A 72,089-nucleotide genomic window follows, 5' to 3' on the forward strand; every position below is an offset into this window, starting at 1 on the left:
ATGGTCATTAAAAATACCATGGCACTTATTATAAGAGTAGGGTGTTAACCCCAGTGTCATGCCTAAATTCCCAACCTGGCACCATTCCATATCATGGCCACTTAATCATTCCCCACATTCCTAATGGGCATATAGATCTCTAGCTGATGTGTGGTGAGTGTTTTGGCACAAAAATGGTTGTTGTGCATCACATTGGTGTTGGATGAGATGAGTTCCCTCTTACTATGTAAAGTGCTTTGAGTACCTCAGTTGGTAGAAAAGTGCTATATATATCCAATCAATTAATGTAGTGTTATGACATAAAATGGCTGTTTTGTATCACTCCGGTGGTAGATAAAATGAGTAAGTTCTACAAAGATGCAATTCATCTTCCAATTCATCTTCCACGTTGGGTGAAATATTCAATACATTTTAGCTGTGTCCTATACACCTCCTGAAAATGCTGTTGAACCATAATTGTTAACGGCTGGCGCCATGAACTGGCTCTATTGCAAACATCTGCAGCAATCAGTGAGACGACCAAATGGAAGATTCCTGTCATTGTCACCAATAGGGATTGTGTTGTTACATTTACATTTACATTTAAGTCATTTAGCAGACGCTCTTATCCAGAGCGACTTACAAATTGGTGCTTTCACCTTATGACATCCAGTGGAACAGCCACTTTACAATAGTGCATCTAGGTCTTTTAAGGGGTCTTTTAATAGTGCATCGTGGTCTTTTCAACCTTCCTCTTCATTAGCATCTAACATTAGATTAGGCTCTATTGGTTGCTTCAACTTTGTGCTGCATGACCTCATAGTAGTTTTAAGTTTACATTTTTTGTAGCCTTTTGCTATTGAGTGCTAAGGGCTTGGGAGATGCAATCGCTTCAGTTTCAGCTCCACCCTCAAATCTCTCCACCAAATCTCACCATATAAATCAAAGGTCATTAACCATGGTGCTGTAGAACTATCTGATGTGCAGGCTTTAATTCCACCACGAACACATATCATTTAACTAATCAAGATCTTGATGTGTAGCCATTGTGTTTGCGCCCGACTAAAACTTTGCATTTAGAGGCTGGTGACCACTAATGTAAATAATGTCAAACTTGGTCTGGACATTGTAGACTGGGTGAGGGTCAAACCAGGGGCTGGCATTAACAGAAGCCTGACACATGGAACTAAAGGAAAGCCATGCTCATGTCAGTTGTAACCTACCGTAACAAACTCCCACGAAAGAGGTGAGCCAGTCCACTCACCAACATCTTCCAAAATAGTTACCACAGTTCAAAAGCTTAATCAACCATTGTGTCATCAATAAAATGTACACTGAACAAAAATATAAACACAACATGTAAAGTGTTGGGTCCATGTTTCATGAGCTGAAATAAAAGATCCCAGAAATGTTCCATACTCTCATAGTTTGTGCAGAAATTTGCCAAGATAATCCATCCACCTGACAGGTGTGGCATATCAAGAAGCTGAGTAAATAGCATGATCATTACAAAGGTGCACCTTGTGCTGGGACAACAAAAGGCCACTCTAAAATGTGCAGTTTTGTCACACAGCACAATGCCAAAGATTTATAACATTTTGAGGGAGCGTGCATTTGACATGCTGACTGCAGGAATGTCCACCAGAGCTGCTGCCAGATAAATTATTGTTCATTTCTCTACCATAATCAAAAGGCAATGTCGTTTTAGACAACCACATACCCAGGATCGTCTGAGACCAGCCTACTGGAAAGCTGATGAAACTGTGGGTTTGCACAAACTGGCAGACCGGCTTTTTTTATTTTATCTTTATTTAACTAGCCAAGTCAGTTAAGAACAAACTCTTATTTTCAATGACAGCCTAGGAACAGTGGGTTAACTGCCTGTTCAGGGGCAGAACGACAGATTTGTACCTTGTCAGCTTGAACTTGAAACCTTCCGGTTACTAGTCCAACGCTCTAACCACTAGGCTACCCTGCTGCCCCCGGAAGCTCATCTGAGTGTTCATCGTCCTCACCAGGGTCTTGACTTAACTGCAGTTCAGCATTGTAAATTACTTCAGGCAGATGGCAGACAGCTTGTATGGCGTCATGTGGGTGAGCGGTTTGCTGATGTCAATGTTGTGAACAGAGTGCCCCATGGTGGCGGTGGGGTTATGGTATGGGCATGCATGTGTTAGGGACAACGAACACAGCTGCATTTTATCTATGGCAATTTTAATGCATAGAGATACAGTGACAAGATCCTGAGGCCCATTGTCGTGCAATGTTTCGGCATGATAATGCAGCACAGCCCCATGTCACAAGGAGCTGTACACAATTCCTGGAAGCTGAAAATGTTCCAGTTTTTCCATGGCCTGCATACTCACCAGACATGTCACCCATTGAGCATGTTTGGGATGCTCTGGATCGATGTGTATGACAGCGTGTTCCAGTTCCTGCCAATATCCAGCTTTTTCGAACACAGCCATTGAAGAGGAGTGGGACGACATTCCAAAGTCTTGATCAACTCTATGCAAAGGAGATGTGTCACGCTGCATGAGTCAAATGGTGGTCACACCAGATATTGACTGGTTTTCTGATCCATGCCCCTACATTTCTATTAAAGGTATCTGTGACCAACAGATGCATAACTGTATTCCCAGTCGTGAAATACATAGATTAGGGCCTAATGAATTTACTTCAATTGACTGATTTCCTTATATGAACTGTAATTCAGTAAAGTTTTTGAAATTGCTGCATGTTGGGTTTATATTTTTGTTTATTACAGATAATAATTCATGTCTCATACAATACAGATACCAAGTTTGAGATGTGTTCCTTATGTTGTTGTGTGGCTCGCTGGTTGTCAAGGTGATTTCTCTCCATCTTACTCCCTGTGTCACATTGTTTATGAATAACTGGTTATGTGTTGGTTATTTACTGTCAGTCCCCCTTCTGGACAATAAGTAATTGGCCAAGAGTCTGGCAAAACTCTATGTTTGCATACTTCTCAATCGCCTGGCTCTCTTGCAGAGGAAGATTCAATAGGCTCGCGATCACCGACCTGACAGTTTGGTCAACGCTATGTTTGGTCATGTCAACCTAAACTTTGACATTGTGCGCCTTTTTTGGTCAAAAGGCAAAATAACATGTAATGGTGTGGAATGCTCAAGCACTACTCTTAGTTACTCCAGAAAAGGTGCTGACGTTTAAGTGATAAACAGATAAACAGCTAGCTATCTAATGGCCACTCAACTCATATAGGACTGATAAAGGCCTAGTGCACAAATTTGGTGGGTGACATTTTTTTTGCCCCCAATATATATTTTTAAGTGTTAAGTGTTTTTTAAAATTGTGATCAGCACCCCTACTTTCTGCGGCTATGAGCTACCTCCTAAAGTAGTCTAATCTGCACACTACTGGGTAACACTTTATTTGGATATTCCATCTGTCGATGCTCTACAGACTATCAGCAACATTTTAACTACTACCCCTAACCCTAACTTTAATCCTTATCCTAACCCTAAACTTAACCCTTAAGCTAACCCTAACCTTAACCTTTACCCTAACCCTTATTCTAAACCTAAACCTAGCAAGCAGTTGCTTAACAACAGATAGTTTGTTGATGTATGACCATCTGTAGAGCATCTACAGATGGAAAATATGGACTATCCAAATAAAGGGTGATCCACCACTGTGCTAGCTTTCTTTCTCTTTTTGGTCTCTCCATCAGACTGTCAGGTTATTTAGTCCTAGTCCTGTCATACTACAGAAAGAGACCAATGTAAAGGATTTGATTTATCTTCAGAGACGATGTAAGAAATTGATTCAACAAAGATATTAGTATACAGACATCACTGCATCTGTTTTAAACATCTCTCAACCATTTTCACATAAGCTGTATGATTTGTTTTTATTGAATATTTTATGATGCAGTGTTTTACCACAAGTCATGCCGTTTTTGGTATCTCCTTATTCGACCAATGACAGGAGAGGAAATACCTCTTATGACCCATGGTGCATGATAATGACAGCCTGGTACCGAGGTCGTGTCAGAGGCCTTGTGTTTTCACTGCTGATAATTGTAGTGTTTTGGTGATGAAAGTCATGAGCTGGAACTCCGTTGGTTAGATGTATTTGTTTTCACACTCTTTACTTCAAACATCTGGATTTCTCTGGCTGCCTGCTGTTGGGTTAACCCTTTGACCATGTCCTTGAGGTCAATGCGAACAGTATTCTTTCATTACAAGTGTTTATGTGAAACATGAAGTCGCCAGAGCAATATATCTGCCTGCTACTGTAGATATGTGACAAATATTTGTATTTGTTTTTCTGCGTTGAAAACAATATTGTTGAAAATGTGTTGAATACACCTTGAATAAAGTTACTATGTTATTACTTTGGTAATCAGACTGTAAATATCCTGTGCATTAACCGAGAATTGTCCATGACAAATTTCAAAATGATTATCTAGTGTTGTTGTTACGGCTTAATTTCATGTAACAACAATCAGCATTTGAAATCCGTTGTAAATACATAGTATATGACCCCTTTGCAATTCCCTGGATTTCTGCATATATTTGACATATCATTTGATCTGATCTTCATCTAAGTCAAGACAATAGACAAGGACAGTGTGCTTAAACTAATAACACACAAATGATTGTATTTGTATTGTCTTTATTGAATACATAATTTAAACTTTCACAGTGTAGGTTGGAAAAAGTATTTGAACCCCTAGGCTAATGACTTCTCCAAAAGCTAATTGTAGTCAGGAGTCAACTAACCTGGAGTGGAATCAATGAGACGAGATTGGAGATTTTGGTCAGAGCTGCCCTGCCCCATAAAAAAACAACATTTGAGTTTGCTAGTCACAAGAAGCATTGCCTGATGTGAACCATGCCTCGAACAAAAGAGATCTCAGAAGACCTAAGATGAACAATTGTTGCCCTGCATTAAGCTGGAAAGGTTTTACAGAAGAATCTCTAAAAGTCAGTCCACGGTAAAAAAAATAGTCTGTTAATGGAGAAATTTCAGCGCTGTTGCTACTCTCCATAGGATTGTCCGTCCTGCAAAGATGACTGCAAAAGCAGGACGCAGAATGCTCAATGAGGTAAAGAAGAATCCTAGAGTGTCAGTTAATATCTGGAAGATGCTAACATCTCTGTTGACGAGTGTACAATACATAAAACACTAAACAAGAATAGTGTTCATGGGAGGACACCATGGAAGCAACTGCTGCCCCCCCAAAACATTGCTGCACATCTGAAGTTCGCAAAAGAGTACCTTGATGTTCCACAGCGCTACTGGCAAAATATTATGTGGACAGATGATACTAAAGTTGTGTTGTTTGGAAGGAACACACAACACTATGTGTGGAGAAAATAAGGCACAGCAGACCAAAATCAAAACCTGATCCCAACCGTAAACTATGGTGGAGGGGGCATCATGGTTTGGGGCTGCTATGCTGCCTCAGGGCCTGGATGGCTTGCTATCATCGACGGAAAAATGAATTCCCAAGTTTATCAGGACATTTTGCAAGAGAATGTAACGCTATCTGTCCACCGATTGAAGCTCAACAGAAGTTGGGTGATGCGACGGGACAACAACCCAAAAGACAGAGAGAGAGAGGGAGGTCATGTGTAGATAAGCTCCCACATTTTTCAGCATGTTTTTAAAGATAGATAGATTTAGAGTTAGACAAACTTAGATTTCTTGGCAGGGATATATACAGGATATTACCCTAAACAACATAACCTTCCAAATCAAAACTCCAAGCCTACTACCTGATGTTTGGATGGAATTACTTGGAATGCTTCCTACATCTAGGATTATTATTCCTAAACTATACATCAAATGCTCTGGCAAACAAGCAGAGACCTGAAAACACCATCCAATCAGGAGCTGAGTGAGTAATGCTTAGTCTGAAGCTATTCTTGTACTTTAAAAAAACGTTTTTAACTTTCAAAAGCCAATTACAATGATATATTTGACTTATTAAAACCGGTCACGGCTAGACGTGCCGCTAGCGGGACACCTCGACAACATCCGGTGAAATTGCAGAGAGCGAAATTCAAACTACAGAAATATAAATATTTAACATTCATGAAAATACATGTGTAATACATCAAAATAAAGCTAAACTTCTTGTTAATCCAGCCGCTGTGTCAGATTTCAAAAAGGCTTTACGACGAAAGCATACCGTGCGATTATCTGAGGACAGCGGCCCGCATACAAAACCATGAAAACATTTTTCAACCAGGCAGGTGCGACACAAAAGTCAGAAATAGCGATGTAATAAATGCCTTACATTTGAAGATCTTCTTCTGTTGGCACTCCAAAAGGTCCCAGGTACATCACAAATGGTATTTTTGTTCGATAAAGTCCTTTATATCCATAAAAATTCAGTTTAGCTGCGCACTTCAGTCAATAATCCACCGGTTTCCCTCCATCAAAATGCATACAAAATGAATCCCAAACGTTACTAATACATTTTCCAAACAAGTCAAACAATGTTTATAAACAAACCGCAGGTACCCTAATACGTAAATAAATGATACAATTTAAGACGGAGAATAGTATGTTCATTACCGGAGATAAATAACAACGAATGCGCTTCCATCCACGCACATGGAAAACTACAGCCAAAATGGGAGCCACTTAGAAAAACTACAACTTCTAACTCATTTTTCCAAAACCCAGCCTGAAACTCTTTCTAAAGACTTTTGACATCTAGTGGAAGCCCTAGGAACTGCAATCTGGGAGGATTTCACCTTATAATAAAACTGACAGCCATTGAAAACAGTGGTAGGCTGAATGTTTTATTTTTGGGGGATGGTTTGTCCTCGGGGTTTCGCCTGCCATATCAATCCTGTTATACTCACAGACATTATTTTAGGTTTTAGAAACTTTAGAGTGTTTTCTATCCAAATCTACCAATAATATGCATATCCTAGCTTCTGGGCCTGAGTAACAGGCAGTTTACTTTGGGTACACTTTTCATCCTGATGTGAAAATACTGTCCCCTAGCCCAAAGAGGATAAGGACTGAAAGCTGAGGCTACCAAGCTTTGCTAGGACAATGAGTTACAACTTCAATTAGCACACCTTGTGAAGCGAGAGGTGTCGAAGCCTTTGAGCCCAACAAATGGCAGGCTACCCCACCCAGATCCAGAGGCCTTGAAGCCCCCTCCTGCTGTTCAAAGACCATCCGCTGGCATTTTCTTCAAGAAATCTGCCTCCATAAATAAAAGCTTCACCCAAGTGGGTGACACCTACTCCCATCGCCTGCTGCACTGCTGCTTGGATTCCACCTGGCGATCTGTACATTGTCTGCCCTGGCCTGTCTCCCCCTGTCTGGTACAGGTACCCTCCCTCTCTCTCTGGATCAGTTGAAAGTGTGGGTTCACAGCTCCAATCCAGATGTGTTGGTCATTACTGAAACATGGTCAAGGAAGAGTGTTTTGAATACTGATGTTAACCTTTCTGGTTATAACCTTTTTCGGCAAGACAAATCTCCCAAAGGTGGGGGAGTGGCAATCTTTACCAAGGATCACCTTCAGTACTCGGTTGTCTTCACCAAGTCTGTCCCCAAACAATTTGATTTGCTGGTTTTAAGTATTAAACTTTCAAATATCTCTTTGTTGACTGTTGCTGGGTGCTATCGTCCTCCAACAGCACCGGCCTGTACCCTACCTGCCCTAAGCTCTGTCCTGGTCCCTTACACCAAGTCTAAATTTGTCCTGCTAGGTGACCTAAAGTGGAACATGCTTAAATCACCTGACCAAGTCCCAAAGCAATGGGACTCCCTAAATCTTTCTCAGATTATTACTAATCCCACAAGGTTTGACTCCAAACATCCAGAAAAGGCTGCTTTTCTTGATTTTATCCTCACAAATAATCCTGATAGGTATCAGTCTGGTGTTTTCTGTAATGACTTTAGTGATCACTGTTTTACAGCCTGTGTTTGTAATGGCTGCTCAGTGAAACAAGATGTCCTGATTTGTCACAGACGACACCATTCTGTATACTTCTGGCCCTTCTTTGGACACTGTGTTAACAACCCTCCAGGCAAGCTTCACTGCCATACAACTCTCCTTCCGTGGCCTCCAATTGCTCTTAAATACAAGTAAACCTAAATGCATGCTCTACAAACGATCTCTACCTGCACCTACCCGCCTGTCCAACATCACTACTCTGGACGGCTCTGACTTAGAATACGTGAACAACTACAAATACTTAGGTGTCTGGTTAGACTGTAAACTCTCCTTCCAGACCCATATCAAACATCTCCAATCCAAAGTTAAATCTAGAATTGGCTTCCTATTTCCCAACAAAGCATCCTTCACTCATGCTGCCAAACATACCCTTTTAAAACTGACCATCCTACCATTCCTCGACTTTGGCGATGTCATTTACAAAATAGCCTCCAATACCCTACTAACAAATTGGATGCAGTCTATCACAGTGCAATCCGTTTTGTCACCAAAGCCCCATATACTACCCACCATTGCGACCTGTACGCTCTCGTTGGCTGGCCCTTGCTTCATACTCGTCGCCAAACCCACTGGCTCCATGTCATCTACAAGACCTTGCTAGGTAAAGTCCCCCCTTATCTCAGCTCGCTGGTCACCATAGCATCTCCCACCTGTAGCACACGCTCCAGCAGGTATATCTCTCTAGTCACCCCTAAAACCAATTCTTTCTTTGGCCGCCTCTCCTTCCAGTTCTCTGCTGCCAATGACTGGAACGAACTACAAAAATCTCTGAAACTGGAAACACTTATCTCCCTCATGAGCTTTAAGCACCAACTTTCAGAGCAGCTCACAGATTACTGCACCTGTACATAGCCCACCTATAATTTAGCCCAAACAACTACCTCTTTCCCTACTGTATTTAATTAATTAATTTATTTTGCTCCTTTGCACCCCATTATTTTTATTTCTACTTTGCACATTCTTCCATTGCAAATCTACCATTCCAGTGTTTTACTTGCTATATTGTATTTACTTTGCCACCATGGCCTTTTTTTGCCTTTACCTCCCTTATCTCACCTCATTTGCTCACATCGTATATAGACTTGTTTATACTGTATTATTGACTGTATGTTTGTTTTACTCCATGTGTAACTCTGTGTCGTTGTATGTGTCGAACTGCTTTGCTTTATCTTGGCCAGGTCGCAATTGTAAATGAGAACTTGTTCTCAACTTGCCTACCGGGTTAAATAAAGGTGAAATAAATCATATAAAAAAAAAATAGATGCTTGCTAAAAAACTTGAATGGTCATGCCTTCCTTCATGAACTGGCCTCTGTAAAATGGTGTAGAATCAGATTGTTCCCTTCTGTCAAAGACGCTTGGACCTTATTTTTTAATATTTTCAGTGGTTTTGTTAACAAACACGCCCCCATAAAGAAAATGAGAATTAAAAACAGGTTCAGCCCCTGATTCGAACGTGATCTTACAGAGTTACTCCACCTCAAGAATTGCATTTGGCAAAAGGCTCAGCACACGTATACTCAAGCTGACAGGCTATCTTTCAGGGAAATAAGTGCACTTAGGCTATCCGGAATGCCAAAGTTAGTTACTTTAAGGAGCAGTTCTCTCTCTGTGGGTCTAACCCCAAAAAGTTCTGGAAAACTGGAGAATAAACCGTCCTCCTCACAGCTGCCAATGTCCCTTAATGTTGATGATGTGGTTGTTACTGACAAGAAGCACATAGCTGAGCTCTTTAATCACCACTTCATTAAGTCAGGATTCCTATTTGACTCAGCCATGCCTCCTTGCCCGTCCAACATTTCCTCATCTCCCACCCCGTCTAATGTGACTATCCCCAATGCTTTCTCCCTCTTTTCCCCCTGCCCCACTACAAAGTTTCTTTCTGCAGGCAGTCAATGAGTCCGAGGTGCTAGAGGAGCTCCTGAAACTTAACCGCAAAAAAACATCTGGGTCAGATGGTTTAGACCCTTTCTTTTTTAAGATTGCTGCTCCTATCATTGCCAAGCCTATCTCCAACCTTTTGAACATGTCTCTCCTTTCTAGGGAGGATCCCATGGATTGGAAGGCAGCCATGGTTCATCCTTTATTTAAAGGGGGAGATCAAGCTGATCCTAACTGTTGTAGGCCTATTTCTATTTTGCCCTGTTTATCAAACATTTTGGAAAAACTTGTCAATAATCAACTGACTGTCTTTCTTTATGTCTATAGTATTCTCTCTGGTATGCAATCTGGTTTCCGCTCAGGTTATGGATGTGTCACTGCAACCTTAAAGGTCCTCAATGATGTCACCATTGCCCTTGATTCTAAGCAATGTTGTGCTGCTATTTTGTGGGCCGGCTAAGGAGTATTGTTGTCTCCGAGGGGTTTTGGCCTGGTTTGCTAACTTCCTCTCTCAAAGAGTGCAGTGTATAAAGTCAGAAAATCTGCTGTCTCAGCCACTGCCTGTCACCAAGGGAGTACCCCAAGGCTCAATCCTAGGCACCACACTCTTCTTAATTTACATCAACAACATAGCTCAGGCAGTAGGAAGCTCTCTCATCCATTTATATGCAGATGATACAGTCTTACACTCAGCTGACCCCTCCCCAGATTTAGTGTTAAATCCTCTACAACAAAGCTTTCTTAGTGTCCAACAAGCTTTCTCTACCCTTAACCTTGTTCTGAACAGCTCCAAAACAAAGGTCATAAGCTTTGGTAAGAAAATGCCCCTCCTAGGCACCACACTCTTCTTAATTTACATCAACAACATAGCTCAGGCAGTAGGAAGCTCTCTCATCCATTTATATGCAGATGATACAGTCTTACACTCAGCTGACCCCTCCCCAGATTTAGTGTTAAATCCTCTACAACAAAGCTTTCTTAGTGTCCAACAAGCTTTCTCTACCCTTAACCTTGTTCTGAACAGCTCCAAAACAAAGGTCATAAGGTTTGGTAAGAAAATGCCCCTCTTCCCACAGGTGTGATCACTACCTCTGAGGGTTTAGAGCTTGAGCTAGTCACCTGATACAAGTACTTGGGAGTATGGCTAGACACTGTCCTTCTCTCAGCACATATAAAAGCTGCAGGCTAAAGTTAAATCTAGACTTGGTTTCCTCTATCGTAATAGCTCCTCTTTCACCCCAGCTGCCAACCTAACCCTGATTCAGGTAACCATCCTACCCATGCTAGATTACGGAGACATAATTTATAGATCAACAGATAAGGGTGCTCTCGAGTGGCTAGATGTTCTTTAACATTCGGCCATCAGATTTGCCACCAATGCTCCTTATAGGACACATCACTGCACTCTATACTCCTCTGTAAACTGGTCATCTCTGTATACCCGTCGCAGGACCCACTGGTTGATGCTTATTAATAAAACCCTCTTATGCCCCTTATCTGAGATATCTTCTGCAGCCCTCATCCTCCACATACAACACCCATTCTGCCAGTCACATTCTGTTAAAGGTCCCCAAAGCACACGCATCCCTTTGTCACTTCTCTTTTCAGTTCGCTGCAGCTAGCGACTGGAACGAGCAGCAACAAACACTCAAACTGGACAGTTTTATCTCAATCTCTTCATTCAAAGACACAATCATGGACACTCTTACTGACAGCTGTGGCTGCTTTGTGTGATGTATTGTTGTTTCTACCTTCTTTCCCTTTGTGCTGTTGTCTATACCCAATAATGTTTGTACCATGTTGTGTGCTGGTACCATGTTGTTTTGCTACCATGTTGTTGTCATGTTGTGTTGCTACCATGCTGTGTTGCCATGTGTTGCTGTCTTGCTATGTTGTTGTCTTAGGTCTCTCTTTATGTGTAGTGTTGTCTCTCTTCTCGTGATGTGTGTTTTGTCCTAAATTTATATGTTATTTATTTATTTTTAATCCCAGCCCCCGTCCCGGCAGGAGGTCTTTTACCTTTTGGTAGGCCGTCATTGTAAATCTGTCACACCCTGACCATAGTTTGCTTTGTATGTTTCTATGTTTGGTTTGGTCAGGGTGTGATCTGAGTGGGCATTCTATGTTACATGTCTAGTTTGTTACATGTCTACTTCGACTCAAGAAATCCGTTACAAAGTAAGAATTTGTTCTTAACTGACTTGCCTAGTTTAATAAAGGTTAAATAAAATAAATAAATGAAGACAGACAGAAGTAAATCACCAACAGAATGGCTTGAACAGAAGAAAATGCGTCTTCTGGAGTGGCCCAGTTAGTCCTGACCTCAAGCCGAATGAGATGCTGTGGCATGACCTCAAGAGAGCAGTTCACACCAGACATCCTACGAATATTGTGGAACTGAAATAGTTTCGTAAAGAGGAATGGTCAAAGTTCCTCTTGACCATTGTGCAGGTCTGATCCGCAACTACAGAAAACGGTTATTGCTGCTAAAGGAGGGTCAACCTGTTATTAAATCCAAGGGTTCACATACTTTTTCCAACCTGCACTGTGAATGTTTACACGGTGTGTTCAATAAAGACATGAAAAATTATAATTGTTTGTGTGTTATTAGTTTAAGCAGACTGTTTTTGTCTATTGTTGTGACTTAGATGAAGATCAGATAACATTTTATGACCAATTTATGCAGTAATCCAGGTAATTCTAAAGGGTTCACAAACTTTTTCTTCCCACTGTATCTGTGCAATTGAATGTAAACCATAACCAAATACCTGAAGGTGTACATCCCTCTCCTAACTCCCTTGTCCTCTCTAATACCATGATCTACCCGCTAATCCAGCTCTAGTCTCCTTTTGACTGTAAACCATAACCAAATACCTGAAGGTGTACATCCCTCTCCTAACTCCCTTGTCCTCTCTAATACCATGATCTACCCGCTAATCCAGCTCAGGTCTCCTTTTGACTGTGACAGGGAGTTGTTAGGCCCTGCATCTTGAATGGACATCCATGTTTGACTTCAGCAGGATGTCCTGTATCTGTAAGGTTTACTTATGACTCAGACACAAGAACACCTGAGTTGTTTAAAAGAGACTTTTGATTTGTTTATAACAGTCTTGCCATCTGTTTGGCAGATTTAGCTTGTGAATGTGTCTGGGCACTAGCCTGTTTCAACCTTTTGTCCTACAGTAGGCCCTTGTATCACACCTTTACTTTATACAGTATACATCATGTGTTCTAAATCCATTTTTGAGGGACCCCCACAGTGTGCACATTTTTGTTTTAGCCCAACACTTACGCATCAACTTATCAAGTGCTTGGTGACATACTACGAGGGTCCTGACTGTTGTGAAGTCAACCTTTTGGTTACATTACCTATAGTGATGACTTGCAAGTTGGAGGTGGCTTACATACAAACAAGACACGTTACCCTTCAGAGAGGTCACGGTATACGTGTCAAACACATGTGAAGCCTTCACCTCCGTTCAATAAAAAGAGACAACAGGGTAACCCTCTCACCTCACCACCAAATAAACGTCCCATGTCTACAGGGACTGTCCCCCTCTCTAGTGCACTCCAACAGACTGTCTCCTCATTTTGCTCAGGCAGCCAAGGGAGATATAATTTATGTGACTTCACGAGCCATTCATTAGTGTTTGTTTATCATATGTAAATATTTATAATGGCCCAATGTCAAATGATCACCTCTTCTGGAATGCGAGCTACAATAAGTACAGACAAATCCTGGATGGACACAAAAGAAAAGAACGTTGTGAGCCCCATGCCCCTGTGTTTTTCTACAGTTGGTATTGAGCAAAACTAAGATGAAATGTGTCCGCGTCCTCTGTGGTCTTGGGTTAAGCTTCCGTTTCCATTGTTGTGATTGTGTTTAGATACACAATCCAATGACTCCACTTCCAGAGAAGAGGGTCGTTGGGAGCAGAGAGAAGCAATGTGTCTGATTTAACTCTGTTTGTGTTTACATAGTGACAGTGTGTTTATGGAAGATCCATTACATGACTGAGGATGAAGTCATCCCCAAAGACTTGAAATACTTTTATTTTTGAGAAAGAAGTCTGAGTTAATGGTAGCACTTAAAATGGCTAATGTTATAGTGTGTGTTTACAGTGCATGAATGCCTAGTGTATATGTTTTAGGGTTAAGATAAAAACAGTGAGCATGAGTATGTGTGTAAATGTTTACATTTGTCAACAGACTGCACTAACTAGCATAACTGTTTGTGATAAGCAGGAAGTGACATGTTAGAAGTCTTGTTTGCTACAACATTACTCCTATGACCTATTCCTTATGTGGATGGTAGGACTTGGATCGGTGTTAAAGATAATTGATGACCTCTCTCTATTGTCATGCCCTCTACAGTGTGTAGGAAGTTGTGCGAAACATAGTGGTGCATTTGGGATCATTTGAATGGTATATAAATCACAAGAACCGATTCATGTCGACTTGATAAGGTTTTCTTTGTAATGTCTCAATTAGAAATTGAACTCTATAGGTACAGTATGAGTTCACTGAGAACTGACTTATTTCAATGAGTATATACAGTGGGGAGAACAAGTATTTGATACACTGCCGATTTTGCAGGTTTTCCTACTTACAAAGCATGTAGAGGTCTGTAATTTTTTATCATAGGTACACTTCAACTGTGAGAGACAGAATCTAAAACATAATCCAGAAAATCACATTGTATGATTTTTAAGTAATTAATAAGCTTCGGTCTGTGTCTATGGAAATAACGTCAACCTGTCTTCATATAGTCCCTTGTAATCTCAGTTGGTAGAGCATGGCACTTGCAGTGCCAGCGTATTGGGTTCAATTCCTGGGACCACCTGTATGTAAAATGTATGCACGCATGACTAAGTCATTTTGGATAAAAGCGTGTGCTAAATGGCATAAACTGTATAATATCTAAATAGAGAATCCAAGTTTATGACAATGGATATTAGAGACCTATGAAGATGGGCTTTTTTTCTGTCTGTGCATCAGTCAGTTATCATTAGCAGGTTGAGGGGCCAAGTACTTGTTCAGGCTATGTCATAATCAATTACAACAGCATTTACGACCTACAAGGTGTTCTTGATTAAATAACTGAATTGCAATCTTTTTGGGTAATACGATCATCAGATGAACCTGAGGGAAACTGAGGGAAAAATCAATCAGTTAGGAAATATATTTTCGACAAGAAACAGAAAGGATATCTCCAGGGATGTGTTCCGCTCCCAGCTATGTTATACTAATGATGGAGAGGAAGTGTTCAATATAAAACAAAGTGTTGAATTTGGCTCCTCTTGGAAATCAATGGGGCATTTGCGCTTGGCTTGGCTTCCACGTAGAGCACAGTTAGTCTGTTTAGGTGATATGCGCTCAGTTGAGCTGTAATTGCGTAATTGAGACCAGTGAAGCGATTACAAACAGGTGGTAGCGACCAAAACCAGGGGCAGCATTTGTTTGGAACCCTCTGTCAACAAGCATGTCAATTTGAGACAGCTGTTTTTAACCATATAAAAAAGTTAATCATTGTACATTCACCATTACTGTTCAAGAGCAGAAAATAGCCATAATTATAATTACAGTATAGACCTATAAGAGTGGATAATGATGAGAGGTGTCCCTTCAATGTAAAAGTTAAATTATTTCATCCTCCTTTTTCCTTCTGCCTCCCTTCTGAGGACTTCATAAACATATGGTATAAATGAACAAAGGTGACCCCCCTAAGGCAAGTCTACAGTTAAAATACTATACTGTCCTTATGGCATGTGATCTCATCAGCATTTACATGCCTACTAACTGTGTCCATCGGATGTGGACTTTTATATGGAGTTTGCGGGGTTGTATTTTACAGCTCAAATCACCGACACAAAACACCACTCATGTTCCCATAAAATCTGCTTTTTCCCCATCCCCGATGCTTCGACACAACGGCAAAAAATGTGTCTGTTTCCTGTCTTTTTCAGCCTCACAGCATCTGTTAAACAAATGAAAGTGTATCTCTGTCAGAGATAAAACTCATCGGTCAGGACAAGAGATGACGAGGGGAGAAAATCCCCCATCATTTTGTACTCTGATAGATTTGGGTTATTTTATAAGTGGCAGCTACTCACCATATGCTTTTGTCATTATTTGGGACGTGCATAAATGGAATGAGTCATATACAGTTGTCTTGAATGAAAATGCAACTCAATACTCCCAAATACTGACCTGAAATGTGGTGGGGAATATACCCAGAACCAGGTATCTAGCCATCCTGCAGCATTTCTGCATTATTTCAACTTTGAAGTTCATTAACTCTTATCTAGTAAGCTAAATGCAACTTTGACGAATGTCCCTTCAGCTGACTGCAGCCACCCAGTACTTTACTGTATAACAGAGGTTGTGGATGGAGAAGATGAGCTGTGTGTGTATTATCAGTGGGAGAATCAGCTTTGTCTGCCGCTGTGTGTGTGTGAATACATGTGCATGCATGTGGGTGTGTCTCTCCCTCTCTCGGTCTCTCTGTCCCTCTGTCTGTCTTTGTGTCTAAGGATTTGTCTGTGTAGGGAGATAAGGAGAGTGATGGATGGCAGGGAGGCTGGCTATCTCACTCCAAGTCTATTTTGTTTGGGGAACCTGGATTAAGATGGGCAACAGATGACTGAAGGGACTGAGTTATCACAGGGCTATAGTCGAGACCTGTGGTCAGTAGCGAATGGGCAACAGTTGCCATGGCGCCATTGAATGCCCTGCTTTGGGGCAGTTGGTGGGTCATGTGTAGGGACTCGCTACGGGAGTCTCAACCTATTGAATGGATGTCCATCATGCATTCATAGATGTGTTGCTTTGTGTATTTGATTTTAATCAGACACGTGAGAGCTGATTCTTTTAGCCCCTTATGTGTTTGATACCAGGTTTCATTTGGATTAACTTGGCTCATTCAGTACCACTCTACTGCTTCACTGTGACTGTTCTCCCTATTTTTTTCCATCCTCTGTCTTCTCCCTCTAATTTTCTCTCTCACATACAGTCACTCTCTCCCTCTTTTTCACTCTTTGTCATGAGTTGCCAGCAGTCATGTAAAGTACTTAAGTAAAAATACTTTAAAGTACTACTTAAGTAGTTTTTTGGGTATCTGTACTTTACTTATCTATTCATATTTTTGACTACTTTTACTCCAACTACATTCCTAAATACAATAATGTAATTTTTACTCCATACATTTTCACTGATGCCCAAGGGTACTCGTTATATTAGGAATGCTTAGCAGGACACGAAACTGGTCCAATTCACACACCTATCAAGAGAAAATCCCTGGTCATCCCTACCACATCTCATCTGGCAGACTCACTAAACACAAATTCTTTGTTTGTAAATTATGTCTGAGTGTTGGAGTGTACTTTTGATACTTAACTATATTTTAGCAATTACATTTACTTTTGATACTTAAGTATATTTAAAACCAAATAATGTTATACTTTCACTTAAGTAGTATTTTACTGGGTGACTTTCACTTTTACTTGAGTCAGTTTCTATTAACATAACTTTACTTTTACACAAGTATGAATATTGGGTACTTTTTCCACCACCGGTTGCCAGTAAGAACAACAACATACCACTTCAATGCAGCAGCCCAGCTAACTCCAACAGTAAGAAAGAGGGAGGGAGGGGGAGAGAAAGGAGAGGAGGGAGGGCAAGGGACAGCTATTTAAGGGCTGTAGTTGAGGAATGGGGGTCTGACCAGAATGCTTCTCTCTCGGTTTAAAAGGCCTTTTATCCTCCTCTCTCTTTCTTTCCCACTCTCTCTCTAGCTCGGATCCTCTGTAGGGTCTAGGTGAGGAGGGCAGGCGCCTGAGCTATCAGTGGCAGAGGGGCTTTTCGGAACAGAAGTGTCATCAGGTTCGAGCACAAGGAGAGAGGTTCCGGAACAGTCTTCAAAGTGGACATCCTTTCATTCCCCTTTATTTAATGTGCTGGGTTCCAACGAGGCAATTTGTGTGAGCTGGTGCTGAAGGCTGTGGTGGCGTAGCTCTAAACTGTCTGGTCTGCTAAAGGTAAGAATGAGAGATTCATTTAATTTTTACCTGGATGAAACTGATCTTGGATCTTTGAATGAGTTGTTGCTGTTATTTAAATAATTGATTACTGTGTCCATATTTATAAATTGGAAATGTTGCGATTTTTTCAGTCTTCTTGACAGTCAATTGAGATTATTGATGACGTGATCAAACCTTGTGACACTTACATTTATTGTGTTTAGTTGTTCCTGATCATTTTGGAGATTAGATATTTTTTTATTGTAAACATTTTGGTTATTAATGTCAAACCCTTCAAAGCATACTCAATTCAATTGTCTAATTCAATTTGACATCCAGGTAATTGAATAAAGTGTTTATGAAATATGAATAAGAGAATGTGGAATAATCATACCAAATTTTAATGACTTCTACGAAGCCAATGTACATTTGAAATAAATGGGAAAGAAGCAGGATGAACTCAATCAGAATACAATACTGTCATAATACTTATCCAACAACTGTGGCTTCATTGTCCTCCCTCTGCCAGGCTTCGTTCTTTATTTAGCGACAGATGGCTCTCATTGCTCAGCTTTGCTGAGTCGCCAAAGGGAACCAATTATGGTTTATAGGGAACGAATATTAACATACTTCATGCATGCTGAAACTTCTGGGATTGCCAGTTCGACCCAAGGCTGGGTCTGTGTGATAGAGATGGAGGATTGGGAGACAGACAGAGCAAGGAGAGCATTAGCTGGGTTGAATAACTGATGAGTGAATGAACATGTGGAGGAGTCATCCACCTCTTTGGTCACCTGGGGCTACAGGGCTTAGAGCCCATGTATGATGTAAGAATGGCATAGAGCCAAAAATATTTTTCCAATTTTTCCAGGTTCTAGATCAGTGAACTGACTGCACAGTGTGCTGTAGAAAATAGGAAAGTGTGTGTGTGTGTGTGTCTGTGTATATGTGTATTCTTATGTATGTGAAAGGTGCAGTGGTGTGTGTGTGTATGTCTGTGTGTGAGACATGCAGAAATGTGTGTGTGTGGGTTATTCAGGAAGTGTCCCCCCCAGGTTTCTGGAAGTCTTTTGCGGTCTGGTGAATAATTGTTTGTCTGTGGGCGACGCAATTATGGTCTTGTTTTATATGAGTTTTCTATTAAGGAGATTACACAGCAGGAGCAGCAGCCGTTGATGCAGCCTTTTCCAGTGTGAGTCATGAGATAAAACAGGCACACTGCATGTCCATTTATTTCTAAATCCATTTGCTCTGCTTAATTGAAATCTCACCGTATGCTGTGTGAGTGGTTGCTTTTCATAAGGTTTGCACTCTGTGGTCCTGATGGACAGTGCTTTAAGCCTGTGTGTAATTTACACAGTAGCCTAGTGGAGAACCAGGCTTCTCTAAACAGGAAGCCTGGGGAAGTCCATGGCACAAAGTCAGCTAAAAAATTGTTGGGAACCCGGTGTAAATCAGTGACGCCTCACGGAGGTGCTCACTAGATTAGGGTCGTAGGTGCAACAGTGTGTGAGCTACAGGTGAACTTTTGTTTGTTTGTTTATTAACCCAGTGTTAATCATTACACTCTTCATAGACTTATCATATAGGTCGAAAACACTGTTGCACACGTCCTACAGGCTCACATTTGTAATATTTTCAGTTGATCATATGGACAATTGTAGCCTAAATCATTTACATTCCCCCCTATTGAAAAAAAAAGGTGCTATCTACAACCTAAAAGGGTTCTTCGGCTGTCCCCATAGGGAAACCCTTTAAAGAACCCTTTTTAGTTCCAGGTAGTACCCTTTTTGGTTCCATGTAGAACTCCACATAGGGTTCTACATGGAACCCAAAAGGGTTCTCCTATGGGGACAGTTGAAGAACCCTTTTGGAACCCTTTTTTCTAAGTGTAGTTAGTTTTCCTTGACAATGAATTAACTGATAAAGACCATTTCATGTGGCACATACAGTACACAAAGTTTATCCACAAAGTTAATCATTGCAAATATGTAGTATAATGCATGATGTCAGTCTCTGATATTAAAATCGTATTTTGCTTTTATTTAAAAGGTGTCACGCCCTGACCTTAGAGATCCCTGTTTATTCTCTATATTTTGGTTAGATCACGGTGTGACTAGGGTGGGTACTCTAGTTTTGATATATCTATGTTTTCTTTTTCTTTGTTGGCCCAGTATGGTTCCCAATCAGAGGCAGCTGTCTATCGTTGTCTCTGATTGGAGATCATACTTAGGCAGCCCTTTTTCCCACCTTCAGTTGTGGGACCTTGTCTTTTTGTGTTGCACTCCTACCTTTACGTTCGTTGAGTTGTTTATTGGTGGAACATTTATAATGAAAGAAAATGTATGCCTACCACACTGCACCTTGGTCTTCATTTAACGAAGGACGTTACATAAGGTCAATGTTACAACTACTTCTGGTACAAAGTCACAGATACTTAGAGGTCCTTTGGAAAGAACTGGTATATGTTGGCCCAGAGCAATACCAAAGTATTAGATGCAAGAACCTCGAACCCCATGTGCGCCTCACAAAAGACCTCATCCAACATCAACATCAAGTCCAGTTTGACATTGCACAGAAAGTCAGCAGGACCATTGGAGAGCAGGCGGACCTCATGCACAGATAATACTGTGGTCTGAAGACAGAGTCTGGAAAGCACTCAGTCTCAAGTAGATCTGAAGACATCAACCATAGTAAGTGTGCATCTTGATCAGAAGGTGTTTGCTTTGACACCTGGCAGGTTCTACCCAAACTTCCAGAACTTACAAATAAACCTGTTACACAAATTGGACTATGAGGAACTAGTGTTGTGGATCAGGAACCACAAACTGAACACCGTGAGAAGAACAAACTGTCTTCTCTTTTGTAGTGGAGATTTTAGCATGTCAATTTTGGTGGGGCAAACTCCCCAACATTTTCTTAGATGCATGCCATCAAAGCAACTACACAACACTAAACAATACATTAATTGCAATATAACAGTGACAAACGGTCCCAACAAACTATTAGGGCCTACAAAAGTCCCAACAGCAGTCCCAACACCTTACCACTACTACACCTGGCATCATTGGAGCCTTGTCTGGCAGTAAAACAGTTCATTCAGCCTCATTTACTGCCTTTAAAAAAACATACCTGATATTTGTACAAACTATGGCATAAGGGGACGACGAGCGGCCCATGTTCTGAATTATGTCATTGTACATTTCTAAACGAATAGATATACTGACTACGTCCGTTGGATTGCCTCTTATCCACTTGTCGTCCCCTTATGCCATAGTTTGTACATCTCAATTGCTAGTAGAAACCACATTTGTTTAAACAAGTCAGCCATATCAGCTGTGTTTTTTTAAAGGCAGTAAATGAGGCTGAATGAACTGTTTCGCTGCCAGACAAGGCTCCGCTGATAGCCAGGTGTAGCAGTGGTAAGTTGGGACTGCTGTTGGGACAGCTTTATGTAGGCCCTAACAGTTTGTCGGCACCATTTGTCACCATGATAGTGCAATTAATGTATTGTTTAGTGTTGTGTTGTGTAGCGGCATTGATGGCAGGCATCCCACTTTTTTTTTTTTGGCCCCACCAAGATTTACATTCTAAAATCGCCACTGCTTGGTTGTAATTGTTGTCCTGCATGCCTCTCCAAAGGACTTGAATTGCCCTCACATACACCCTTGCAGATGGATGAGGTAGCACAATTGTGACAGCAATCATGTTTGGGTGATATTGGTTTTGTGACCTTATCGTCAAGGAGCTGTAAAAGTTTCACCTGCCTGTAGCAGGTACTGTTTGACACATACTGTCTCATCTTATCTGAAAGTGCAACAAGCTGTCTTCCATGGTATTGGATAAAGGAATGTTATCTTGTGCCGTCCCTACCCGCTCTTCCATATGGCTGTATGTAGGACTCAAGGTCTTGAGGTGGTCCGTAGTTGACTACATGATGGACACCCTTAAAGTCTATCCCCATTCCCAGTGGTGAAGTAGCCATCACAACTCTGAGATTAGATTACTAATCTTTCAAGGCTGAGATAATGTGCAGTTGTATGTGCTCGGGTGTCTCTGAGGGGTACATGTCCAAAAGCCTGTTTCCCAGTGTGTCATCTGCTCCTGCTGAATGCACAGATTTCTCCCCAAGGAACTGGTGAAAAACCTTGTACAGCAAAGGTCAGTCTTAAATTCTCTCACAGAATATGACGGTCCTTGGGGTCCAACTATGTGAGCAACCATGAAAACGTCTCTACAGGGTCAGAAGACACCTTCTACCCTGCCAGTCGGATGTTGTCCCTGTCAGGACATTTCACCACCGCAACTCATTGCTGCATACCCAGGTGCTTCATTATGATCTTCCTTGTAGCCTTGGAAGCTGTAGCTGTGACGGCCAATACAGGAACTGGTAGGAGTGATCACAGCTGGCCAACCATTCCACACCACTTCAATACAGGAACTGGAACTGGTATGAGTGACCGCAGCTCACCAACCATTCCACACCACTTCAATACAGGAACTGGAACTGGTATGAGTGACCGCAGCTCACCAACCATTCCACACCACTTAAATACAGAAACTGGAACTGGTATGAGTGACCGCAGCTCGCCAACCATTCCACACCACTTCAATACAGAAATTGGAACTGGTAGGAGAGACCGCAGCTCGAACCGTTCCACACCACTTCCGAAAAGCAGCCTCCTTCCCCTGTCCCTTACCCTTTTATAGGAAATGGGATAAAAACAAGAAAATATGCATTAGTTGTCATAATAAAGGACTAAAAAATACTGGTTCAATGACAAAATTGTCATGTTAAAGCCCTGTTAAATGTCAGGGGTGACATTTTAAGAAAAGGTCCAACTGTCATGTCTACTTCCGCTCCTCCCCTCTGGCGTTCAACGTTGCCAGTTTACTAACCACCGGTCCTGGCATTCATCATTACGCTCCCCTGGTATTCATCATTACGCGCCCCTGGCATTCATCATCATCTACACCTGCACTTCACCATTAGGCCCACCTGGACTCCATCACTCCATCACTGATTACCTCCCATATTTATGTCACCTCCTTAGTTCCATTCTCCAGGCAGTATTTCACGTGGAGAGGAACAGGTGAACCCGAGAGCAGACTCAGACGAGGAGACTGGGATGAGGTAGCTAAGGTATTTATTGAAACATGGGGGGAAGATTGAGTGCAGGCCAGGGGAAGCTCGGGCGGGTTGCTGGAAACCAGGTGCGGAGGCTGAGGCTGGAGCGAGAGGTGTGGGGACAGGGTAAGCAGGTCCGGAGGGGAATTTAAGGGAGCGTAGAGTGGGGAATCCAGGACAGTAGTAGCAGACCTGACAAGAAGTCGGACTGGAGACAGAGGCCAGCGTTAGAGCGGACAGAACTGTAGCGGAGAGGAAAACAGTGTCAGGCAAGGGAAAACAGCCACAACAGGAACAAACGGCTAGAAACATGGACTGACTGGGCAAAGATCTGGCAATGTTGATGTGGCAGGACTGAGTATTTGTAGAGGGCTTGATTATGGAACAGGTTGCAGCTGGTGGGAATCTGCTCTGACTCCAGCACACCTGTCCCCGCCCACACAATCACACACACACACACACACACACACACACACACACACACACACACACACACACACACACACACAAGGGAGAGGGAGAGAGTTATGGGGGGCATGCCATGTGTTTTTATTGCCAATGTTGCAAACTAACTAGGGTAAAGAACAACAACTTTCTACAAAATGTGTCCTACCTGGTCGGAAAACAGTGTCGAGCATAAAATGTACCACCCTCTTCATCAAGTGTGTGGGGGGAGGGTTCTTGAAATGTAACATCCAATTAAAATATTGCTGCTGGGAGACCATTCAAACCGCTTTTCCAATACACAATTCTCCAGACCTCCAAGGGAGGCGTGAAAACGACGTGATTTTGGAGGTATCGGAACGCGAGACAACTTACACAGTAACTGTTGTCGGCAGTATTGTTAACTAATCTTACTATAAGTCAAATAAGTTAGCTACTTCGGGCATTTAAATCATCATTGCTGTCAACCTTTAACACAAAAACCCAAATACCATGTAACATGACCAAGCATTGAGAAAAACTTATCTGTGGAGTCACACTTCCCCCAAAACCCAAAGAAGAGGTCACCTCATACACGTGGAGAATTTTGAATGGGACATCTGTTAGTTACTACTTGGCCCCAGTCAGGGTCATGAGGTGGAGGGGGCAGATGCTTTATGGGTCCTCTGCTATGGGGCTGCTTAACAGACAGAAAGCGACAGGCCTCTGTTGGTGTGGGGGATGTGTGGCTGGACAGGCCTCTGTCATGGGTGTGCAAGTGTGCAGGGGGAGGGGGAGACTGGTGGTATAGTGGCCCCCTTGAAGCCTTTGCCTCAGGGCCTGTCCTGCTTTTGGAGAAGGTATTTCCCTCTCATTTTGACCTCCACTCAGTAGAGAGTGTGACGCCTCAAATATGCAGTTTGTCTCTAGTTATTACATTTACATTTAAGTCATTTAGCAGACGCTCTTATCTTTACCGATCAGATAGAAATGGAAATCTTTCTGTTACATGACCCCAAAAATGTTTTTGTTCATGTGGAATCATGTCTAGTCCAACAGTTTGATAGGGTACATACAATCTTTCAACATGTAGTTTCAGGTGAACACAATTCAGGTAAAGAAAACCCATTTTGAATTAATCTGACCCTTCTCTACTCTTGATCTGCTGTAGCTTTACCAGAGAACTAACCCAGAACCTTCGATCCACATCCTATTGAATAAAATAATGACATCACTGTATGGAAAAACATGACTGCAATACTCATGTGGATTGATCGACTGATGATGTAATTCTTGATATTATTTGATCATCTTAGACATGGCCATGTATGGGGCACGGGTTATTGCCTACATATGCAAGATCTGTGTCAAGGAGCGCATACAGACTTTGATATCAGGGCCTGGCACTATAAATCTGCTGGGGCGTCTAGACGGGGTGTGTAACAAGTTGCGTGTGGGACTTGGGGTGCAGATGGCTCCAAACGGCCTATGAAAATGTTCAGCTTTTTTATTCACTGCTCTCACTTTCTTGGGGATCTGCCAATGAAGCAGTAGTAAATCTGCTGCGATATCCTGCCAAGCATAAAACCCCACACGCTACTTAAACAAAACGTATGAGGCAATGTGATTATTCAATGACATCCTAATTATTGTCAACTACTGTCGAGCTTCTATATTTTATTTTGTCACTTGTTTGTAGCATTATCTTGTGGATAATGATAATTGATACAATTCAGAGGTGGAGTGAAGACTTTCTATTTCATTGTGCAGTAGGCGCTGGGAACATAATGTAACAATACAGATCAGATCGGAAACATATGACCCTGCAATGCATGCCATATCTCAAACTCAGGGTGAGGCAGAGTTTACTACTACTTATTGGCATCTCAATTATTTTTTACAACAGCAAAACCAGGCACAACCATTTAGTAATACCTACGTTCATCTGTATGCAGATGGAGGGATGCGCTGTCTAACGAAAATGAGGTGTTTGTGTATGTGTGTATGGGTTATGGTTCACATGAGGGAGAGATCTGTGTGTGTGCATGCAACTGCATGATCACATGTGTCTGTGCATGTGTGTGTGTGTGTGTGTGTGAATTTGTGTATGTATGTGTTTGTATGAACCAACAAGTCACCTCATGACCTCAGGTATTGCACTCACTACACTCTCACCCACTAAGTGGAAAGATTCCCCAGCTGTTCCAGCAGCTTGGTCAATCAGCCCTTCCTGTTCCCATTAACGGAAAATAAAAAATCCCAAGGGAAAAACGAAATGAGCAAACAAGCAGATGTGCATGATCGACGGCTGTGTCTGGCACAAACCGGGAAGTCCTGACATGCTGTTAACGCCGCTGAGACAAGAGTTTAGAGACTGTTTTCCATAAGAGGTACACCTTGCCGCGCTTCACTCCAACCGTTCCCATGGATATGGTGTTATGAAATACAGAGCGAGAACTGAAGACTCCGTAGACACCAGATCCTACTCACTGTGTCTGTGTGTAGGTGGTAGTGAGGAGTGATAGTGGTGAAGAGAACTTTGCTCTCTCAGCTTCCAATGGAATCAATCAATTGTTGAGTTAAAGATACAAAAGACTAACCATGGTTACAGTGCCTACGGGACTATGTCTTTGTTTGTAAAGGGATTGTGCTGCAAGACTACACAATTGGTTTAATTTGCTCAACAAAATAATATTTACTGTCTGAAACAAAGAAACTCAACAGCATATTAATAAATAAATACAAAATATTGCTGTGTGGGAAGAATCATGTATTTAATGAATAATATCCCCCTAGACTCTAAGCCCTGTCTATGCCGAGGAGGGGCGTGGGGGGATACTGACGACCTGACGAGTCTTGTGTGAGCAAAACAACTGACATGTACGTGTTTGTGAGAGACTCATCTTTCCACAGAGGGGTCATATTAGTGTGTAGCCCAAACAGTTCGGACTTCAGACGAATTCCAAGACGCTTGTGGGGGTCGTAGAGCAAAAAGGAGTCTCATCTTTCCATAGAGGGGTCATAATAGTTTGTAGGCTGAAGACGATTTTGTAAGAAGTCTGATTTTTGGTATGTCTCATGGTCTGACAAACACTGCTCTAGCTATGTCACCTTTCACTGTGAAAGTGTTACATACTGTAGGTGGATGCTGTGGATTGAGACACATGCAATGCAAAAAAACGGATATATCTAGCTTAAACTGACAGATTTTCATGGGGATTTTTAAAATATACAAATTACATTTCCGCGTGGGTGCGGGAATCGACCTTAGGGGGTTTTAACAGTTTTCATTTCTCTCTCCGCCTGTGTCACCCCATATGGGACCGACCATAATGCTCTGAATCGAGCAGCCAGGCTGTCCATTTCTCAGAAAGGTACAGCTGTGATATAAGTAACCCTGGACCTGCAGGAAAGCTTGTCTTAAGCTTCAGGGGGAATTTAGCTAATTGCTAAAGTGTCTGAGCATAAAGGCTGCCCCAGTCTGGACATACAGTATGACTTGTGTGTTAATGCCTTGGTCTTGGACAAGGCAAAACAGATGTCCTGGATCTAGGGCCAACATTCCTCATCCCTGTTTTCCATGTGGGAAAGTTCACAGTTCCACGCCAGGATGGGAGAAGAGTTATAAGGCTCCAGTAATTCTGTTTTAAAGAAAACACTGATATTTATTTATTTTTTCTTTCTAACAAACGTCTCCCTAAGTCCCATGGTGAAAGGGGATGTCCTTGATCAACCCCATTCTGAATCTGAATGATGTGTCCCTGAAATCGCAGGGTGTCCAAAATATATAACTCAAACTAATAATTATAATTTATTCTGGGATTTTTAATAGGTGTGAATATCATCAATATTTCTGACCATCTCTTGCAGTTAACTTCAAACCTTCCACTGAGATTCTTTCCTGGCAGATAGAAATGGAATCTGTTACATCTTTATCTCTGCAGACACTTCCAACCCAAAACACACACACACACACACACTTCAATTTACTGCCTTTTTAACTCATCCTCCCATAATCTACAAGAGATTAGGACTAAAGATAGGGGAAACCTCCCTGCTGCTCTCAATTTCATACACAAACACAGCAAAACCATACACTTCTGATACAACTCATGAATGAATTTTTATTTGATTTTATTTGTCACATGCTCCAAATGCAAAGGCGGTAGATTTAATCATGAAATGCGTGTGTTTGTGTGTGTGTTTTCGGCATGTGTGTGTGTGTGCGTGCGTATGTAGTGTATATGAACGTGTGTGGGTTTTGAGTGTCAGTGTAGTGTGTGGGTGTGTGTGTGTATGTATAGTGTGTACTGTGTAGTCATGTGAGTATGCATAGACTCAGTGCAAGACAGGGTCAGTGCAGATGCTCTGTGTAACCATTAATGAACTATTTCACAACCACTAGCAAACACAGTCATGGGTGGTACAGGTACATCTAAAATTCACTCGAAAGGCACCCTCAGAAATAAATATGCAAATAAGGCTTTACACCCTACAGCGCTAAAACAACTGTAACACCACAGGTGTTGATTCCCTAACACGGAGAAAGTGTTACAGCAGCAGCTCTTATAAAGTGTAAATTTAACTCTGAAATTTCAACACCCATGGTGTTAGGGACCCAACACTCTTGGAGTGTTAGTTTATCAACACTTTGAAAAGTGTTAGTTTAATGCAAGGTGGGTGACATACACACTAAGGTGGTGTAACAAATATATACATATACACATCTATATACAAATTTGCTGTATACTACCCTTTCTACCAATATTACCCTCACCAGGGAAGAGGTCAGCCAACACAAACTTCTAACCCTTTCAAGAAAAGCAAGCAATTTAGGTTACAATTCATCTAAAATATGTCAGTTGCTAAACTCTGGAATTTCTGGGTATTGCTAACTAAGAAAAGTACGTACATGTGGTCCAATCATCATCCACAGAGGCCGTAAATCAAGAGTCTTAGATCCAACAATACTTGTGTAGGATCTTAATTTGAGCCAGTTTGCTAAAACAGGAAATGTGAATTATGTGGATTATAATTAAGACATTTTTTGTAGGGGTTGATACATTTTTTGTAAGGGAAAATCTGACATTTCTAAGTGAAAATTAAACTTCAGAAGCTTTTTTAAACCTAAATACAAGTTTCTGTAGTGTATCCTTGCCTCCAGGGAATAATGGGGTCCTTGTAATCAGCCTATAACAGGTTAACTGCACGTTTGAGTTAGAAACTGACAAATACAGACTCCATATTGATGCAGAGTGTCACGTGGAGCGGAACAGGTGAACCCAAGAGCAGACTCAGATGAGGAGACTGGGATGAGGAAACCAAGGCATTTATTCAAACGGGGGGAGATTGAGTGCAGGCCAGGGGAAGCTCGGGCAGGTTGCTGGAAACCAGGTGCCGAGGCTGAGGCTGGAGTGAGAGGTGTGGTGACAGGGTAAGCAGGTCCTGAGGGGAATCCAAGGGAGCGTAGAGTGGGGAATCCAGGACAGAGTAGCAGGACCGACAAGAAGTCTAACTGGAGACAGGGACCAGAGTCAGAGCGGGCAGAACTGTAGCGGAGAGGAAAACAGCAGCAGGCACGGAAAAACAGCCACAACAGGAACAAATGGCTAGAAACATGGACTGACTGGCAGCGATTAAAAATCTGCCAGTGTGGATGTGGCAGGACTGAGTATTTGTAGAGGTCTTGATTATGGAACAGGTTGCAGCTGGTGGGGATCTGCTCTGACTCCAGCACACCTGTCTCCGGCCACACAATCTCACATACACACAGAGAGAGAGAGCAATGGGAGAGTGGCGGCAGGTCAAGGAGACACCGGATGAGCACTAGAGGGCGTGGCAGGAGCAGATGTGACACAGAGGTCGTTGGTTTCACAATCTCTGGTGAAGCATTTACCTACAAATGTGGTAAATAACTTATAGGGTCAATTTGTGATGTGTGTATACTAAACACTATGCTGAAACAGTAGACAGAGCATCCACTATAACATAACCCAAACAATGAGTCAACCAATTACTGGGTGGGCAGAAATGCCTCACTCATTGCAAGACAGTGGAAGAAAGAAATTTGAGAGGCAGATAAGGTGGGAATGGAAAAGGAGCGCTGGAATTGCCATCACAGGTGTACTACCGACTGAGCCATGGGCCTGCTATGACATTATTTCCACTGAAACCAGAGAGTAGCAAAATAGATGCTCTGGAATGGTCTTTCTGCAAAGAGTTGACAGAGTCTATAGTGAGCTGTCATGGGTTGGCTCATATCTACAGGTCTGGCGTGCCACCTTTCCACTCTGCGTGAAACCTCGTGCCCTTGCCGTTTGAGCTGTCAACTTTGCAGAGTCTACTGTGATACGTATCACTGATGGGATATGCAAAAAAATATATACGTTTTCTTTTCAATTATTTTAAAACCTGAAAGGAGTTGATAGCCACAATAATATTGATTGATCAGTCAGGCTTCTTTTGCCTCATCTGGGGGCTTGTTATATTACGTACAACATAAAACTGTCTTAGATCAGGCATGACGTGAAAGCATGTGGGCTGTAACATAACCTGTAGTCAAGTAGTATGTATTATGTTCAAGTGGAAATCAGTGGGGGAGAGTAACTCTCTGTGTCAACTGCTGAATTTGCAGTCTATTGTGAACTAGGAAATAGGGCTGGGCATGATAAATCCTACCAGACCTGTGGATTGGCATACCTTCAATGGATCAACCAGGGTCTTGCTACAGTAGTGTCTCCCCTTACACCCACCCAACCTTTGGAAACCCTAAACTCAGTCATCCCTCACTGTTTTCCCATGCTGAGGGAGAAGAACCGTTTGATGTTTCTTCCAATCCGTCTCCCACAAATTACAGCATATGAAGTCATCAGAGTGATCTGCAGTGGCCGGTGGGAATATAGACTATTGGCTGAATCCTAACATGAGATATGTACAAGTAACTCAAACTGTTGCCCCAAATGCACCACTCATATCCATCATGACAGCTGGTGCATAGACCAGCAACAAAGGATCAGAAGATATCCACTTCTTGCAGTCTTTGGCCATCTTCCTAAAGCATAATTAATGCAAGTTCAGTTTACATATTCAGTTCTCAAGCTAGGATCTGGCCCTATGTGTGTGGGTATTTATCCCCAGTTCAATGCATGAAACAGCTGGTAAGACCAACATGTACAGTGTGGAGTTAAATGAATCCTATGGAACACAATTTTCCATCCAAACTGCTTATTGACACTAGAATGATTGTGGTGTCAGAGGAACTCGGGTAAAATACCCAGGAAGACTCATCCCCGAGCGCTGTGACAGGTCGCTCAAAGAGAAAAACAGGGATGGGATTGTTTGTAGATTTTTGTAGATCAAAAGTCCTCCATCATGACCATTTGCTGTGAACATGCCCGGTACATACCGATAGGATCTTCTTTTGAGCATTTTCTCACAGCAGGCAAATAATCCTGCAGCAACAGGAAATGTCAATTATTGTGTGGATTACAATTCATTTACATTTTTGTAGGGGTTGATGCATAAATCAAGTCTGGCATTTTCAAGTGGAAATTACAAACTTTAGAAGCCTTTGTAGACTTCAAATACTCTAGATGTTTGCATTTCCTGCAACAACAGGGTGATACAGTCAAAATCCTACATCCGTATTCACTTTTGATGGGTACAGAGGTGCAACATGAAACTAGAAATAGGCAGGGTGTCATCCTGCTCTCCCTCTCTGGAGCTCAAGGGCGCCAGGCTGCACACCTGTCACCTTCATTACGCGCAGCAGCACTCATTGGACTCACCTGGACTCCTTCCCTTTGTTGATTGCCTTCCCTATTTCTGTCTGCTTCCCCGTGTGCTCCCTGTGTCTGCATTAATGCTATGTGTTTATGTCCAGATGCTGTCCTGTCCTGTTCCATGTCCGTTGCTCAGTAAATGTTCACTCCCTGGGTCTTTGGCTCCAAGGGGGAAGTTATTTCAGGTCTCAGGGTGCATATGTTAATCTCTAAAAGCTGTTGGGGGGTGGGGGTCTATTACTAAGCTAACATATGTAATTATTTTAATTCATTTTGCTATTTGATTTAGAATTTTAGGACCCCTTTTTATCGTGACACAAGGTGAGACCCATATGCAGACACAGGAGGCAGATGGTTGGAGTCTTACAATGTTTATTAATCCAAAAGGAGTAGGCAAGAGAATGGTCGTGGACAGGCAAAAGGTCAAAACCAGATCAGAGTCCAGGAGGTACAGAGTGGCAACCAGGCTTGTGGTCAAGGCAGACAGAATGGTCAGGCAAGCAGGTACAGAAACATGCAAGGTCAAACCCGGGAGGACTAGAAACAGGAGAATAGCAAAAAGCAGCAGAATGGGAAAACCGCTGGTTGACTTGGAAAAACAGACAAGCCGAACTGGCACAGAGAGACAGGAAACACAGGGATAAATACACTGGGGAAAATCAGCAACACCTGCAGGGGGTGGAGACAATCACAAGGACAGGTGAAACAGATCAGGGCGTGACACTTTTGGTACCCCAAAAAGATATACCTATACCAAAAAATGAATCATAAAGAATGAGGTGTCTGTCCTATATCTATATTAGAAAGCTCAGGAAATATATATATTTTTGGACACATATTTAACCCCTTATTTTTGTTAGCATAAAACTACCTACACATTTCCATTCATTTGTTTGGGTTACCTTGAGAAGAGTATCACGACAGAGAAAAACGAAGAACACCATCATGTTCGTGAGAGTCTCCCCTGGTTTGTAGTGGTTTGTAGGCCACGGCATTTTCTTGAGAAGACCCATTTTGGGTTGTCTCGGGTCTGACAAACACTGCAGAAGCTCGGCCATAGGCGGATACAGTGGATTGAGACGTAGCTCATGCAAAACATTTTTTTATTATGTAACTTAAGATTGATGCACGGGCGTATCAATACACTATTTTAAACACATACATGTCTTACAGGTCCAATGCAGCCGTTTTTATCTCGATATCAAATGATTTCTGGGTAACAATTAAGAACCTTACTGTCACGCCCTGACCTTAGTTATCTATGTGTTATGTGTTATTTGGTCAGGTCAGGGTGTGACGAGGGTGGGTATGTGTGTTTTTGTCCTGTCTACGGTTTTTGTATGTCTAGGTAATGTAGGTCTATGGTGGCCTGAATTGGTTCCAAATCAGTGGCAGCAGTTTATCGTTGTCTCTGATTGGGGATCCTATTTAGGTTGCCATTTTCCATTTTGTTTTTTTGTGGGTTATTGTCTATGTGTAGTTGCATGTCAGCACTCGGTCTATATAGCGTCACGGTCGTTTTGTTTGTTTAGTGTTCTTTATTAAAAGAAGAATGTATTCATATCACGCTGCGCCTTGGTCTCCTCTATATGACGAACGTGACACTTACTGAGATTGTTTTAAATTAGAATGGTTAAAAAGTAACTAAAATGGCAATTTCTCAAACAAGAGTTTTGCTAGGACTGTCTGGGAGTTGCCTGAGTGGGGTGGGGAAAACTGAAAACTAGCTGTTATTGGCAGAGAGGTTTAGACTCACTCTTATTGGTCTATTAACTAATTTACCGCATGGTAGTGCTGAGCGATTAGTGTTTTTTGACACCGGTTTGGTTCGATTATTGAAAAATAATCACGGTTTTTGATTTCGTCCATGATAAAAAAATGGTAATATTAAATGCACTATGCATTATGTGGATTGAATGCTGTAACACATAAAACAATGAATAAAAGCCCCATGACGGTAGTGACTGCCCATTACTGCTTATCACTTAATTTATTCACATTAATTTTACCTTAATAAAATATTACATTTGGCAGAGTTGCAAAGAAAAATCCATATCTAAAACTCTCCAATAAAAAGAAAATATTAAGATGGGCAAAAGAACACAGGCACTGGACAGAGGAACTCTGCCTGGAAGGCTAGCATCACGGAGTCGCCTCTTCACTGTTGACGTTGAGACTGGTGTTTTGCGGGTACTATTTAATGAAGCTGCCAGTTGAGGACTTGTGAGGCATCTGTTTCTCAAACTAGACACTCTAATGTACTTGCTCAGTTGTGCACCGGGGCCTCCCACTCCTCTTTCTATTCTGGTTAGAGACAGTTTGCGCTGTTCTGTGAAGGGAGTAGTACACAGTGTTGTATGAGATCTTCAGTTTGTAGGCAATTTCTCGCATGGAATGGCCTTCATTTCTCTGAACAAGAATAGACTGACGAGTTTCAGAAGAAAGTTATTTGTTTCTGGCCAATATGAGCCTGTAATCAAACGCACAAATGCTGATGCTCCAGATACTCAACTAGTCTAAAGAAGGGAGGTTTTATTGCTTTTTTAAGCAGAACAACAGTTTTGAGCTGTGCTAACATAATTAATGATCAATGATCAATTAGCCTTATAAAATTATAAGCTTGTATTAGCTAACACAACGTGCCATTGGAACACAGGAGTGATGGTTGCTGATAATGGGCCTCTGTACACCTATGTAGATATTCCATAAAAGAATCAGCCGTTTCCAGCTACAATAGTCATTAACAACATTAACAATGTCTACACTGTATTTCTGATCAATTTGGACATTTCTAGGTGACCCCAAACTTTAGAACAGTAGTGTATATACAATTGTTGGACCAAGGAAATGGTGTGTAATAGAAATTCTACACATGGGACATGTGTAGAAGTCCATCTTAAATGAATCATTGTTTTCATTGTCAGCAAGCTGGAGGTCACAGTCAAACTTAGATGCATAAAGTACCGGTCTGAAGTGATCTCCACCAGGGCAGTTCTGTTAGTTCTCTTATGTACAGCTTACACAGACAAGTTATTTTTTACATGATTTAGCTTATGCATTATTCATACTTAATTCATCATTAACGTTTGGTTCATGAATGTAACCGACCAATATTTCATGAGGCTTCTTCTCTCCAAGCTGAGAACTTGAAACTGAGATATCCATTTCATTCTCAAAACAAGGTTCTGGGTGTACTGCCAAATAGCAGATATCAATCAGTCACTTGCATGAACACAGAAATGGGTTATTAGAAAAGCACAAACATAAAATGTAATTAATTAATTACCAGCTCAAATTACTGTCAGTTCTGTGGTTAGCTTGATCTCAGTCGTTTAACATGCAACTGACACTTCACAAGTCTCCAAAGATGTCCCATGATGCAAAAGTAATCTGCGTATATTAAGGTTTAGGTAGCGGGAGAAAAAGTTGCAAACTTTCAATGGCTCACAGTGGCTCACAGTCAAGTCAAGTCAAATCAAACCAAATCTTATTTATCACATACGCCGAATACAACAGGTGTAGCCTTACAAGCCTTTAACTGAAATGGCAGTTTTAAGAAAATACCCCCCAAAAAGTAAGAGATAAGAACAGCAAATAATTAAAGAGCAGCAGTAAATAACAATAGCGGGGCTATATACAGGGGGTACCAGTACAGAGTCAATGTGCGGGGGCACCGGTTTCGAGGTAATTGAGGTAATATGTACATGTAGGTAGAGTTATTAAATTGACTATGCATAGATAATAACAGAGGGGGGGGGGGGGGGGGGTACAAATAGTCTGGGTAGCCATTTCATTAGCTACAGCCCCGTTGATGAGAATGGGTGCGTGCTCGGTCCTCATTTTCTTTTAGTCCACAATCATCTCCTTTGTCTTGATCACTTTGAGGGAGAGGTTGTTGTCCTTGCACCACAAGTTCAGGTCTCTGACCTCCTCCCTATAGGTTGTTTCATTGTTGTTGGTGATCAAGCCTACCACTGTTGTGTCATCAGCAAACTTAATGATGGTGTTGGAGTCGTGCCTGGCCGTGTAGTCATGAGGGAACAGGGAGCACAGTAGGGGGGCTGAGCAAGCACCCCTGAGGGGCCTCCGTGTTGAGGATCAGCATGGCGGATGTGTTGTTACCTACTCTTACCACCTGGGCGCGGCCCATCAGGAGGTCCAGGATCCAGTTGCAGAGGGAGGTGTTTAGTCGCAGGGTCCTTTGCTTAGTGATGAGCTTTGAGGGCACTATGGTGTTGAACGCTGAGCTGTAGTCAATGAATAGCATTAACACATTTTGTCCAGGTGTGAAAGGGCAGTGTGGAGTGCAATAGAGATTGCATCATCTGTGGATCTGTTGGTGTGGTATGCAAATTGGAGTGGGTTTCTGGGATAATGGTGTTGATGTAAGCCATGACCAGCCTTTCAAAGCATTTCATGGCTACAGACGTGAGAGCTACGTGTCGGTAGTCAGTGGTCGCTTTCCTCAGCGGGAAAATACACTAAAGGGTTAGGTGTCAATCACTCACAACTTATATAGACAGTGTTCACCCTGTGAGAATATGTAAATAAAGAGAGGGAGAAAATATTTTAATCTTTTCTCATTTACATCTGAGTGAAACCCATTGATTAGAGGGGTTAATGACATACACACGGGATGCCGCTACATCTCAAACTTCATCCCTCTGGAATGTTATGGCCTTTAGTGTCCGGATGTAGCATTGTCAGTTTTACTGGTGCTGGTATCTAGGGTATAATAGACAGAATGCAGTTGGAATGTGCAGGTGTTCAAATGTAACAACCTCCATTAGTCTGGACAAAAAAGTTATGTTGACTGCTCATTGATCTATTTTTACCGTCTTGTAGTTCACGGAGTGCACAGGTTATTGTCTGCCTTTACAAGTTTTACAGTCATGGACGTCTCCCCAGCGTGACCCTGTGAAAATGTAGTTATCCATGTGCGTTATTGAGGCTATCTTTGACTTAATGTTTTTTGTTTACGTTCCAGGGCCCCTACACTGTTTTTCCAGATTTGGCCAGTCTTTGTCCCGATATTCCTAAAGCTGAGTCCAGTTAAGAGAGCCAAACATGAGTACTAAAAGCATTCTAGGCTGCCTCTTCCTGACTCTCCTTTTCAGCCTCAGCCAATCTGGGCTGGTGAGAAAAATACTTAGGCATAAACGGGCAACTCTGACAGCCACGGGAGGAGACAACATAACCCTCCCCAGTGCTGACCAGCCAGTGGTCTTCAACCATGTCTACAACATCAACGTCCCTGCTAGCTCCTTGTGCTCAGTGGACCTGGATGCGCCAGGAACTACCAGCCTTGAGCCCCAGGACGCAGTTCCGCCATCAGGCCTCCACACCACCGAACATACCATGGATGGGCAGAACCAGATTGTTTTCACCCACCGCATTAACATTCCTCAGCAGGCGTGTGCATGCACCGAAGGGTTCCCGGATTTGAAGGACCTCCTGAGCAGGTTGGAGATTCTGGAGGGAGAGCTGTCCACGCTGAGAGATCAGTGCACTACTGGAGACTCTGGCTTCTGCAGCGCTCAGCCAGTCACAGGTACTGTACTGTATACAAGTCAACCTAATCACCTCCAGCTTCTGATTGGCTCATTCAACCCCTCTCCTCTCCCCTGGTCATCACTGTAAATGATCATGTGCTCTCACTTAACTTACCTGGTAAATAAATGGTTAGGAAACACAACACAACAGTTAGGATACTGCAAATAATATAATTGGGACAAGTTTAGGGTGTTTTGAAGGTTAAAGGGTTGAGAAATTCTGGTATATTATAGCATGCTTAGGATGACTGTCACCTCATCACCTCCCCTTCCTTCAGAGGGACATCTGTTTTACTCAACCTCTGGGAAGCTTCACTGGAATTGAATGTGGGGTTGGGCTTAGCAGTGCTTTCTCTTTTACAGGGAAAAATGCTCTTGAAAATGGAATGAACATCGAAGCATGGACATACTCCGTGCTGATTAGAAGATTGTTATTCAGGACATAATTGGGGTTTCAAATGTCTCTGGTCTATAATGATAATACTTGATTACAATATTTATAAATTCCATTTGTTAGAGAAGTGGATTGGGGGGGTGAGGGGCAGGATTATGATTCAGAGGGTTGTAATCACTTAACTCTGCTCCTTTAGGTGAAGTGGGGACCAAGCCTTACTGCAATGGCCGTGGCAACTACAGTGCTGACACCTGTGGCTGTATTTGCAAGCCTGGCTGGAAGGGACCCAACTGCACTGAGTCTGAATGCCCCAATGACTGCCAGGACCAAGGTCGATGCATAGACGGGAAATGCATCTGCTTCGAGGGCTTTGGCGGGAACGACTGTTTGCTTGAGGTTTGCAAAGTGGACTGTGGTGAGAACGGACAATGCATTGGCGGGGTCTGCATCTGTGCCGAGGGTTTCATTGGAGAGGACTGTTCTCAGACGGACTGCCTGAACAACTGCCAAGGCCGTGGAAAGTGTGTAGATGAGGAGTGTGTGTGTGAAGAGCCCTGGACGGGTTCTGACTGCTCGGAACTCATCTGCCCCAACGACTGCTATGACCGTGGACACTGTGTCAATGGAACCTGCTACTGCGAAGAAGGTTTCACCGGGGAGGACTGTGGGGAGACAACCTGCCCCAGCGACTGCATGAGTCATGGTTTCTGTGTGAACGGCCAGTGTGTCTGCAGCGCTGGCTACACCGGAGAGGACTGCTCCAAGCTCACCTGCCCCAGTGATTGCAACGATAGAGGTACCTGCTTCAATGGCATGTGTATCTGCGATGCTGGCTACCAAGGAGAAGACTGTAGCCAGCTGGCTTGCCTCAACAACTGCCATAACAGGGGGCAGTGTGTCAATGGGCAGTGCCATTGCGACGTAGGCTACCAGGGAGAGGACTGCTCTGAGCTCTCCTGCCCCAATAACTGCCTCAACCGGGGCCGCTGTGTCAACGGACAGTGTGTATGCGATGAAGGCTTTGGTGGAGAGGACTGCAGTATTAAGACCTGCCCCTCGGACTGCTACGGCCGTGGAGACTGTGTGGACGGCCAATGTGTCTGCTATGCTGGCTTCACTGGTGAGGACTGCAGCGAGCTGAGCTGCCCCAACAACTGCCTGAACCGCGGACGCTGCGTTGATGGGCAGTGTGTCTGTGATGAGGGCCTCACAGGGGAAGACTGCAGTGAGAAGCGCTGTCCCAATGACTGCCTGGGCCAGGGATACTGTGTGGATGGAAAATGTGTCTGCCAGGACAGCTATGCGGGTGACGACTGCTCTGGACTCACCTGCCCTGATAACTGCAACAACAGGGGACTCTGTGTTAATGGGAAATGCATTTGTGAGGAGGGATACGTGGGAGACAACTGCGGAGAGCTGAGCTGCCTCAACAACTGCCAGGACAAAGGCCGCTGTGTGAATGGACAATGTCTTTGTGAAGAGGGATACATCGGAGAAGACTGCTCAGAAGGTAAGAATGGTTTCATTCAACTGACCCACTGATTTGAGAGAAAAAAATAACGGAATAATTGGGTTTAGTTCATTTGTTAACATTGCACGCTTGATACTTCCATGTGCTGGTTGAATGCCACATTAAATCCAATTACTTATTTTTCCGTTATGTTTTATACTCAAAACATAATAAAATCCCCAAATACCATTTGAATTAATTTCAAAGGGGTTTTGCAAAAAGGATTAAAACTTCCATCTATGATTTCCTCTGATGCCAAAAGCTGTGCATTTCAGTTGTCTGTACTTCTGTCTCAAAGATCTTTGGCGGTCCAAACCACTACCAGATGTGAGTCTGGGGAAAGCATTAGCTTTGTGTGGAGGATTGTTAGTGGCTGAGTGGCTTTGGATAAAAGTGTCTGCTAAATGGCATATATACAGTATATTATATATTATTATATTGAGGGCATGGGAAACTTAGTGTCTGATATAGTAAAAAACTCAGACAAAAATATAACTATTTTCTGTCCCTCTTTTTTCTTTCTTTCTCATTCTCTTTAGTTTCCCCTCCAAAGGGCCTGACCGTAACAGAGGTCACCACTGAGACAGTGGACCTGACCTGGAATAATGAGATGCTGGTGACAGAGTATCTGATCACTTACGTGCCAAATGGTCCTGGGGGTCTGTATCAGGAGTTCACAGTGGGCGGAGACAAGACTGCTGCCACTGTCAGCGAGCTGGAGCCTGGCATCGAGTACCTGATCAACGTCTATGCCATCCTCAGCAACAAAAAGAGCATCCCAATCAGCGCCAGGGTGGCCACATGTAGGTCATGCCCGTTTAACGAGGCTTGCGTGATAAGACATCTTGCCTAAGATGTGAGAACTTGGGTCTCTGAGCAGTCTGGGTTCATGGGAATGTGTAAAAATGTAAAAAAACAAACATTTGCATATTAACTGTAATCAGAATGCTATTCAGTCCAGTGGAGAAAATTTCACAGCACAATGTTTACACAAGGCTTTCTTTTTAAGGTGATTCCAACACAACCACTTGATTTGACTGATGCTTAGCAAGTTTTGAAACCACACACTGTCTCGATGCACAATATCTTGTCATCAGGCATAACATATTATTGTCTCTCGCTCTGTCCTGCCAGATCTGCCAGAACCAGAAGGCTTGAAGTTTAAATCGGTGAGGGAGACCTCAGTAGAGGTGCTGTGGGATCAGCTGGACATTCCATTTGATGCCTGGGAGCTCTACATCCGCAACACAGTCAGTCTGTCTATGTCTCTTTGCAATCTATCCACCTCTCTGCAAGTGATGTCTGCTGGGTCTTGCCTAGAATTCCACTAAACAGCAGGGACAAGATGACAGATTTTCACAAGCTGGCTTTGTTCTTTTAGTGAGGAGATCTTGAAATACTTGGCTATTTATCATGTCCAGTGAAGTAGCAATAACTATCAGGGTTGGGGTCAGTTCAGTTTTCAATTAAGACAACTCAAAATAACAAGGTTAAAAATTAAACATACACGATAAACCACAAATTGCTGTTACACTATTGAACCGTGCTGTACTTTACACTTTAAAGAATGACGCTGATGTGAACCGGTACGTGGAAAATAACTGCATTGCCTCAGATCACAAATCTGGGGGCTTATTATTACTGGCACGTTTTCTGCTCAGCTGCTAATGGCAAAGGTCTGGGCAGCCATAACCCATAATACCCTTCATATTGTTCCCAAGTTCATTTTCACAAAGGGCTGTATCCTCGTTATAACAGCAGCCAGCAGCCAGGACATGCTCAGCACTGTTTATTGCTAATCCCATTCTCCTCAGCGCTTGGGCTTTATTGCCCCATACATAAAATGTAAGGACCTGTAATCCATGATCAGCACTTCATCCCTATTACTATGGGCCAAATGGGCTTTGTTTGTAGCATTCTAATCTGAGGTAATCAAATACCTGCTAAAATAACCATGAGAAATTTTAATATTGTAGCAATTGTTATTGTTTAACTCAACATTAACTGTGTGAAATATTGATTTTGTTGATCCAAAGGACAAATTGATGTGGCTTACCTCAGCTTGCTTGTTGGATATGTAAGTAGGCTATGTAGCATGTATGAATCCATAAATTGTATATTAAAAACAGTATGCATTTGTCCTTTCAGAAAGAGGAGAGTGGGAAAACCCTTACCACCCTTCCATCCTCCCAGACCTTGTATGAGCAGACGGGGCTAGGTCCTGGTCAGGAGTACGAGGTTTCAGTGGGCGTCATCAAGAACAATACCAGGGGACCTCAGTCTACTAAAATCATCACTACCAGTAAGCTTATGTAATGTTTTTTCCCCCTAGTCAAATGCAGATCTGTATGTGCAAACTGGGAAGCCAACTCTTCTGACATTGTCATGCCATGCATGAATGAATCTAAACCAGGCTTCTCCCACTCATCCTGGCGACCACCCACATCCCATGGGGTGGATAAGGAAAATGCCTACACCTCACAAATCACACAAGCAGACAGAGGAACTGAACAGACCAATTTAACTGTCAATCATGGCATGAGGATTAGATGGAAAAAGTGGCCAAACCCCATTGTCGTTTCACACAGTCCAGTTTAACAATGCTGAGTCTCAGCCCAGCCTGCATATTACAATAGAGAGTATTTGTATCTTTCAAGGAGCCCTGCCATAAGCTTCTACTGCCAACTGTTTAGTCCATACATTAAGGTCAAATGGGTTTCTAGCGTGAACTATGCTACCTCGTCTATGGAAAAGCCATTTCATTAAATATTCCTTGTTGATGGAGCCTATAAATATATATTCTCCTGACTTGTTCATAATTTATTTATACAGGCTTAAGTTCAGCACAGCTTTCAAGAATGAGGAATGAAGAAGTAGGTGATTTATACAGTGTGAACCTATGGCCTATTTCACCCGGTGAAGTCACCACAGCATGGAATTGAGAAACTTTTCCTGTGAAAATAAACACAGGAACTTACCAAATCAAATCAAATCAAATTTTATTTGTCACATACACATGGTTAGCAGATGTTAGTGCGAGTGTAGCGAAATGCTTGTGCTTCTAGTTCCGACAATGCAGTAATAACCAACAAGTAATCTAGCTAACAATTCCAAAACTACTACCTTATAGACACAAGTGTAAGGGGATAAAGAATATGTACATAAGATATATGAATGAGTGATGGTACAGAGGTCCTGTCAGAACACAGATCAGTGAAATCACATACCAAACAGTCAGAGTAACCAAACTGTTAATTACATTTGTTATGCCATAATTGTAACAGTGTTATGCAGGTCTTAAAATGTAGTTAAAGTAAAACCAATACTCCTTGTGTCCTTGTGTCTGTAGCCCAAAGGGAGGATTTAAAACATGTGTGTGATCATTGTCCATGACAAACAGCACATACTTTCACCCTTTTAATTCCTTGTGATTGAATCCGTATTTTAGCTGAGTTGACTGAGAACACATTCTCATTTACAGCAACGACCTGAGGAATAGTTACAGGGGAGAGGAGGGTGGGTGAATGAGCCTGCAATAGTCATCCTTAACATATTGTATTCCTTGGGTCCCTTTCCCCCAGGGATTGATGGGCCCAGGCAGGTAGAGATGCGTGACGTGACAGACAGCTCAGGCTTGGTCACCTGGTTCCATCCCGTGGCTCAGGTGGATGGTGTCACCGTGTCCTATGGCCCCAGCTCCGACCCCACAGAGAGGACCAGCGTGGACCTGTCCACCTCAGACAAACAGTACAGCATTGACAGCCTCAGCCCAGACACTGAGTACCAGGTGTCCCTGGTCTCCAGGAGGGGAAACAGCACCAGTGATCCAGTCACTGAGATATTCACCACAGGTTGGGGCTTTATTTGATCCACTTCTGAAGTGCACTCCTGATAAGTGCAAACTGTGTTTGAGCACACTACAATTTTACAGTCATAATTCAATTCCATGTCCAGTCCATTCTTTTAAGTGTACCTGATAACAAGTACACTTGGATTGATCAAGAGTTCACTGTCAACAGTCTTTATTATATTCTTTTCTTCTTCTTGCATTGTTACAGACCTGGACTCTCCTAAGGACCTGCAGCCACTGGGCCAGACAGACAACAGTGTCACACTGGAGTGGAAAAACAGCCGGGCAGACGTTGTCAGCTACCGGGTGAAGTACAGCCCTATCTCTGGGGGTTCCCATGGCGAAGAGGTGTTCCCCCGTGGGCCAGGAGGCAACACTCAGGCAACTATCACTGGTGAGTGTCAACCATGACCAAATCCCAACATGCAATTATGTCAGTAGAAGGTATAAGGGCTTTTTTCAAGATAGGATTCGCTATGACTTTGTTACTCTTGATGTCAATTCAATCAGGTACTCAAATCCTTCTCTGTTCTGCTCGATTGCAGGACTGAAGCTAATCAGGTACTCAATTCATCTCTGTTCTTCTCCATTACAGGATTGAAGCCGGGTACAGAGTACGGAATTGGTGTGACCGCCATGAAGAACGAGAGGGAGAGCCTGCCTGCCACCACAAATGCAGCAACCAGTGAGAGCATACGTTGACACGTTTTCATAGGATAGCCACTGTTCAACAGCAGTCCAAATATCCACCACCATAAGTGACCACAGACACTCTGCAGTCGTAGAGATATATATATAAATAAATATATATATATAAATAACTTTCAATGCAACAGATTATTAGGGAACAATGAGGCAAACATAGGTGCGTTATGAGGTTCTGATGTTTCTAAGTGGTTTGGGAAACAATCTTCAAACCTCAGAACTATCATAGAACAGAATGAAATATGAAAGCACTATACTATCCATTGTTAAAACAGAAGAATTATGTTTGTACTTTCACTACCCTATGAATTGTACCTAAGGCTTGATAATCACTGATTGAAAGCTTTATACCACTTTCCTCCACAGACCTTGATGGGCCCAAGGACTTGGAAGTGAGCGAGTCCACAGAGACCAGCATGACGCTGGTGTGGAAGAGACCCCGAGCCAAGATCCCCGTCTACAGGCTGGTGTACATCTCCAAGGATGGCCGGAGGGAGGAGGTGGAGGTCCCTGGAACAGCCACCTCCTACAATCTAAACAACTTGACCCCCGGCATGATGTACACCATCACCCTGGTTGCTGAGAGGGGCTCAAAGAAGAGCACACCTGCCACCCTGTCCGCATCTACAGGTGAGGGTTGAAACAGAATCTTCACAACTGACTCCACCCTCGTATTGCAAGGCACAAATATGTGTGGTTGATCCTTTAAGAAAGTAGTTTCAGTTCTGCTCTCTGCAAATAGCAATTTTCCAGTATACAATAATCTTTTGCCAATTTGAAGTCATAGATTTGGTTTCAGGTCTGGGTAAAAAACAGTCTCTTGTGGGAAACATTCAGCAAGTGCTAAACGTTTGGATCCTATTGCACTGCTAACAGTTTTGAATTGCATTTTATAATCCTAAGAGATAAAGACATCTGTAACAGCTTTACCAATCCAAACATATTTCACAACACAAGCTCTTGGGAGTGAAATCATTTCCTCATATACATACCAATACTTGACAGAAGAATGTGGAATTACTAAGGGCAGTTGTAGGCTGTAACTTACTTTATTAGTGGGACAAAAATAGACAACACTGAGGCCAACAGTAACAGTGCAGAAAGACACACAATCTCTAAATGTCTTCCTTATCTGAATTTGTGCCTTTGTGTTTCTCTTGTAGCCTCTTTCACGTTTTACATAGCCAACCCTGCCCCTGAGCTTACCACTCCCATAGGCTCGGAGGACAATATCATTAGTTTTGTGTCGTTAGACCCCTCTGACCCAGACCTACAGATCTCAGGGATGGGGCTTGAGCTCGAGGATAAGCTGGGAGAGCTGACTGTCTCAGTTGTAACGTCCGAAGGATTTGAACTTTCGTGGGAACCAAAGGCACATGTTGTCTATGATAGTTATATTTTAGAATGTAGAGACACTCTGGGATTATGGGATGTAAAAGAGGTCCATCTCCATGGAGATGCCAAAGGTTCTAGATTTCAAGGCCTGAGGGAATCCACAGAATATCGAGTAAAGCTTTACGGAGTAAGCAATAGCCAAAGATCCTCTCCGCTTGAAGCAGTCACAGTTACAGGTATATGCTTTACTTTTGGGCTGCATGCCTTCAGTACAATAGATATCCCTTTGTTGTTGAACATGGCTCATTTTAAGTCTGCCTGGATAGCAAAGTCAGGATTTGATCAAAGGAGTTGAGAAATTCAAAACCAAACCTTTCACGTTTTGCATGATGGTATTGTGATTTTCAACTGCAGTGGATCAGTACGCATGGCATGATATTAGAGGTTTGAGATAATACCATCTTTACAAAATGGCCATTTGGCTTCATCCCATCCAGTCACTTCTTGCATGCTGAGGACGGCAGTCCTAAAACGGAAAGTGTTGCTTTCAAACTATGAAGAGGAATCCATGCCCTCTCTATTCCAGAGAAATTCAGATGAAGGACATTACTAAAATTGGTTATAGCAAATATAGCAATGGATACTGGGACTGTAAATGCTGTCATTTGCAGGGCATAATTTGCGGCTTTCTGTCAGCAACAATACTATCTATTGGTTGTTTAAAAACACGTTGTGGAACCCCCCCCCCAAAATAGGTTTGTTATCAGAAAAGTTGATACCTTCTAGCTGAAGAGATAAAGCATTAAGAAAATCAGTGAATTCCATGGAATGGCAATTCAGAGAGGTTACAATGTCTCCACTGTTTCCCTGCAGATCACCATGACATCCAGAAAAGTCGATTAGACTACATTTGCACACCAATTTCCTCCTTCATTAGAGTTTTTAAAAGCACCCAATTTGTTCTCTGTATGTCTGTGCCAACAAACTTATCCACTTCACTGTCATTGCTTGCGATCCCATTCACATTGCATTTTCATTCTGAAATGTTTACAGTATTGCTTGCAAAGGACAATGTTAAAATAGCATATTATGCATCTTGAAACAACAAGACATGAATCAAACTCTAAAGTGTTCAACCAGGGTTCTGTTCCAATATCCATGCTTGCATAGTACACTAGTGGTGACCTAATATGGATATTGGAACATAAACAAAGTTGTAGGATAACTTTGGCAGTGCATGGCTTCTTCATCCATTTGAAGTGTACTGGGTACTGTCACTACGGTGGACTATTCGGAACCTTCAAAAATTAATGGCCCTCGTTCAAGGGCCATTAATGCATGAGCTGCTCAGTGTAAATGTACGTCTCCGATGCATGTGGAAGTTTATGGTCCCTGACAACAAGAAAACCTGTACAGCACCATAGAGAGAAAATGGTGATGAATGCAGAATTATTCCTTCCAAACCTCAATGGGAGAAAGTTAGACAAAAGACAATATACCTTTTGTTACTGTAATCAATCATTATGCTTTGTGGGTACTTATGTTAATCTTTTACTCTACCAGTTATTTCTTCTAACCAGATCTTCTTCCCACAGGTTAACCACTCTTTTTGTTTTTCTTCTGCTCCTTTAGAGGTTACAGGTTACACATTTAATCCTTTTGAATGTACTTTCATTTAGCACCCAAGTCTACCTCTACTGATGTAGTCGCTCTGAGTGTCAAAAGTGCTCAGACGACACGGTCTCCTGACACAGGAGCTGTTCATCCAACAGTCCTTCCCCTGGCTCCTCTGATCACAGAGGGGCCTATATCTACATCTCTGTACCCCACGGGGGACATCCCCTCTGGGGCTGAATCTGAACCAGAGGCCTCCAGCCTGGAGACGCTAGGGGACCTCAATGTCACAGACGTGAGCCCCACTAGCGTAAGGCTAGCCTGGTCAGCCCCAGATGAAGCCTTTGATAGCTTTTTGGTGGAGGTGAATGCTCTGTCAGGGATGGCACAAGCTCATGTGACCACGGTACCAGGAAGTGCCAGGAAGACCCTTATAGAAGGCTTGTCCCCTGGGACACGTTATGAGGTTTCGTTGTATGGGAAGGTGGAGGGGGAGCAGTCTCTGCCTCTTCATGCTTTTGCCAATACAGGTACATGGAGCAGTGATTCTTTGCCATAGACATCCATAACCATCGGTCATCTTTCTCTCCATCCCTCTCTCCATCCTATCCTTATACATGTCATACATCCTCCCATTCATCCATCTGTCTTTGTATTCGTGTGTTCTGTGTCATCATAACTGACTAAGAAAGTGCTGCTGAAACACATCACAGTTTAATCCCTGCAATACATTGTATAGTTGATGTGAAATATATGGAATATATAAAGCAGGGTTCCCTAATTTGCGGCCCGCGGGTGATTTTATTTGTTGTTGCATTTTATTTTTTAATTGTCGGACATAAAAGACTGTAAAACCTCCAGCAAATCAACTCCAAGTGATTTCAATTTTGGAAATCTATTCCCAAGTTTTCCCACACATAATAAAGAGACACATGTGATCGTATACAAATGTAAGCAAGGTTTGAAATTCGTTTGGGCTTCTTGCGGTCAATTTGCAGTATACAAATTATTTGTAATTATGTTACGGCCCCCTAACCATCCGCTCAAGAAAGAAATCGACCCTTGGCTGAATCTAGTTGATGATCCCTGATTATGGGATATAAAACATAATATGATGTGAAATATCGATTTTTGATATATTTCATATAGTGTATATTTTATTGACTGTACTATGATCTGTTTGTCTGCTAGAGGAGCTGAGGCCTGTGGTGGCCAACCTCACAGTCTCTGACGTGACATGGGACAGCTTCAATGTGTACTGGACTCCCGAGGACGGGGAGTTTGAGAGCTTTGTCATTGAGGTGACAAACTTAGAGGGAGGTCCAGAGAGTGAGAACCTCACCCTGTCGGCTGATGCCTTCAACCTGGGCATTTCTGGCCTGAGTCCTAACACTTTGTATAGGATTGGCCTGTACGGGCTCCACCAGGGCTCCTTCCAGGAGCCGGTGTATACTGAAGCCACTACAGGTACCTATGAATGGAGGTGTCCCCCAAGGTTCTGTTCTTATCCCTCTCTTTACTTCTTTTTCACTCTGCCTTTTGAGCAATTTCTCTCTATTCCAGTTGGGATCTGTGGTGAACAGCATACACACACATCTGCCTGTTTCCATTCACATGCAAGCATCCACAGCACTGCATGTAGCAAGCAAGATCACTGACGTAACCCTTCAATTTAGCCTTTTTTACCAATGACAATGTTTCATTCTAACAACACCATGCCATGTGTCATTCTTACCCTCCAGCCACTGTGTCAGTCTTTCACCACAGGGCAGGGTGCTGGGCATCACCCACACAAACCCTTACCTTATAACTGAAACAAGCAAGCTGCCCGCAAGTGACCAACCTCACCCTGTCTCGTCCCCTCCTCACATTCCTGAGTGCATGAAGCCCTCCCCCTGCCATTACATGCATTGTGGTGAGTTTTGATGTGCTGCAATGATTGCAAAAGAAAACCAAACAACACCTCCTCCCCCCCATCCAGTGTCCATTCGCCATCATTCCATCAACCGCCCCCCCTCATCCTCACAGACTGAGTAATTAACCTATAGCTTGTTTGCCTGTTGGAGTCATGCTTTAACTGAGTGGCCAGAACGGCTGAGTGACATTAGAGGCCTATGTATTGGTTTCAGTACGATAGAGACTGGAAATGTAGGCCTAATAGTATACAATGAACAATGGAGGCTGCTGAGGGGAGAACAGCTGGCTGGAAAGGAGCAAATGAAATGGCATCAAACACCTGGAAACTATGTGTTTGATGTATTTGATACTGCTCCAGTCATTACCATGAGCCTGTTTCTCCCCAATTAAGGTGCCACCAACCTCCTGTGACAATGAATACTATGTACTGTGTGTGTGTTGTAACAACATTAACTCCTCTTTTAGATATTATATTTGTGAAACATTGTTTATTCCTACTATAGTGCAACAAAACAGCAACTTATTGTCCTACTCAATGTAATGTGTGTGCATGATTTGAACTTGTTTGTGAATGTCTCTTGCACATAAGTGTTTTCCTTTCCCTTGTCAACAAACTCTTCCAAAGGCATGGAGTGTTTTTAACATCATCACCCATACATATTATTAACATCATAAGTGAATGGCTCTCCTGCTTGGGTTTGGCAATGTACTATCTCACCAACAACATGTCTACTGTCTTCTAGCCCAGGGTTCTCCAACTCCTGTCCTGCAGAGCTACTGAGTATCCATGCTTTTGTTCCAGCCCAGCACTAACTACAGGCTACAATTGTTTACTATTTGAAACAGGTGAGTTAGTGCTGGGCTGGAACAAAACCTTACATTACACACCCAGTAGCTCTCCAGCACCAGAGTTGGAGACCCCTGCCTTACGTCACATTTTGACACTAAATTCCACCGTACACTTCTGTCAAAAAGCATACTTGTCAAGTCTAGCAAATCAAGTCAAATCCTGTTGACTTTCTCTCTCCGGCACTTTGGCTATCTGTCACTTTCCCTGTTTGTGTCTATGTCAGTGTCTTACTCTGTCTTGTCTGAACAAACACTGAACAAAACATGCACATCTATTTTTAGAATAAGAGCTAGTCCTGACCTGGCTTAAATTGGAATAATGATGATATCACTTACACTTTATATGGCACAAATGCTATTATTATTCATGTGACACATTATGATGAGTACTGATGTGTTACACTGCAATATATTTGTACCTTTCTTTAGTCTTCACCACATCCCCAAAAGCTTGCCGTTGTATTGTCAGAATTCAAATGTGCATGTCATTCATTTTTCATTATATTCAAAGACTATCGAGAATGGCAGGTGTGAGGTGAGTGCCATGTGAAATTGCACTTATTATTCTCATTTATCTTTGATAAACAAAATCATCTACAATCTATTATCATCCCCTTAGATAGATAATTGAATATGTAGCAGCCAAACGAGTGATTTCATAGGCAATAGGCATATTGCTTTTAACATTTTAGCTTATTTAAAAATCCAATAACTGTTTCTTCCTTTAGTGAGCGAGCCAGTGGTTGGCAATCTGTATGTATCTAATTTAACGTCAGAGAGTTTCTCCATCTCCTGGAATGGCACTGAGGGCGAGTTTGACGGTTATGTCCTGGAGATTATTGATTCAGATTGGCTGAAGGAGCCAAAGGAATATAACATATCCCAGAATGCAATGTCTCATGACATCACAGGGCTAAGGCCCAGCACTGACTATATAGCCTACCTCACTGGGATTGTCAAGGGATCACGAACCCATGCCGTCAGTATTATTGCATCAACAGGTATTTCTATTTTGTTTGTTTTGTTTATTTCTAAAGCCAGAACGAGCGCATGATCACTTTGCTCCATATTGAAGTTTGCAATGCTTTTCTGATCATTTTTCTTGAGCACACATACTTATTATATCAAATACACATGACTACCCATTGACTTCATTATCATCTGGGTCACTTTAAGTTTTTGACACTGGATTAAATGGAAAACAGTTCATTGAGGGGACAAAAGGATAGTAACAGTGTGCCACCCTTAAAAAAATGAATGAATGCTGACTTTTCTCTCCTTTGTAGCTGCAGAGCCTGACTTGTCCAGGCTAGTTGTTTCTAACGTTACCTCAGACAGACTTTCACTGTCATGGAGGAGAGGGGAGAAGGCTTTTGATAACTTTATAGTAGAAGTCAGAGAGTCTGCTTTGCCCTCGCAGGCCATGGGCCGCACCCTGCCTGGAGCGGCTCGCGCCACAGTTATGACTGGCCTCAAAGGGAGTACAACCTACGACATCAAACTGTACGCTAGCTCCGCTGGACAGAATACACAGCCCCTATTCGCTGTAGTCACCACAGGTATTGCATCGCATGTATTTTTTCTCCATATGTTACATTATAACATATTATAATTCCGAATTCAACTCTTCTACTCTTAACTGGCTCATGAGTAGTCAAACCCCGACTATGAAAATAATCATAACTTTATAGTTTCAGCCATAGTACTAGACTGTCAAACAGATAACGTCTAAATTTTATATCACACTCCTCATCTCCCCTAATTCAAAACCGCTGTTCTCTTTTGTCCAGAGGCAGTCCCACAGTTGGGCTCAATAGCTGTGTCCGAATCTAGCCCCGATAACTTCACCCTGTCCTGGGGCACAGTGGCTGGTCACTTTGATGGCTTTGTCATCCGGGTCGGTGACCCTGAACAGCTGTTTGATACACTGGAGTTCACGCAATCTGGCGAGGTCCGTAACATTACAGTCACTGGCCTAGTGGACGCCACTGACTATGACATTGAACTGTACGGTATTTCTCATGGGCGCCGCACCCCTTCCGTTTTAGCCCATGCCGTCACAGGTACTATGTCATTTACTCAAATCTTACCACTTATGTTGAAACACTGACAGGGTGGAAATGTGTGTCCCAGTAGCCAAAGAATTACACATGAACTCTCCAGGGACCCACCCAGGTTTAAGCGGGACAAATTTGCAGGCTTTGAATAGTGTTCAAGTGAACATTACAAAGAGGCGTGATGGATACAGTATTCTTGGATGAGGATCTTTACTTTAGTGTTTCAACACCCCCTTTTATCTACATGACATGTCCACTGTTTTTAATTAAGAGTTTGTCACCCATTTATAAACATGATATCAATCTATTTAGGCTATGTGCATGACTAGATTCTCCTAATTGAATTGGGGCTCTACAAGTCAAAGGGCCAACTGCGCTGAAGACAACAATTACTTTTGCAATCATTGCACACATCAACTACCATATGTATTCTCACCACGTCTTACCCCTCCTCTACCCGACCCTAATCCCCCCCCCCCAAAAAAAACTCCTGCTCCCTCCAGCATCATTACCCAAAGTGGAAAACTTGACCATTTCTGAGATCACCCCATTCGGCTTCCGCGTGTCCTGGAGGGCGCATCATCCTCAACAACAGGAAGGGGCTCCCTCTACTGGTGGCTTCGGCCACTTTCACATAGTGGTGTCAGACTCAGGCTGGCTACTGGAACCTCAGGAGTTCATTGTCCCTGGCAACCAGAGCTTCTTGGACATCTGGGGCCTGATCACTGGCATAGGCTATGAGGTCAGGCTGACTGGGGTATCCAGTACTGGGCTGGTCTCCCGCCCACTGACCACAGTGGCTGTGACAGGTACCACCCACAGAGGCGTCATGGCTGTTGAAAATGAGGGGGCATGAGCCCCCTACCAATTTGATCAATTTGTAGATAAAAGGTATACAAGATATAGATGATTTTTCTCACAATTCATTGAAATACATTGAATTCGGTCATCAGTGCCCCCTCAAAAAATAAGGTGCATGATGCCTCTGGCCACACTACACACACTGTAGGCTGAAATTCTAAGATGCACACAAGTAACTTGGAGTTAGGATTCGGCCCTGTACAAAGAGGCTTCTCCATCACAGTGAGGTGTCACTTGGGACAGCTTGAGGGATTGGTCACTATTCAGTCGAAGTGAAAACACAGGTTTACTTTACTTACTCAAGGGGTGATTGATTCCCAACTTGTACTTTTACTGTATCACAACAAACTAGTAGGCCTTTCCACTGTAATCTTCTGAGAAAGGATCAAATATTAATGCCATCAATGCTTTACTTTGGTGGGGAAGCCTCAACACACAACCCTACTACCTCCTCCAACATCTCACTTACTTTTCCAGAGCAATCTGATTACTCTTAATATTTTCTTCATCCTCTTCATGTTTGAAGCATCATAGAGGTCTTGCCTGTGTTTTCAGTTTGAAGCTTAATTGTTACAGCGAAGAAGTGTGTGGTGCTCTGCTTTTTCCTCTCTCCAAAATATGAAAATATGTTTTCATATTTTAAACTGTGTTTTCCCCTCAGATTTCGCATAATGTGACACTGTGAACGTTACGGTGTAAAGGATGTCATTTTCAGTGGACACATATCACTGTCACTAAGAATTGTTTGAGGTAGGCTAAGCAAGCAATATCTAAGTTTCACCTGTAAATATTAGACTGATAAGGCGTTTAAAAAACAGTCTTTATTTCCAGTTGAAAATGTCTGAAGATGGTTATGGACCATTGATTGGATAGTAGGCCTAGCCTAGAAGTAGGAAAACACAGACAAATCAACATGGCATTTTCAGCATGAAATGTCAGTTGACCTAACCACTCGTTTTCTTATTTACCTTTGAATGCACTGAATGCAGGGCTGGCATTGAGGATGCATGCGGTGTGGATGGATTGTTTTGGCCAAATCCTTGGCTTGATGCAACAATCATGGAGAATAGTAATTGTGGATGTTGTCTTGCTAATTGACGTCAATAAATGTCTCCACAACCATAAACGTGTCTATTTCTCAATAAAATAACAAAGGAATGCAAAGCACCTTGACGATTTGAAAGCATGTCAGAGTGGTGGTAGCCAGTTCATGAGAATTTAACCAAAAACTAGGAGTCCTACTCTCTCACCTTTTCCATCTAGTCGCCGAAAGTTGCCGTCGTCAAATTTGTTTTCTAGTAATTGGGTGAATGTTTCTCGACAAATACGTCGAATTGAATTCTCTTTCCAACCAGAGGCTGAGCCAGAAGTGGAGCACATGTTTGTCTCGGACATCACTTCAGACAGTTTCCGCCTGGCCTGGACCGCAGATGACGACATGTTTGATAGATTTGTGATCAAAATTAAGGACTCCACAAAGTTTGCGCATCCGCAAGAAGTCAACGTCCTTGGTGACGAGCGAACCAAGATTTTAACGGGACTCACCGGCGGCACCGAGTACGAAATCGAGCTGTACGGTGTCACTTTGGAACAGCGCTCCCAACCAATTACCGGTGTTGCTCGAACAGGTATTTAAATAAAGGGCCTATTTTCTGACAATCTGAACTATCAGTAAATGCCAAAGCACAATGTGGTCTGCATCTCACATCTCTCGTCTGGTTTCTCTGGAAACAGGTGTCTTGATTACAAGATGCAATACTGATCTTTGTTTTGACTGGGTTTTGTAATAATACCTTTTGTTTTTACTGGTTTTCTTTTCCAAGGGATATATTGCCACTGATAATTAATTTATGTATTAATAGTTCTAGGCCTGTGAGCATCAAGGGACCAAACAAGTGGCTCCTGAGGGGTGCAGCGGTCTAAGGCACTGCATCTCAATGGGGCGGCAGGGTAGCCTAGTGGTTAGAGTGTTGGACTAGTAACCGAAAGGTTGCAAGTTCAAATCCCCGAGCTGACAAGGTACAAATCTGTCGTTCTGCCCCTGAACAGGCAGCTAACCCACTGTTCCTAGGCTGTCATTGAAATTAAGAATTTGTTCTTAACTGACTTGCCTAGTAAAATAAAGGTAAAAAATAATAATAAAAATGCTTGAGGTGTCACTACAGACACCCTGGTTCTAATCCAGGCTGTATCACAACTGGCTGGGATTGGGATTCCCATAGGGTGGCGCACAATTGGGCTAGCGTTGTCCGGGTTTGGCCGGTGTAGGCCGTCATTGTAAATAAGAATTTGTTCTTAACTGACTTGCCTAGTTAAATAAAGGTTACATTTAAAAAATTGGTTTTGCATGTCTCTTTTTCCCCATATGATATCCTTTTAAGGAATATGGAGACACATGTTTTTGCATTAGATTATGCTGCTTCTTATGCTTGGATTTAAATGCAGCTCAAAGTCCATGTGTTCTGATGCCCATTATAGACCAATTTTCATAGCCTATACATTTTACTGGCCACTAAACTGGTTAAATTGTGGTTATTAAACTGGTTACATTTTTTTGTAGCATGTTTGACAAAAGTTTAATGGTTTGGTTCATGCATTGAAATGTGCTCCCTAAAGAGCACACTTTTTTAGCATTTTGGGAAGTGTGATACTGATGCACCCCTGTTGATCTGTAGATTGCAGTGGGTTTCAATCTTACTCTGGCTGGGGTGATTGTGGTGGGCCTTTGTTGGTTTTCAGCAAATATGTTTTCTCACTGGAATTGCGTGTGTCTTTGTGTGCCTTTCTGATTTGTCAGTGTGTATATTGACACACCATAGGGCAATAGGCCTATTCCGTTGAATAAACTGACCTCAGTAAAAATCGATTCCTGATCAAAAATCAAACTCAAACAGATCAATCTAACTTTTCTCATTTTTTGCTTGCCCTTTTAACCCTGACCCCATCGCTGTGCCAGGCCTGGGCGCTCCAAGAGGCATCCGCTTCTCTGAAGTGACTGAGTCCTCGGCCATAGTACACTGGATCATGCCTCGTGCCAGAGTGGATAACTACCGCATCATCTATGTGCCTCTCCAAGGAGGTGAGTGAATAGCCTCATATCTTATAGTGGCAGTAAAGTCTACCCATTATAATAAGGATATTGGACTGCGTTTATAAGGAATTTCCTCTCCTCCAGTATTTTTCAAATTGGACAAAGCACTCTCTCTAGTGGAATATAGAGTAATCACATGGTTTCTTCACACAATAATTTACACTTGTGTAGAACTGTGAATATCTGCAGCTGCTACCAGGGAAGGAAAGGAAACCAATTCCTTAAAGTGGATTTAGCAGTACGATTTAACAGCACCATTCAACATTTATTTACTTCAGGATAGAAGAACGTAAAGTAGCATAAATGCAATATTTTCTCTCATCAACAGGCAGCCCAATGACAGTGCTAGCAGATGGGACTGAGACCCAGGCCATGTTGCCTAACATGTTGCCAGGAGTGACCTATCAGGTCACCATCTTTGCTGGGAAGGGCCTGGAGGAGAGTGACCCGGGGACAGAGAACATCACCACAGGTGTCCGACTACTCTTTAGCATACATTTACACATTTGACCTTTTACTAAATACATGAAATGATATAATACGTTTGCATTCAAGTCACAGTGCTATGAGGAGGATAGACAGAAGTCTCTGTGTCATGCATAGACATTATGAGCATTTCATAAATCATTAGCTTCATACATTCATACTCAACAGCACATATGGTCCTCCTCTACTCTGTCCACCCCAGTCAATTATTCCAGGAAAAAGTATGACATTATTGCATTGGGTTGTTTGCAGGTCATAATATTGTCAGTACAGGTGTTTGTTTTCTGAAGCGGTTGTGGCTACAGGCCTATGTGTGTAACAAAGATGTGTATTTTCCTCCTCCTTAGCTCTGGACAGGCCTCAAGCTCTTTCTGCTGTCAACGTCACTGACACGACCGCCCTGCTGCTATGGCAACCAGCTCAGGCCACTGTCGATGGCTACGTCATCACCTACAGCGCAGATTCAGGTTTGTGTGTGTTTCACAAGAGGCCCAAGGCACAGATTGCCAGGAGCTGACATGTATTTATGTACATGATGTATTTGTATCAATGGTATCCCTCATCACTAGCCAAAGAGACACAGCACAATAGGACTGTTGGTAGTGGTAACCGGGCGGTGATATTGTCTCTTTCCTCTGCTGTCTGCAGTGTCCCCAGTGATGGAGCACGTTTCTGGGAACACGGTGGAGTTTGAGATGGGCTCCCTGGTCCCTGCCACACACTACACAGTAGGGGTGTATGCCATGAGGGAGGCACAGAAGAGTGGCACCATCACCACTGAATTCACAACGGGTAGCTCTCCAATCAGATGCTTCATATAGGAGCATTGGGTCTGATTTTCAAACAACAATCAAACTGTGTAATATTTTATTGTTCATAAATTCAACGAAGTGCAGTATTGTATTGTTCATGAATTCAATATTAAGACATCTGTGATATCATTATTATTATTTATTTTTTTGTTTTTTTGTTGTTGAATTTTACCCATTTTTCTCCCCAATTTCGTGGTACGGGCACGGGAGAGACGAAGGTTGAAAGTCATGCGTCCTCCGATACACAACCCAACCAAGCCGCACTGCTTCTTAACACAGCGCGCATCCAACCCGGAAGCCAGCCGCACCAATGTGTCGGAGGAAACACAGTGCACCTGGCTACCTTGGTTAGCGTGCACTACGCCCGGCCCGCCACAGGAGTCACTGGTGCGCGATGAGTCAAGGATATCCCTACCGGCCAACCCCACGGACCTCGCCAGGTCGCGGCCGGTTGCGACAGAGCACGAACCCAGAGTCTCTGGTGGCACAGCTGGCGCTGCAGTACAGCGCCCTTAACCACTGCGCCACCCGGGAGGACCTGTGATATCATTATTTAACACGTTTAACATGTGATCCTTCCACTTTCCTGTTTGTGTCTGTAGATGTGGATTCTCCTCGTGACCTGGCGGCCACTAATGTCCAGACAGACGGTGCCACTCTCACCTGGAAGCCTCCGCGTGCCGCCATCACCGGATACATCCTCACCTTCACCTCACCCGACGGCACAGTCCGGGTACGGGTTTATGAGTCCGCACACTGGCCCCCACTATCGATCATCAATGGCTATTTTACAGCTACATTTTCCAAAGTGCTTTACATTATGAATAAAGATTGATTTGATTTGAATACAGGAAGTTGTCCTGAGCCCTACAGCCACATCGTACAGCATGAGTGAGTTGAGTGGCTCTTCAGAGTACAGCGTCAGGCTACAGGCCATCGCTGGAGCCCAGCGGAGCCGCCACGTCACCAATGTCTTCACCACCAGTAAGTAGACTGCTACACGCACCACCTCCTTCCCCTCACAGCTTTACAATGGGCAGATCTCAAGTGATGCTCTATTTCCTATGTAGTGCACTGTTCTTGATGTGTGTGTGTGTGTGTGTGTGTGTGTGTGTGTGTGTGTGTGTGTGTGTGTGTGTGTGTGTGTGTGTGTGTGTGTGTGTATAGTTGGAGGATTATACAGATACCCTAAGGACTGCTCGCAGGCTCTGCTGAATGGAGACACGATCTCTGGCACCTACAACATCTACCTGGGAGGGGACGAGAGCCAGCCCATCCAGGTCTACTGTGACATGACCACGGACGGAGGAGGATGGATGGTGAAGAACACACACACGCGCGTGCTCACACACGCACACGCGCACACACACAAAGTTTAAACTCCAGGTTTGATTGGATTGACCTTTACATGTTTGTGATAACACTGAAGGTTTGGCTTCAGGGCTTGTATATGACAGGTTCTGTCAACTCTCTTTACAGGTGTTACTGAGGCGCCAGAATGGAAATCTGGAGTTCTTCAGGAACTGGAAGAATTACACCGGTGGCTTTGGGGACATGAATGATGAATTCTGGTTTGGTGAGTCCACATCTCTCCACCCTTCCTTTATTTGTATTTTATTTTCTCCCTTCATTCAGTATTTGTGGCCAATGCGGAAGTCAAACCACAATCATGGGGTTGCATCACCATGCTCCAACCAATTGAGCCATAGGAAACAGGAATGGCACTGTGATGTCATTTCCTGTCGTTTCAGGTCTGGCCAACCTCCACAAGATGACGGCATCAGGCCAGTACGAGCTGCGTGTGGACCTGAGGGACAACGGGAAGTCGGTCTACGCTCAGTATGACAAGTTCACCATCACAGAGCCACGTAGCCGCTACAAGATATACTTAGGAAGATATAGCGGCACAGCAGGTAAGGACAATTATAATAATAGCTGTGTTTATTAGTGCTCCTGCATAGAAAATCTAGTCAGATCTAACTTGATTAAAATTCCATTGAAATATACCAATAAAAAACAAAAATTACAATAAAAGACACAATATAACTGTGATTGAACTATCCATATTTCTTCTCACCAGTCAATGTGTTTTTCTTGTTTCCTAGGTGACTCTATGACCTATCACCATGGTCGGCCCTTCTCCACGTACGACAATGACAACGACATTGCAGTAACCAACTGTGCACTGTCCTATAAGGGTGCCTTCTGGTACAAGAACTGCCATCGTGTCAACCTCATGGGAAAATATGGTGACAATAGTCACAGCAAGGTACAAAAAGTGTGGCCTACAATGTATTGACTTCCTTTCTGCTATCACAAAGTGTGTGTGTGTATGTGTGTGTTTGTACGTGTGCGTATATTATATTCTTGTCAGAGTATGAAACAAGATTATTACATGTATTATTTATTACACATGCACACATATTTTGAAATATAAAATGTATATAAAGTGTCAAATGTAAACATGTTAAAAAAAGTATACTTTTTTCCAGGGTATCAACTGGTTCCATTGGAAGGGACACGAGCATTCAATCCAGTTCGTCGAGATGAAGATTAGACCCGTCAACTTCAGAAACGTTGAAAGCCGACGGAAAAGATCATAGACTTAATACCTGTACATGGTTATATTGTGAAGATATGTGGTGGAGGGTTTGGAATGGTCAGAATAGGCACTTTTGTGTGTTTGATTTGTTTGATTGTTTGCGTTCATTGGAGAATGCTCAAGCCAAATATGGCTCCTTATATTATGTCCAAAGATATTTGAATATGCCAATTAAGAATAAGGCAGTTTGATTATGAAATGTGAAACAATGAATGGAGATTTCGGTTACACTTATTTTTATGGTGAGGGTAAAAAGAGTCCTACTGTAAGTTTCACTCTCGCTCTTATGTTCTATTCTCCCACACTGTTAAGCTCTCTTTCTGGCAGTCGATAAAAAAAACTGTATGAGCACCGTTAAGCTTTTCAACTAGGCACATGGAAATAATAACGTGTCTTTATGCCACATCCCTCAGTCTCCCCAGACGTTGAGGGACAGGGAAATAAAGCTATCGAGGTTAAAGGAAAATTCCACTCAAAAACGATATTTTTGTCCACTGTTGATACAGTCCTACAATGTTTTGCATGTCAGCAGATACGTTTTCAAGATACTGGACTTTCAAGAAGCAAAGTGTCACTTGCCACATCAGCATAATGATGTAAAACGCACCGTATGATGCCAAACGCATCATTATGATGATGTGACAAGTGACACTTTGCCTCTTGAAAGTCCAATGTCTTGGAACCTTGCCTGCTGACCTGCAAAACATTTTGGGACTGGATCAAAGGGGGATGAATGAAAAAAAATACAAAAAAATAGTTTCCTTGTACAGACCTGAGGGCAGGACTGACTAAACTGGGTATCGTTTGTTTCATATTGAGTGATTGATATTTCAAATATAATTTTATATTATTTAAACCTATTGGAATTCATTAACAGTATGTCCACAAATACAACAAAGCAGGAAAACTATTCTTGAGAAGATTATGGTAGTGATTTTAACCACTGACATCATTGAATACCGGTTTAAATTATGTCTGACATTTTTTTTCAACTGAATAAAAAAAAGATGTCTATATGAAACCCTCAATACAATAAAATATACTTTGTTAAAAGGTGTCAGCATTTTTCTTGCTGCCAATGTCAAACATACCTGTATCTTTACGTAAAAGTTTCCTTTCAACAGCAGATGGCAGTGTTGAGTGTTCATGCCTTAACCATGAGAAAAGTACTCATCAGTATGCATCACACAGATTGAGAGCATATTAACCTCACTAGGGTACGTGGGACACTAGCGTCCCACCTGGCCAACATCCAGTGAAATAGCAGAGCACCAAATTCAAAAACAGAAATACTCATTATAAAATAAGCCTAAAATAGCAAAAGTATTCAACAAACAATAATACACATCAACTTACTAGACTACTTCTGTAAAAGTGGCTCTTTAATGTGGTATTTTTGTAATCTAGGGTAAACAATAAAAAAGTAAGCTAAATTCAAAAGGATTAAATATGCTGTGGTATCATGTACCTACAGAGTGATAATATCAAATATTGATATTTTGGTAAGGGGGACATGTGAAAGCAGTGAAGAATGTAGAGCAGCAGATAGATAGCTAGGGGAGCCAGCCTGGTCTGGGATCATGTGGTTCTACAGGTCAAGTCAGAAGAATCACTCATGTATCCCTATCTCCTCATGTTAAAGGCTTAAAGGCCCATGACTTAATTTGAAAAACTACATAACGGCAGCCCGGTCACTTTCATGTTGACCCATACAGAATAGAAAAAATACATCTGACGCAGGCATCAATTTATGACAGTAATGTAGGTGAAGAAAAACATGGTGTGAAATAGTTGCAAAGACTATAAGGCTGTGTTTACTGAAAAGTCCCTGGTTGATATTGTGAGCATTCATCATATACCATGTACATGTAGCACACAAACTAACATCCAGCCCACAGGCAAGCATTCCCTTTCGGTAATGCCATGATTGGATGATAATATTACTAAACAGTAATACAGAACAATAATATTTCATAACTAGGCCTGGATGAAATCAGCTTTTTGATCAAGTTTATTTGTCTGCCTTTTTAATCCATTACATGAAATGTACTGTATTGCAGTGTTTTGATTGATGAGTTCAAATCCTACTTGAGGGGTTTAAGGAAATTCTTATTTAATCTGTCTGTATTCATAACATATGAACTTGAGTTGCAGGAGATTTCCACTGGGACATCTTATAGAGACTTTACCTGATTGCATGTACTGAATACATTATTGTCCATTTAATTTATAGGGCAATGCATAGTTACCTCCCACCCCATCGGCAAATACACATTAGAATAGAACAAAAATATTATTACGCAACATAATGAACAGTTAGACACATATATCATACATTGTCACACAATGATGAAATAGAACATCTCTATGGTCGCAGATAAATAGGGTCAACAAGTTCAGGTCAACAAGTTCAGTAGACCAAATACCGGCATGTTAGTTGACAAATTAATGGATATTTAATGGATAATGTACTGTATGTCAATAATTCTACAGTTGGATATGTTCCTTCATCACATCCTATTTTTGGTCCAGATTCTGGGTACTGGTGGATGCCATTCATTCCTCGGAAGGTCAGTTCTTTGCCAAGGACATTTCAATTCTCTCACACTAGACAAGTTCTAACAGCTTCCTTTGTATCTGTGGTGGAATCTGACTGAGAGCAGCTGGGTTCATGCCGACAAGTGTTGAGTATATAATAATAATAATTTGAAGAGTCGACTCTGGAATGCTGGCCTTCTAGGCAGAGTTGCAAAGAAAAATCCATATCTCAGACTGGCCAATAAGATAAAATGGGCAAAAGAACACAGACACTGGACAGATGAAGTCTGCCTAGAAGGCCAGCATCCCGGAGTCGCCTCTTCACTGTTGACATTGAGACTGGTACTTTACGGGTACTATTTAAAGAAGCTGCCAGTTGAAGAATTGTGAGGCATCTGTTTCTCAAACTAGACACTCTAATGTACTTGTCCTCTTGCTCAGTTGTGCACCGTGTCCTTCCACTCCTTTTTCTATTCTGGTTAGGGCCAGTTTGCGCTGTTCTGTGAAGGGAGTAGTAAACAGTGTTGTACAAGATCTTCAGTTTCTTGGCAATTCCTAGCTTGGAATGGCCTTCATTTCTCTGAACAAGCATAGACATGAGTTTCAGAAGAAAGTTCTTTGTTTCTGGCCATTTTGAGCCTGTAATCGAACCCACAAATGCTGATGCTCCAGATACTCAATTAGTCTAAAGAAAGCCAGTTTTATTGATTCTTTAAGCAGAACAACAATTTTCAGCTGTGCTAACATAATTGCAAAAGGGTCAATGATCAATTAGGCTTTGTGTGTACTGGAGTGATGGTGGCTGATAATGGGCCTCTGTACGCCTATGTTGATATTCCGTAAGAAATCAGCCGCTTCCAGCTACAATAGTAATTTACAACATTAACAATGTCTACACTGTATTTCTGATCAATTTTGATGTTATTTTAATGGACAAAAAAATTGCTTTTCTTTCAAAAACAAGGACATTTCTAAGCGACCCCAAGCTTTTGAACAGTAGTGCATATCAATATATATGTATATATATTTTCTTTTATTTTTTATTTCACCTTTATTTAACCAGGTAGGCTAGTTGAGAACAAGTTCTCATTTACAACTGCGACCTGGCCAAGATAAAGCAAAGCAGTGCAACATAAACAACAACACAGAGTTACACTTGGAATAAACAAACATACAGTCAATAATAAAATAGAAAAAGTCTATATACAGTGTGTGAAAATGAGGTAGGATAAGGGAGGTAAGGTAATAAATAGGCCGTAGTGGTGAAATAATTACAATATAGCAAGTAAACACTGGAGTGATAGATGTGCAGAAGATGAGTGTGCAAGTAGGATACTGTGGTGCAAAGGAGCAAAATAAATAACAGTATGGTGATGTTGGAGTTGGATGGGCTATTTACAGATGGGCTATGTGTGCAAGTAGGATACTGGGGTGCAAAGGAGCAAAATAAATAACAGTATGGTGATGATGGAGTTGGATGGGCTATTTACAGATGGGCTATGTGTGCAAGTAGGATACTGGGGTGCAAAGGAGCAAAATAAATAACAGTATGGTGATGATGGAGTTGGATGGGCTATTTACAAGTAAACACTGGAGTGATAGATGTACATAGCCCATCTGTAAATAGCCCATCCAACTCCATCATCACCATACTGTTATTTATTTTGCTCCTTTGCACCCCAGTATCCTACTTGCAAACATAGCCCATCTGTAAATAGCCCATCCAACTCCAACATCACCATACTGTTATTTATTTTGCTCCTTTGCACCACAGTATCCTACTTGCACACTCATCTTCTGCACATCTATGCAGTGATCTGTGAGCTGCTCTGACAGCTGGTGCTTAAAGTTAGTGAGGGAGATATGAGTCTCCAGCTTCAGTGATTTTTGCAGTTCGTTCCAGTCATTGGCAGCAGAGAGCTGGAAGGAAAGGCGGCCAATAGAGGAATAGGCTTTGGGGGTGTATATCTCCGAGATATAGGACAGACACTTCCGATACTTATTCCTTCTGATGTATATATTTTACTGTATTTTTAGCCATTTATGAATGTGTTACTATGGGCAATAGTAAATATTACAGGCCAAATTCAATATTTTATCAAATCATTTCTAAATATATTTTATATATATATATAAAATATATATATATACCTAAAGGGGTCCTACAATTCTAAACCAAATAGCTAAATAATCTATGGTAGGACCATCTTCAAACAATTCCATATGTTAGCTTAGTAACACCTTACATGTGGAATGATCTCCAATGCACTTTAAAATTGGAGGAATTTGAGCCTCTAGGGCATTTCAGATGGTTGTTAGGGGACCTTTTTACTGAAGAATGTGTCTGTTTTTTATCATTGTGTTTAGCTTTTCGTGTATTGTTGTGTATGATAAAGTGTATTTTAATGTGCATATGAATGTGAATGTGTAGTTTGATGTGTTTATTTTATGTTGATGTGTATTGTGGTGCTATGCAGGGCTCATCTGGAAAAGAGACCTTGGTCTCAGCATTGACTTCCTGTCAAAATAAAGGTCAAATACAATGGTCAAAGATAGTGTACTATATGGGGAATAAGGTGTCATTTCAGATCTGTCCAATATTCCCCGAAACAAAGTGTATGTGTGTGGCAACCTCCATAAGGTTATACTCAGGTCACTCTCAGAGTGAGGCCCCATAGAGGTAGACTCACTCTGAAAGTCACTTTGCTTACTCCCCAAGATGTTATATAACATAATATATACTTTGGGTGTTCAAAATGTTTCATGGAACCGTCATGGCATTGCTGTGCATTGTTCCAGTCAATGTTTGCTCAGCTTTATGTCATTATTAAATAGCTGCCAAAATGATAGACAAGCTGTTCCTAAGGATGTAATGTGGTGCTTTTTCAGAAAGCCCAGTTTCCGCATCTGGTATTTTGTTCTATTTTCCCATGTCATATGAGTCATTTAATAACGAATGTATTAGCATGTGTCTTAAATTTAATTATGAAAAAAATTCAATTTCCGTACTGCATAAAAACAAATTAGTGATGACATTCTCATTGGTGGTGAACTACTCTGTATGCAAATTCATCAACGCTATGTATTACCAGATATATATTCCCTTTATTAGTCCTATTTGACTTTCGTTATTTAGGCCTACCCTATTGAATCAAATGGGCAATGAAGAAATAGTTTCACATTTCCACATGGTATTAGTCCACATTGTGCAAAGGTTAGAGTACATCCGGAGGGAACCTGTTTACATTCACCATGCTATTTAGCCTCAGTGGTACCAATTGGATTGCTATTAATCCCGTTTTTCAAGGAAATCTTTTCCCAAGAGTTTGTTATAATGTCTGTGTTATATTTGAATTGGCTGTACTTTCACAGTGCAGAGTCCCTGACACTGTGGCCCGACATATCTAAACCATCTGACACAGGCTTGTCACTGTGCTTCCACGCTTTCCACACTACCGTAAGAGAATTGTCATAGAAAAAATACATCTCTGTAAATAACACAGGGGATGCTCCATTTCATGCTTCATCCCATCGTTTTTTGAACTGAATTGTTCATGTGAAGGCCCTAAAGGCTTAAAAAGGTGTGTTTGTATAGAACACGCATGCCCCTTCCAGAAAGAGCAAGACAGGCCAGGTTGAAACTGAAGCCAAAGCTCAATCTCCCAATCTTAATGGCTATATCCATTACATCTGAAATTATAAAGAATATGCAAAAAGATGACCGGGTTGGGCATACAGACTGAACAAGTCTGAGCCTGGGGATCCAGTTGCAAATGATTGTCTTCAAGGAACTCACTATTTGCCTTCTAAGAACTCACTTGTTCACTCACGTTTCTCTGCCAAGAATGATCAGCCCAATTATGTTATTGGATGGAGCCCATGTTCAACCCAAAGATCCTGGTCAAACCAGAAGCAGACAACAGATGAGGGGGAGGTGTATTTGAAGAGGTCTCTGGGAGCTGTATAGTCAAGGTTATTTGTGACGGTTCAAGTGTTTTACAACCCATTAGTGCAGTAATAACGCAGTCAATAGGCCGACATAGGTGAAAGATGATCCAGCTACATGCTAGGATATTACATTTTACATGAACAATATGTGATTATCAGTATCTTTCTAATCATAGAGGCTTTTCTATTCCCATACTTAAGAATCGATAACATGAGACAAATTGCCCGCAAGACACAAAGGGCTACGGGGAATATTTGGCAGGATTGTAATTGCGAATGTATGCCCCCGGATCACCTCTACTGACATCTTGTAGATTTACGATGGATGTATTTAACGAATGTGTGCTTGTAATTATGGGTAAGAAAATGAGAGTAGGCCTCGCCTGATCAGGGTGACTGAGAGTGTCAGTGTCACGGAATTCTTCCTGGGAAGGAGAGGCGGACCAAAACGCAGCGTGGTTATTTAGATACATCTTTAATAAAGATGAAAATAGAACAATATACAAAAACAAGAAACGTGAAAAACCGAAAACAGCCCTATCTGGTGTAACAAACACAAAGACAGGAACATTCACCCACAAAACCCAACACAAAACAGGCTACCTAAATATGGCTCCCAATCAGAGACAATGACTAACACCTGCCTCTGATTGAGAACCATATCAGGCTCAAACACAGAAACAGACAAACAAGACATCCAACATAGAATGCCCACTCAGATCACACCCTGACCAAACAAAACATAGAACATACAAAGCAAACTATGGTCAGGGTGTGACAGTCAGTGATCCCCCACGTACACACACACACCTATCAACAGCATGAATTATCCCCTCTAATGGTCATAGGGGCTGTCTTATGAGATAAAAGATGCTGCTCATTTAGTTAATTGCTCAGGATTTGATCAAATGTATGGAGTTTTGTTGCTATTGTTCCTTTAAGTGGAAAGGAGCAATTTGTGCCCAGGCACTATAGGGCCAGGTTTGTATTTGTATTTATATTTCTTAGGGATCCCCATTAGCCACTGTCGAGGCAGCAGCTACTCTTCCTGGGTTCCAAACACATTAAGGCACTTACATTACATATAAAACAAAAGATAAAACAGTACATCATATAACATTATTACACCACTACATATCTACATATCTACAATACAAAATGTATAATACCACCATACAGTACAACAATATTACAATGCACGTGTGTGTAGAGTGCGTGTGTTAGCGCTTGTGTGCTTATACGTGTGGCTATACCTGTGTATGTGTCTCTTCAAAGTCCCAGCTGTTCCATAAGGTGTATTTTACCTGTTTTATAAATCTGATTCTACTGCTTGCATCAGTTACCTGATGTGGAATAGAGTTCCATGTAGTCATGGCTCTATGTAGTCCTATGCGCCTCCCATAGTCTGTTCTGGGGATCGTGAAGAGACCTCTGTAGGCATGTCTTGTGGGGTATGCATGGGTGTCCGAGCTGAGTGCTAGTAGTTTAAACAGACAGCTAAGTACATTCAGCTTGTCAACACTTCTTACAAAAACAAGTACTGATGAAGTCCATCTCTCTTCCACTTTGAGCCATGAGAGATTGACATGCATATCATTAATGTTAGCTCTCAGTGTACTTTTCCTTCTTTGTGGCACCTGACCATATGACTGAACATGAGGCAGAGCAATGCTTTATTATGGACAGACTTCTCCCCATCTTAGCTACTATTGTATCAATATGTTATGACCATAACAATTTACAATCCAAGGTTACTCCAAGCAGTTTAGTCACCTCAACTTGCTCAATTTCCACATTATTCATTAAAAGATTTAGTTGAGGTTTAGGGTTTAGTGAATGATTTGTCCCAAATACAATGCTTTTGGTTTTTGAAATAACTTATTCCTTGCCACCCATTATGAAACTAACTGCAGTTCTTTGTTAAGAGTCATCCGCATACACACGGGCTTTACTCAAAGTCGTTAGTAAAGATTGAAAAAAGTAGTGGGCCTAGACAGCTGCCCAGGAGGATTCCTGATCCTACCAGGATTATGTTAGAGAGGCTTCCATTAAAGAACACCCTGTGTGTTCTGTTAGACAGGTAACTCTTTATTCACAGTATAGCAGGGGGTGTAAAGCCATAACACATACATTTTTCAAGCACCAGACTATGATCGATAATGTCAAAAGCCGCAATGAAGTCTAACAAAACAGCCCCCACAATCTTTTTATCATCAATTTCTCTCAGCCATTTATCAGTCATTTGTGTAAGTGCTGTGCACACTATAAGCGTGCTGAAAGTCTGTTGTCAATTAGTTTACTGTAAAATAGCATTGTATCTGGTCAAACACAATTTTTTCCAAAAGTTTACTAAGGTTAACTAAAGTTTACTAAAGTTAACAGGCTGATTGGTCGGCTATTTGAGCCAGTAAAGGGGGCTTTACTACTCTTGGGTAGCAAGGAAGGGTGGGACAGGAACATAATTAAATGGCTAATTAATCATTTTATTTTACGTTTTATTTAAGTCATGACGGTCATTGTTTCTAAGACAACATTTTAAACCATTTTCAAAATAAGAACCCATTTATGGTACTTTGGGTCATCATTTCTCTCTCTCACTCTTCCCCTCCCTCTTCCTCTCTAGTATGACTTTAGCTTTAGCTGTGACATAACAGACTCGGTCAGCCCCAAAGCTTCTGCAGCATGGGCTCTAGGAGAGAGAGGCAGGCAAAGAGGAATGAAAGCTCATTCAGAGCAGCAGGTTTATTTTAGGATCCTACTGGATAAAAGTAGATTAACATCACAATGAATCCCTGGGTACTCAGACGCAGGAGTCAGGTCCTCAGAGGCCCTGCTGGAGCACAATTTTAAAAAAAATCTCAATCTGTGTTATGACTGCTAAGTTTAGATCTGATCGAATGTCATACCGGTGATGTGTCCAATTTTGACGAGTGCCATGGGGGGACTGGGACATCAGGGCAGCATGCTTTAGTTAGGTGGAGAGTGTATTCAGTGAGTTAAACTGTGGTTATAGTTGTCTCCAGACCATATAGGGTTCACTACAATATGAAAGTTAATGTGCATTGAGAAAATGTTCATTATGTTTAACATGCAATATTTGTTAGAACACACTTCAGTAAGTGCTGTGTCTAGAGGTTTCTATTTACACTGTTGGTCCATTGCTGTGTGCCACATCAGGGGTTGAGGTGGTACAGAGACTGAACACGCTATTTTGTAAGGTTCATCTCAGTGCAAAGATGCCTTTAGGCGGTCAATTTACACATGGATATTGTTGTTTGAACACATACCGTTTACTGTTAAGTACCAACTGGCATTGAAGGAAAGATGTACAACACATAAGTTATCCTAGTCTTTGTCAATTCAGTTCATATTATCCTTAAGAGTCTGTTGAGGTACCAGTAAGTCAATCTAAGTAAGACAATAAAAAAACTCTCCTTCAAAAGAAGTCAGTTGAAGCTAGAGATACAGTATCTGGTTATTTGCATGAGCTGCATCTCAATTCACCGCATCCAAGCTACAGCGGTGTTTGACAGACCATGAGACATCCCGAAAATTGGTCTCACTCTATGGAAAGATGAGACTCTCATGAACACGATGGTGTTCTCTGTTTTGCTCTACGACCCCCACAAGCCCCACGGGACTTGTCTGAAGTCGGCAATGCTGATGTGCCAACTTCAAATCAAATCAAATCAAATGTTATTTGTCACATACACATGGTTAGCAGATGTTAATGCGAGTGTAGCGAAATACTTGTGCTTCTAGTTCCGACAATGCAGTAATAACCAACGAGTAATCTAACCTAACAATTCACAACAACTACCAAGTGTAAAGGGATGAAGAATATGTACATAAAGATATATGAATGAGTGATGGTACAGAACGGCATAGGCAAGATGCAGTAGATGGTATCGAGTACAGTATATACATATGAGATGAGTAATGTAGTGTATGTAAACATTTTGCACACAATGTATATAGACTCCCCTTTTTTTCTACTGTGTTATTGACTTGTTAATTGTTTACTCCAGGTGTAACTCTGTGTTGTCTGTTCACACTGCTATGCTTTATCTTGGCCAGGTCGCAGTTGCAAATGAGAACTTGTTCTCAACTAGCCTACCTGGTTAAATAAAGGTGAAATAAAAAATAAAATAAAATCAAATAAAAAATAAGTGGCATTGTTTAAAGTGGCTAGTGATACATGTATTACATAAAGATGGCAAGATTACATTTACATTTAAGTCATTTAGCAGACGCTCTTATCCAGAGCGACTTACAAATTGGTGCTTTCACCTTATGACATCCAGTGGAACAGCCACTTTACAATAGTGCATCTAAGTCTTTTAAGGGGGGTGAGAAGGATTACTTTATCCTATCCTAGGTATTCCTTAAAGAGGTGGGGTTTCAGGTGTCTCCGGAAGGTGGTGATTGACTCCGCTGTCCTGGCGTCGTGAGGGAGTTTGTTCCACCATTGGGGGGCCAGAGCAGCGAACAGTTTTGACTGGGCTGAGCGGGAACTGTACTTCCTCAGTGGTAGGGTGGATGAACGCAGTGCCCTTGTTTGGGTGTAGGGCCTGATCAGAGCCTGGAGGTACTGAGGTGCCGTTCCCCTCACAGCTCCGTAGGCAAGCACCATGGTCTTGTAAAATCAAGATGCAGTAGATGGTGTAGAGTACAGTATATACATATTAGAAGAGTAATGTAGGGTATGTAAACATGGCATTGGCATTGTTTTACATCAATTTTTCCAATATTTTGTTGAGTCAGTATGTTGACAGCAGCCACTCAATGTTAATGGTTGCTGTTTAACAGTTTGATGGCCTTGAGAAAGAAGCTGTTTTTCAGTCTCTTGGTCCCTGCTTTGATGCATCTGAACTGACCTCGCCTTCTGGATGATAGCGGAGTGAACAGGCAGTGGCTCGGGTGGTTGTTGTCCTTGATGATCTTTATGGCCTTCTTGTGACATTAGGTGGTGTAGGTGCCCTGGAGGGCAGGTAGTTTGCCCCCGGTGATGCGTTGTGCAGACCTCACTACCCTCTGGAGAACCTTACGGTTGTGGGCGGAGCAGTTGCCGTACCAGGCGGTGATACAGCCCGACAGGATGCTCTCGCTTGTTCATCTGTAGAAGTTTGTGAGTGCTTTTGGTGACAAGCCAAATTTCTTCAGCCTCCTGAGGTTGAAGAGGCGCTGCTGCGCCTTCTTCACCACGCTGTCTGTGTGGGTGGACCAATTCAGTTTGTCCATGATGTGTACGCCCAGGAACTTAAAACTTACTACCCTCTCCACTACTGTCCAGTCGATGTGGATAGGGGGTGCTCCCTCTGCTGTTTCCTGAAGTCCACGATCATCTCCTTTGTTTTGTTGACGTTGAGTGTGATGTTATTTTCCTGACACCACACTCCGAGGGCCCTCACTTCCTCCCTGTAGGCCGTCTCGTCGTTGTTGGTAATCAAGCCAACCACTGTAGTGTCGTCTGCAAACTTGATGATTGAGTTGGAGGCGTGCATGGCCACGCAGTCGTGGGTGAACAGGGAGTACAGGAGAGGGCTCAGAACGCACCCTTGTGGGGCACCAGTGTTGAGGATTAGCGGGGTGGAGATGTTGTTACCTACCCTCACCACCTGGGGGCGGCCGTCAGGAAGTCCAGTACCCAGTTGCACAGGGCCGGGTCGAGACCAGGGCGATGAGTCTGATGATGAGTTTGGAGGGTACTATGGTGTTAAATGCTGAGCTGTAGTTGAACAACAGCATTCTCACATAGGTATTCCTCTTGTCCAGATGGGTTAGGGCAGTGTGTAGTGTGGTTGCGATTGCACCGTCTGTGGAGCTATTGGGGCGGTAAGCAAATTGGAGTGGGTCTAGGGTGTCAGGTAGGGTGGAGGTGATATGGTCCTTGACTCGTTTCTCAAAGCACTTCATGGTGACGGAAGTGAGTGCTACGGGGCGGTAGTCTTTTAGCTCAGCTACCTTAGCTTTCTTGGGAACAGGAACAATGCTGGCCCTCTTGAAACATGTGGGAACAGCAGACTAGGATAAGGATTGATTGAATATGTCCGTAAACACACCAGCCAGCTGGTCTACGCATGCTCTGAGGACGTGGCTGGGGATGCCGTCTGGGCCTGCAGCCTTGCGAGGGTTAATACGTTTAAATGTTTTATTCACGTCGGCTGCAGTGAAGGAGAGTCCGCAGGTTTTGGTAGCAGACCGTGTCAGTGGCACTGTATTGTCTTCAAAGCAAGCAAAGAAGTTGTTTAGTCTGTCTGGGAGCAAGACATCCTTGTAACGTTCGTCGTCCTCGTCTGAGGAGTATGAAGGATCGGAGGACCAATGCGCAGCGTGGTATGTGTTCATGATGAATTTATTAAACACAGAACACTGAAACAAAAATAACAAAGAGAATGACACGAAACAAAACAAAACTGTCTGGTGACATACACAAAGACAGGAAACAATCACCCACGAAACACAGGTGGGAAAAGGCTACCTAAGTATGATTCTCAATCAGAGACAACTAACGACACCTGCCTCTGATTGAGAACCATACCATACCAGGCCAAACGCAAAACACAACATAGAAAAACGAACATAGATAACCCACCCCAACTCACGCCCTGACCAACCTAAAACAAAGACATAACAAAATAACTAAGGTCAGAACGTGACAATCCTGGTCCGCGACGGGGCTGGTTTTCTTTTTGTAATCCGTGATTGACTGTAGACCCTGCCACATACCTCTTGTGTCTGAGCCGTTGAATTGTGACTCTACTTTATCTCTATACTGACGCTT

The 72,089-nt window shown here is 42.3% G+C and overlaps 1 protein-coding gene across 9 annotated transcripts; it reads left to right on the forward strand.

Annotated features, from left to right (window-relative positions):
- The first annotated feature begins 17,552 nt into the window (after window positions 1-17,552).
- Window positions 17,553-59,872, forward strand: LOC115121378 (tenascin-like). Of its 9 annotated transcripts, XM_029650457.2 has the most exons (29): window positions 17,553-17,870; window positions 36,172-36,735; window positions 37,327-38,640; window positions 39,180-39,443; window positions 39,775-39,890; window positions 40,789-40,942; window positions 42,222-42,491; window positions 42,699-42,884; window positions 43,086-43,175; window positions 43,562-43,825; window positions 44,359-44,766; window positions 46,210-46,674; window positions 47,336-47,611; window positions 49,639-49,911; window positions 50,197-50,469; window positions 50,701-50,973; window positions 51,471-51,776; window positions 53,184-53,456; window positions 54,785-54,907; window positions 55,248-55,391; window positions 55,753-55,872; window positions 56,054-56,197; window positions 56,820-56,950; window positions 57,069-57,201; window positions 57,385-57,536; window positions 57,697-57,793; window positions 57,969-58,130; window positions 58,323-58,486; window positions 58,710-59,872. In XM_029650457.2, the coding sequence occupies exons 2-29, from the start codon at window positions 36,252-36,254 to the stop codon at window positions 58,818-58,820; spliced, it is 7,170 nt and encodes a 2,389-aa protein (XP_029506317.2). In that variant the 5' UTR covers window positions 17,553-17,870; window positions 36,172-36,251; the 3' UTR covers window positions 58,821-59,872. The 9 variants fall into 9 exon arrangements, with proteins under 9 accessions (XP_029506317.2, XP_029506326.2, XP_029506333.2 ...); XM_029650466.2 differs by lacking the exon at window positions 44,359-44,766; XM_029650473.2 differs by lacking the exons at window positions 44,359-44,766; window positions 46,210-46,674.
- Window positions 59,873-72,089: the final 12,217 nt, after the last annotated feature.

This window comes from Oncorhynchus nerka, linkage group LG4 (assembly GCF_034236695.1).
Source record: "Oncorhynchus nerka isolate Pitt River linkage group LG4, Oner_Uvic_2.0, whole genome shotgun sequence".
Classification (NCBI taxonomy): Eukaryota; Metazoa; Chordata; class Actinopteri; order Salmoniformes; family Salmonidae; genus Oncorhynchus; species Oncorhynchus nerka.

What these genes read in the sequence shown, in the direction of transcription:
- LOC115121378 (XM_029650457.2), top strand. Translation starts at nt 36,252, where the DNA reads ATGAGTACTAAAAGCATTCTAGGCTGCCTCTTCCTGACTCTCCTTTTC. An exon ending in TGAAGCAGTCACAGTTACAG is followed by an intron (nt 44,767 to 46,209) that starts GTATATGCTTTA and finishes ACTTTCATTTAG; the next exon opens with CACCCAAGTCTACCTCTACT. An exon ending in TCATGCTTTTGCCAATACAG is followed by an intron (nt 46,675 to 47,335) that starts GTACATGGAGCA and finishes TTTGTCTGCTAG; the next exon opens with AGGAGCTGAGGCCTGTGGTG.